Genomic DNA, 72,089 nt, shown 5'->3' with positions numbered 1-72,089 from the left:
GACAATCGGGCCCAATTTGATCATTTTTTGGACTCTGCAAGTCAAATGAGGCCAGAAACTGCCAATGGGAGACCAGCATAAGTGCATGACAAGTAATGAAGCAACTTAAAAGTAATTATCACAAATTTATAGGTCACAAGGTTACAGTGGTCATTATGACTCATTCAAATTGTTCATCAAGGGTGTAAAAGGCCTTCATGAGCCATCATAAAGCTTGAAAACAGCTGGGGGTTTCTCCTTTGCAGCTCCAAAGTTCTGCAAGTTTAACCTTTGCAGCAGTGTGCGAGGTGTTCACTCACAGTGGAACCATAAACTGATAAACCACAGATGAACATTTAGTGTACTAGTTACCACTTTAAACTCCCACTATTTATTTAATGCAAAAATTAACACTTTGTTGGGAAGGGAAACAACCTCAGCAAACACCACTCTATTAAAGACTGAGGTGTCACATCTTAAAATGGGCAGTATCGTCAAATAATTTCTGAGTCAGTTGACCAACATGTAACACACATTAAATATAGCAACTCATGGTGTAAATAACCATGACAGCTGAAGGAAGTGGTGTTGAGGTGGGTGGTAATGGATATAAAACAACTCAGACTTAAAAAAAAAAAAAAAGGCCAAAAGAAGAAACACATATCAACAGGAAGTTTACAGGATCAATCTCAAAAAGCTGCAATCCTGATGGGAGCCCAGTCATCAGAAATGTTCATCATGATCCAAATAATCTGTGAAGAACAAAAGTATTCAACCTGTTAGACAAGAAACAAGTCCACACCATTTCATTTTTCAAAAAGAGGGCTAAGGAAGTCAGATATCAAAAATAAAGCAGAAACGCATCAAGGTTTCTACCATTATGAAAAATATAGCCCTATGTGTCAACTACAACATATAAAAAAATGGAGGAGTTTTCTTTTTCATTTTCATGCAAAACCATGCAGAAGATGACATACCCAATCCTTCATAAATTCAGTGTCCTTTTTGTATACTTCCATACATTTATATACAAAGTCCTTCAGGCTGATATATTCCAAGATATACTGTCAATCACTATTTAACAAAAGTTAATGAAAATTTCACAACTGTCTCAGTCTTATGATCACTGGGTCTGATTTTTACTCCTTCCTTCAACAGGCCAGCTCAAACAGTGGCTAGAGGTTCTGGCCAGGTTATCATAAGAAATACTGCAGTTTCTGGTTAAAGAAGATTTCAAGAATGGAGCACTTATCACACACTGTACATCAGATTCAGGAATGCAACAACGATCATCTCTGGATAGCCAGTGGAAGATTTTAGCCGGTCCCTTAGGATGCATAAACTGAATCTTGTAGTCACCAAACTCTTCTGAGACCTCCTCCACCAAACCAATCCATAGAGCATCAACGTAGCTGCAGCAAAGAAAGTTCTGAGGTCTCATGACTAGAGGCATATCAGCACTGACTTCATGTTCACTTCACAAGGGTTCTTGAACTACCACCAAATGTGGAGGGTTCACTTGCTCACTGAGTTTATAGGCCTGCATCTCTGGGCCAAAACAATAGAACTGCAATGTTCCTTTGGTCTTAGCAAGTTTAAATCTAGGCTTGAGTTCATTTTCACATTTAGTCACCTCATCTACTGGTACATGAAAGAAGTGCATGGCTGTGATATTCTTCACACAGTGGTCGAACATGGCAAGAGATTAAGAATATGACCATCGGACAAACACTGTAAACTTCTCTTAGTGACAATCCTTTTCACTGTTCCACCAATAACGTCACATGCACTCTTTCCATGTGATGTGGCAAAGAAATTCCACTCAGCTTCCAAACTGAAATCCTCCTGATGGTGGCATAGGTTGATGAAGTTGCATTTGTTCTTGTATTGTCCACCACACCCCTCACTGAAACAGTGAATTTTGTTCATGTTGGGGAGTTGTGTCTTTAGGTAGGAGACAACAACATTCAGAAAGGCATATACAGTCACTATTGTGTGGTCCCTGTAGTCACTTATAACATAGATGTTCATGCGCTCCAGGGTGCCATCGTCTCAGTAGTAGGCTACAAATGACAAACAAAAAGCTGTCAGCAAAGTCAGCTTGCAAAATTATTTCTTCCATAGGTTTCAAGTTTATTGTTTCTTAAGAAAACCCCTCCAATTTTTTTTATATGTTGTAGTTGACACACAGAGCTACATCTTTCATAATGGTGTCAAAGAGGTTGGGTGTGTCCCAGTGTCAATTTCAAAGTCAAAATATAGGTCAAAAGGTCACCCAACTCAAAAATACCCAAATGCACAAACAGATGCCAGATTTACATTCCTTGTGGTCTCCCCTTTACAGAAATGCATTGTTTTTCAAAATCAGACCGGTTGTTGCCGAGTTACAGCAGTCTGAAAGTTGGCGCCACACCCTTTTCTCAAAAAAGTGAAAAGTTGAAATTGTGATATCTCTAAAACTGTTGGTCTGAGAAAGATGAACTTTGAAATTCTGGCTTTTCTGGTCAATAATTACCTATACACCAAATCTCATATAAATTGGAGGGGGTGAGGTTTAAAAATGCAATTTTTTGTGGCGATCTGATATGGACTGATCCTGGAGCGCATTAATGTACAGGGGAGGTGATTGTCTAGTGGTTAAGCATTGAGCTTAAGACCAGTGGATCCTCGGTTCAAACCCCAGCCTGATTGGAAAATCACTAAGGGCCCTTGGGCAAGGTCCCTAATCCCCTAGTTACTCCCGGTGTGCAGTGTGCGCCTTGCATGGCAGCACCCTGAGATCGGTGTGTGTGTGTGTTTGTGTAAATGTGCAACCCGGTCTCACAGCAAGTCGTGATTCAGCAGCACAAAATATACATTAATCTATTGGTTCGTGATATTGTGCCAAAAAGTGCTTCATTTTCGTCACAGCAGCACAAATTCATTCTAATTAATTCCGTGATGGCTGTACGAAATTAAAAGTGAAGCGGGGGATCGGGGGTGGTTATGGTTAGGGTTGGGTGAAGGAGTAGAATTAGGTTATGGTTAAGGCTAGGGTTGGGGGTAGGACTAGGGTTAGTAATAGTGAGTTAAAAAAAACCCTGTCACGAAAATTTGACTAATTTCGTCACGGGTGTACGAAAAAAAAAAAAAACATGAAACTCAGCTGGAATGTGAGGCATAACTGTACAGCGCTTTGAGCATTTGATGCAGATGGAAAAGCGCTATATAAATGCAGTCCATTTACCATAACCTTCCTGTCGTGTTCGGGTCTAATCTGACTGATTTACAATTTAAAACACTAATAAGTATTGTGTTTTACATCTGACTGCCTCAAGCCGTCATATCCTCCACACTGTGCACTTGAACATATAAAACTGATGATCACGACTTTTGAGTTTTGAGAGGTTTGTCAACTTTGTTACACCTGTGGTGTTCCCAGTCAAAAGTGACCGCCATAGGAAATGAATGGGTACCCAGATTATATTCATCCATGAGATAAGAAAACATCCCCATACACAACACACCACACACACGTTTCAGACTGAACAATGTCTTTTGTGGGTACACATCTCTTTCCTGCACTTATGTGCTGATCCTCCCACATGAACCACCTTCCTGATGAGACAAAGTATCATATCTTCACACAGACTAAACATGGGTGGGTGCTTTTGTGCCTACTCACTCCCCCATGTGAATCACACCTTCCAGATCAATCAATGTATCATATCTTCACACAGTTCACCAAAATATAGCTTGATGTTTGCCTTTCACTCCTTTTGCTCTGAGCACAATGAGCAGGCAACTGACCAGGCGGTTTTCTGTTAGAGAGGCTCTGGACTAGATTTTAGAACAAGACAAAGAGGGAACTGAAGTTGAACCAGAGACTGAGGAGGATGTCTTGGAAGTGGAAGATGACACCAATTTTGATCCAGACTTTGAGTAGACTGACCAGCCAACAGATGGTCCCATGCAGGACAGAGGAAGTAGAGCGAGAGTGGGAAAACATCATGAAGATCTCAAGCCCAGCTTCCAACACTTTTACCAGAGTCCATGTTTTTGCAAGGCCCACTCTGACCTGAGTGTTAAATGCCACTCATGCGCATGAATTCACGCACGCACGCACGCCTCCATGTGGAGGAGTTTGGTCTCTGGTTTTCCATTTCATGTTCATCCATCCATTTTCTTCCGCTTTATCCGGAGTCGGTTCGCGGGGCCAGCAGCTCAAGCAAAGCCGCCCAGACCTCCCGATCCACACACACCTCCCCCAGCTCCTCCCAAGGCGTTCCCAAGCCAGCCGAGAGATGTAGTCCCTCCAGCGTGTCCTGGGTCTTCCCTGGGGCCTCCTCCCAATGGGACGTGCCCGGAACACCTCTCCAGTGAGGCGTCCAGGGGGCATCTGGAAAAGATGCCCGAGCCACCTCAACTGACTCCTTTCAACGGAGGAGCAGCGGCTCGACTCCGAGCTCCTCACCCTATCTCTAAGGGAGCGCCCAGCCACCCTGCGGAGGAAACTCATCTCGGCCGCTTGTACTCGCGAATACAAGTGGCCGAGATGTTCATTTTGGAATAATTTTTAATACCTATTTTTTGTTTGCTAAACAAAAACTTGGTTGCGATTAATGGTTTTGGTGTTAATTTAAGAGCAGTTAAAACAGACTGGTCAAATTTGACCAGGAACACTAAGGGGGGGGGGGGGGGGGGGGGGGGGAACATGGCAGGAGGGTTAACAGTGTTTTGGTACAGTGCCACACTTCACGTCTGTCAACCGATTAGAAATTAAAACTGCATGGAGCTATAACAAATTAGTTGCGTCTCCCCTGTCATTCCAAGTGTACGTTTTGACCTTGTGCATGTTAAGTGTTACTTTATTTGTGAATGTAGGGATAATCCCTGTTTCACTGGTGTTATTCACATTATTAGCCAAAGTGTTCTGAATCTAATTATTCAATTGCCTTCTGTTAAGATGTGCTTTTTGGGGAAAACAATGGAATCGACCCCATGATGCAACCCCCCCACCTTTCATTATGGTTGCAAAAAAGAAAGTTAACATCAAGTGTACCAAATTATTTTGGACAGAGAGAGAATGGTGTTGACCAATACGGGTACTTTATTAGTGCCTTGCATGGTAAAAAAAAAAACAAAATAAATAAATAAAATAAATTTTCACTTATGTTGTTTTCTATGTAGGTGCATTGTTCTACAAATTCATTCTTTCTAAATACAGATATCCATGTCATCTGGCAAAAAATCTTTGTCGTCCCCAGTATGGTGATGGCCAAGCAGTTATGTGCACTTGTTTCCAGTGTGGAAGGTTCCCAGTTCAAACCCATCCCTGCCCATTCTCCAATACGGAGATGCATCAGGAAGGTCATCAGGTGTAAAACGTGTGCCAAATCAGCATGCAGGTCCACCTCAGATTTGCCATAGTGACCCTGGGTGAAAACAAAGGGATGTATTTTCCATCACACTTTTCCAAAGCTGAAGGTCAACGCTCTGTACAGCAATATCGCATGTGTATTATACACTGTGATGTATTGAGTAAACTGATCAGTAGTGGAATGAAATAATTTGTCAGGTGAAAAAAAAACAAAAAACCCTTCATTCTCTTAAGGATTTGGGGCCGTGAAGGAATCAGTGGACAACCACAGAATGTAGGTGCGCAGTGCTTCCGGATGTGAACAAAAGACAAACCAATAACGCATGGATAAAACTAATGTCTACCGGACGTCCACTGGCAAGCTAATGAACAAATACAGGACAAAATGGTAAACAAGAGTGCAACCATCTAGGAAACTCTATGCCCCATTAGGACTCGCTGGACATCGGCTGGCTAGAAAGACATTTAAGAAATGAAAAAGAGGATTTTTACAGGACAAAAATGGGCATAAACAGATGTCAAAATTTCAAATCCATTACTCATACGGTTCCTCAATCCATCACAGTGTGACTAAAGGCAGCGCTTGACAGAGGAAAAGGATTAGTTACGAATTTAAATATTTTGTCTGTTGGCAAATTCACCAGACTCCCATTTAGTTGGGTACTAATGGACAGATGACATCACATTTCCACAGAGTTCTGCACTGAGCAAAAGGATTGTCCCAGTTTACAAACAAATATGCTGCATTTGAGCAAAGTTTGGTGGTCTGAAAGCAAAACGTCATGTTTCCTCACTCAAACAACTATGATGCATCTCTTCGCTCTGAGAGAGAGAGAGAGAGAGAGAGAGAGTCATCCAACATAGAGAAATATTGGATTCAGAAAAGTTATATTGGACCGGCCTACGCCTTGTCCAATATCTATCATTATCATTCTCTATCACTCTCTCTCTCTCTCTCTCTCTCTCATTGTCTATCAATCAATCAATCAACTTTTTTCTTGTATAGCGCCAAATCACAACAAACAGTTGCCCCAAGGCGCTCCACATTGCAAGGCAAGGCCATACAATAATTATGAAACACAGTCTACGTCTAAAGCAACATAACCAAGGGATGGTCCAGGGTCACCCGATCCAGCCCTAACTATAAGCCTTAGCGAAAAGGAAAGTTTTAAGCCTAATCTTAAAAGTAGAGAGGGTATCTGTCTCCCTGATCTGAATTGGGAGCTGGTTCCACAGGAGAGGAGCCTGAAAGCTGAAGGCTCTGCCTCCCATTCTACTCTTACAAACCCTAGGAACTACAAGTAAGCCCGCAGTCTGAGAGCGAAGCGCTCTAATGGGGTAATATGGTACTATGAGGTCCCTAAGATAAGATGGGACCTGATTATTCAAAACCTTATAAGTAAGAAGAAGAATTTTAAATTCTATTCTAGCATTAACAGGAAGCCAATGAAGGGAGGCCAACACGGGTGAGATATGCTCTCTCCTGCTAGTCCCCGTCAGTACTCTAGCTGCAGCATTCTGAACCAACTGAAGGCTTTTTTAGGGAACTTTTAGGACAACCTGATAATAATGAATTACAATAGTCCAGCCTAGAGGAAACAAATGCATGAATTAGTTTTTCAGCATCACTCTGAGACAAGACCTTTCTGATTTTAGAGATATTGCGTAAATGCAAAAAGGCAGTCCTACATATTTGTTTAATATGCGCTTGAATGACATATCCTGATCAAAAATAACTCCAAGATTTCTCACAGTATTACTAGAGATCAGGGAAATGCCATCCAGAGTAACGATCTGGTTAGACACCATGCTTCTAAGATTTGTGGGGCCAAGTACAATAACTTCAGTTTTATCTGAGTTTAAAAGCAGGAAATTAGAGGTCATCCATGTCTTTATGTCTGTAAGACAATCCTGCAGTTTAGCTAATTGGTGCGTATCCTCTGGCTTCATGGATAGATAAAGCTGGGTATCATCTGCGTAACAATGAAAATTTAAAAGGTAGGTCTAAAAGGTAATCATTTGTAATATTTATATTGTAATGACTTAGTACAACAGTTACATTATCATTCCTTCTTATGAGTATCTGTAAAATTATGCTTATGTTCAGATGAGCTGCGCTGTGGTGCAGTGAGCTGACGCACTGACTCGCACTCACACTCAGTGTTTTTGAATTGTTTGTGCAATGTTCACATGAAGTTCACATAATGTGTGCCAAAGATTTTGAACATTTCAAAGTTTTCTTTGCGCACTTATACAAAGCCACACACAGTTTACAGCAAGTTAACTCTGGCATGGCAGACTGTGTACCAGTGCACGGATCAAATTTGTACAAGTGTCAAGGCACCTATACACTCAACAGTCACCTTAGTGGTGACAATCAGCATGAGACAGGTGCTGGTCGTCCTCCTTCCTCACCTGCATTTTCTTGTTTATTTGACAATCAAAGCTATGACTCTCCAGTTAGCAGGGTAATCTCCAGGTTTTAGCCAATTTTCCCCCGTTCAACAGAGTTAAGACATTTTAATGGAAATTAAAGTCTTATTTTGAGATAAACTAATCCAACATTTTGCAAGACTCAAATCATGCACATTTAACAGGAAGTCTTACTCACAGGATCATGCAGAACATGATAAAAATGTTCCACAGTGCGATAAAAATCCGAAAGTATCGTAGGCTGAGCAGGAACTCTCGAATGTTGTCACCTTAAAATAATAAAAGATGATTATTTCATTAAAAAATAAATAATTAAAATGCTTTTTTTTTTTTTTTTCTGTTGCTGCTTCATAGAGTATGTTGTACCTGTTGTTGGTGCTCTGGATTCATCTCCAAATCCTTGGGACTCCTTCCTTTTGCTGTAAAATATCTACAGTCAACCTCCTACTTTGCCAAAAAAAAATAAAATCAGGAGCAGGAGTGAGGAATGATGGCAGCAAGTGGTGGTTTGAACTTGGACTGTGAAATGTTTGGTGGTAGTTCTAGCGATGATGATGAGTCGATGAAGGGAACTAAAGGGAAATTTGGCGGTGCTGCACATTTGCCTGTCAGTTCTGATGATGTTCTGATTTGTCTTGTGGTGTGGCTGGTGTGGTATGGAAAGTTTTGGTCTTAGACAGAGAGACAATCCCCAGAAAAGAAGCCAGAAATTAATTTTCGTGGTCAACACTTTTACAACTTTTTGTCATTTGGGATAACATAAACTACAAATTTCAAGTTGTTACCATATCTCAGTTTCACCAGTTTTTGAGAAATTTGACAAAAATTCAAGATGGCCACCAGTGTTTTAAGATCAGAGTTCAATGTACAGGTAGATTTGTAAAGGCTGGTTTTTGACCCCATAAATGTATTACTGACATATAGGAATATGATATTAAACTTTTCAAAAAATATAATCGCTCTGAGGATAGGAGGCAGCCATGACGTAGTACTACGTCATGTCATAATGAAACACCAACTGAGATCATAACCAAACATTCTAAACTCAGTCTTAATGTTCTAGTGGAATCAAAATATAGTCTGTTTTTTTCCTGAATTTTTAGGCTTTACAACGTAATTTTCAAGGCTGCTAGCAATCAATGACATAGTAGTATGTCATGTCATATCAAGAAAACACCCATCAATACCACATACTGCATGTTAAACAATGTCAAAACCACAGTTCATTTAAAGGTTATAACTGCTTTTTTGGGGCAAAAATGTCTATACGAACCAGAACCATGGTTTAGTTTCAAGCTAGGCCTGAATAAGAGATCAATTTCAGCAGAGGAATATCAGTCATCATCTTCCTCATGCTCACTCTCACTATCTCCTTCCTTATCAAATCTGGTGGGAGGGAGATAACTTAAAATTAAGGTATTCTCACAGTCTACACAGCCACACAGATCGGTACATTTTAATTTCAGTTTGATGCAAGAACAACTTTCTTGCATAGTGGTTCTTCTTGCAGCTGCAGTGATTTAGTTCTAGCACAGCTTTAGGGGCACATGTAAGCGTCATCCAATGGATTTCTATCTTTCCATCCTTAACAATCCATCCATGACAATCAGGAGAAGGAATGCCTTGAAACTGTTCCAAGCAGCGTCTATGTACTGCTGTTTGATAATCTGCCCTGGCAAGATGTAGCTTCAGACAGTCCTGATTGGGTTGGATGGAATCCTCCAGCTTTTTCCCAGTCTTGTACAAGGTGGCCCTAGTTTCGTGTACCTTGAGTCCTCCTATTTTGTACAGTGATGACACAAACTGTTCGATGACAGGCATGAAGTTATCAGGTACATGAAATGTTTCACCAAGTTTGCCAAAAACTTCCACAAACTTCTCCCCACCTTCTCCAAGCAGCATATTCACTGTTTTTTTCTTATCAATGCCATGAAATGCACTGACGGAGTCGCACCCAGTGAAATTATGTAAGCCAAGGAGTGCTTTTGCTTTCTGTTCTCCAAGATGGTGGTTTACTGCAGATACATATAATGTCCTGCGCTGGTCTCCCCTGCCAGTCTCAAAGAGAATCTCAGCATCAATTTCATGGGCCTTTGAAACAGCGAGAACCAGAACATCCGTGTCTGGAGACTGAATAACTACTACATCAGTAGTTTTTGCAGCATATGCTGTATGCAACAGCAGACGAGTGTCAGCTTCCTCATGGTCACATGATAGTTGTTCAATTGGGCTTGACGACCAGTGAGCCATCAATGAACTGCAATGAATGACACTTGTCCCCGTGCCCTAGCACAAGCTTGTAGTCCCAGCTTTCTGCACTGTTCCTTTCTTCATCCACAAAATGACACTTTTTTAGAAAAGATCTGTATCTAAGATTAACATATCAATAACTGTCTGCTAAGACAGGGATGGGCCTACCAAGACACAGGCATATGCCTCAACCAGATGAAAGCCAGTGATTTATTGGCGTAAAGCGTTAAAAAAAAGGCTGATTATTAAAAAAAAACACTTCTTTACATTCAGAAATTTATTGTTTGATATCAACATTGCAAAACTTTCAAAATTTCAGTGAGAAAAAGCCAAAAACTTGCTTGTCTGTAATTAGATTAAAAAACTACATGAATTTCCTATGGTTTCGACTGTCGGACAAGATTAACTTAAAATAACTGCCCCCATTTTCGGTTAAACAAGGGATCTTGGGTATTCGTTAGCTTTTTTACATATTTCTCTTCCTAACCTAATGCAACAAAGAGGAAGAATGCACATAATTTAAAACAACAATCTTACCTGTTTACAACATCAAAGGCAACTTCTTGCTCTTTTCCATCTAATTTACTCCATTTCTGAGCACATTTGATTATTTTTTTCCAGCTAATTTCTGTTAAACTTGTGATTTTATCAGGGCAATCCACAATGTGGACTACACAACTGGCCATTTTGAATCAACCGTTTCTGCAGCGCGACTCCAATTTGAAGCGTGAATCAAAGCAATGCTTCAATTCAATGGCTCGTGGCTCTTTGATTCGCTGCTCTTCAAAAGCAGTAAGTCTGCTTCTTAACCCCTCTGAAAACCATTAAAATATTATGAGTCACTTTTGTGTGGATTAAAGTCAATAATTGGGACTCTTGTTGCAGTCAAGAAACGAGAATCGGCCTCTGTTCCGTGCTTCAAATGCTGCGCGGCTCTTCTGCTGAGAGTCCGCTCGGAATTAACTTCAAAACGAATCGTTGACTGATTAAAAGCTGTTTTTTTAAATTAACTGGGCCAAGCTGAAGGTGGTAACAAGTGTAAATGTATTTCATATACAATAACAAACATTTCAAAATTGTTTTTTCTCAGTTACCGAGTGTTGACCACGAAACTGCACAAAAATTAATGCTGTCTCTGTCTATCTGGGCTGTGGATGGCTCATCCTTTGGAGAGCGTTGTCTGAAAAATTTAGCTTTTGTCGTGAACAAGTATGGTGAATTTGAACAGGATAAAATCTTGCAGAGTGGCGAGTTGCTGCTTCTAGGCACTGACAGTGACAAGGCAGACAGAATGCTGTTAGCAAGTAAGATCTTGGGAAGGAAAGTGTCTTGGAGGAATTATGCAGGAGGCCTCTGCTCCGGGGAGTGATATCTGGTGTTGCTGTTGGGATGAGCACAGATTAGCTGTGAGGAAAACTGTGTGAACAAGTGGTGTCTGCAAAATGTCTGGGGATGAGAATGAATGAACACTGGGCTGACAACATGTCTGCGACAGCTCTCCTGCGCAGTTTATGCCCCAGCTCCATTGCAATAATTGCCAACGCTTTGGTGGCAGTGTGCAGAAGCAAGCAGAGGTGTGGACAGCATGTGGAGCACCAGAAATATGTGAAATGTGATAAAGGTGCATCTGTGGAGGTGCTCATGTTGTGGTTTACAGACGGTGCAACCAGTAACGGGGCAGAAAAAGTCCAAGCTGCAAAGAATGAATTGAGCATTACGTATGCAGAGGCTGTAAAGAAGGTGGCGAGCAGTGCCCCCACCACCTGTGTCTCTGTAGGGCAATGTTAAGCAGGATTGTTGCAGATGTGACAGAGCCAAGTCTGATTTCATATTGTTTATGGCCAAAGTGCCGAACTGCTCTACAGAGGCAAACAGTAGAACAGAAAGTTTTAAAATCACTGTCAGGGTGGCACAAAAATACTTGAGTGTTGCAGGTTTGAGTTGCGATGTGGTGTCTACTGTGGTGGATGGAGGATCTTCATTGTCATAGGGGAGTTAGAGTGTGTGTCCGCCTCTGTTTGTGTATGTGGCAGTAATGCACCACTTGGCTGCCATGTGCCAATTCCCTCCATAAAATCAAAATGAACAACTCACAGCTTGAAGTTCAGTACAGCTCCTGCATTCATCAGTAAAGTCCTGCAAAACAAGCACACACAAAGATCACATCTTAGACACGTTAAACTATGGTCAAACACTACTTTAGTTAACACAACAAACCGCTTTGTTCAAACAAAACCAACAGTTTTAACAAACAAAACAAACCGCAAACAACTTTAGCTAGCACGGAGCTAGCTTAACATTCAGCACGACACTCCGCAATCCATATACATCACAATAATCAGCAGCACACACAGACAACAACTCGGTAAATCAAAGTAAGAATCTAGATGTGAAATTATGTCACTCATCAATGAAAATTACCCGAATATCAACAGATCTCCGATCATCCTATCGACATCAGAGGAAACATTTACTTCCGTATTCAACACGCAGTTAAGGAATTGGACCAATAGGGTTGCACGTTGAAAAGACCACAATGTAGTGTTTTTAGCCCTGAGATTTGTTTGACAGGTTATTCTCGTTCACTGTGTTGTTTTTCTTTTGTTTCAGCCTTTGCCCTGCCTCCATTCCGAAACACTCCAGGTGTTTTCACCCCTTGTGGTGCTGAAACAGTGAATGAACTACAATCACGTTTTGATTTATAAACTATTTTATTAGGAAAACGTATTCAGCATCCCTCGTGCAAGTCAGAAGCCCCCACGTGATCTGTGACAGTTCAAGATCAAATGTTTGAACTTTCCCTTTCAGAGGGACTATTTTTTTTTTCTAGACAATGCAAATTTTGAACGTTGGCAGTATCATATTATGATTCCCTTATTGAAATTAAGGCTAATAAATAAAATCATAGTGGTCCCAAAGAAAATTATTTTTATGACTTAAATCTTAAAAAAAAAACCAAAGGCTGTATAGCTGTAACACAAATGATTATCTAATGCACAGAAGCACTACATCCATATTTTCTGACTCAGTAGTTCCAGCTGATTTGATGTCTGGAACATTCCACCTGTCTCCACACATCAAATGGCTCTGACAGAAGGGAATCAGTTATTGTCAATTATTGATTAATTGGTCTGACATTTTTAGAGAGAAAAATGCCAGAATTTGTTTTCAGCTTGTCTACTGTGGGGATTTACTTTTTCTGTTGGACAAAACAAAACATGTGAAGACAGTACTTTGTGTCTGTGGTAAACTGACAGATAAGATAAGAGCAGATCATCCTTTATTAGTTTGGGCAGTTTTTTTTTCACATTTTATGGTAAAACTGTCAATTATTTAACGTATAAAAGGAATGATAATGAATGAAAACATTCTGTCACTTTTATAATGTTGAAGGAGGTGGTGTCTAAAAACATTTGTGCAAAAATGTTACGATGGTATTATTTCTGAATAAATGTCTTCTTTTCAACTGTGAATTGGTAAAAGCTCAAAGTAAACATAAAATGAAACAAGAAATAATAACAATTGATACAACTTGATACATTTGTCCTTTTATAGAATTTAACAAACAGCCCTATTCAAATTAAGACAATTATGATTATTTTGTAACTTTTTAGCCCAACGTGTATGTAAACAAAAACACACAGTACAGTAGGGTGGGAAAAAGTGGATGATCCTGCAAGACTAAACGAGGGCAAAATACAATCACAACACCTGCACGCTCACACGTCAATAGGCGCAGTCTTTTGGCCACAGAATGTAAACGCTTTCCGCAGACATGTTGCCTAGAGTATATATATATATATATATATATATATATATATATATATATATATATATATACACTTCTAAGTTATATCCTCCTGACTAACAGGATACACACACACACACACACACACACACACACACACACACACACACACCACACACACACACACACACACACACACACACACACACACACACACACAATATACTTCTAAGTTATATCCTCCTGACTAACAGGATACACACACACACACACACAATATACTTCTAAGTTATATCCTCCTGACTAACAGGATACACACACACACACACACACACACACACATATATATATATATATATATATATATATATATATATATATATATACGAGGTCTGTGAGAAAAGTATCTGACCTTATTTTTTTTTTTAAAAACCATATGGATTTGAATCACGTGTGATTACATCAGCCAAGCTTGAACCCTCGTGGGCATGCAAGAGTTTTTTCACGCCTGTCGGTGACAGGCCACAGGAAAAACACCTCCGTTGGAAGCCTTAAGGACAAGTTGGAACATGCCCAGCTGTTAAACAATTTCTCAGATACTCACTCAACTGAAAGCCACCAAAAGCCGCCTGGATTTTACAAATGGTTATCAACATGGAGGTGTTTTTCCTGTGGCGGGCGCGCCACGCCGGCTGCGAGCCGACGCGCCAATCCGTCTGCACGTCTTTCATTAAAAAAATCTCCTTTAACAGTGGAATGTCTGGATAAACTGCTGATTTCGACCTCTTCTGAAAGTTCTCTGTTCTCTCATGACGTCCTGGGTCAACAGAGGCTTAAATTTGGAGGTTTTCAGCTTGAAACAGGATGACAACGTCGCCTCGGAGCGCTGCGCGACGTCCCGCTCCGTGGGAAGTCTTTACAGCGATAGAAACAATCCAAAATCTCTCATCAGCCATTAAAATTTACACCGAAAACCAGCTGAATTTCTCGAATGGTCTCCACTCGGATGTGCCTCACAGTTCTTGAAAAAAGTTTGATCAAGCACAGCGACAGTCTCTCAGCAATTTCTCAGACAATGAAAATCCGACGAGGGGGCTGGACCACTCCTTCCACAAGGCGTGCTCACAAAACTCACGCATGTGCACGAGGGTTCAAGCTTGGCTGATGTAATCACATGTGATTCAAATCCATATAGTTTAAAAAAAAAATAAAACTGTCGGTTTCTTTTCTAATAGACCTCGTATATATATGCTATAGTGTTTTGAATAGCATATATATATATATGCTATTCAAAACACTGAATATATATATATATATCAAAGCTCTCGATTTACTGATCGATCTACGTTCCGATCCTCACCTATGGTCATGAGATTTGGCTCATGACCGAAAGAATGAGATCGTGAGTACAAGCGGCCGAGATGAGTTTCCTCCGCAGGGTGGCTGGGCGATCCCTTAGAGATAGGGTGAGGAGCTCGTTCACTTGGGAGGAGCTCGGAGTCGAGCCTCTGATCCTCTATGTCGAAAGGAGCCAGCTGAGGTGGCTCAGGCATCTTTTTCGGATGCCCCCTGGATGCCTCACTGGAGAGGTGTTCTGGTGCCAGCTGCTGCCCCCGCGACCCGACTCTGGATAAAGCGAAAGAAAATGGATGGATGGATGGATGGATGGATATATATGTGACTGCAGGACCTTTGTGGCTGGGACGGCGATGGGATAGAACCTGGACAGCTCGCACTATAGACCATTCCTCTACCAGGTCAGCCAAAGGGGAATTCCCCGTTAGCCAAGCTAGCAGGAACGTCTTTTCAATCAGGACCGGGACCTTCATCCCGCTACATACATATACGAGGTCTGTTAGAAAAGTAACAGACCTTTTTATTTTTTGCAAAAACTATATGGATTTGAATCATGTGCGCTTGCATCAGCCAAGCTTGAACCTTTGTGCGCATGCGTGAGTTTTTTCACGCCTGCCAGTTGCGTCATTCGCCTGTGGGCAGGCTTTGAGTGAGCATTGGTCCACCCCCCTCGTCGGATTTTCATTGTCAGGAAAATATCTGAACGATTGGAGCAGCGCTGCATCAAATTTTTGTAATGAAGGTTTTGTAATGAAAGACGTGCGGCGGAATTTGCGCGTCGGGACGAAGCCGCAATGGCGGAGAACAAAAGCAAGTCCATGTTGGAAGTCTCACGGGACATGTTGACATGCCCAGCTCTCCACAATTTCTCGGATACTCACTCGACTAAAAAGCCACCGAAAGCCGTCTGAATCTTCTGAATGGTGGAAGACATGTCCCGTGAGACTTCCAACATGGACTTGCTTTTGTTCTCCGCCATTGCGGCTTCATCCCGATGTGCGAATTCTGCCGCACATCTTTCATTACAAAATCTCCTTTAACTGTGGAATGTGCTTAAAAATGGCTATGGCCACCTCTTCCGCAATTTCTGTGGGTCACACGATGTCCCGGATCAAGACAGCCTTCACTTTGGAAGGCTGTGTTGATGGCCGCTCGGAGCGTGGCGTGCCCTCCGCCGCTGTGGGCCGTCTTTAATCCGGTTGTAATGCTCCTTAATCCTTGTGACGCCCATAGAATTTTCACCGAAAGCCATCTGAATTTTCCGAATGGTTTCCACCTGGCTGTCTCTCACAGTTTCTGAAAAAGTTTGATGCAGCGCTGTTCCAATCGTTCAGACATTTTCCTGACAATGAAAATCCGACGAGGGGGGAGGACCAATGCTCACTCAAAGCCTGCCCACAGGCGAATGACGCAACCGTCAGGCGTGAAAAAACTCACGCATGCGCACAAAGGTTCAAGCTTGGCTGATGCAAGCGCACATGATTCAAATCCATATATCCATCCATCCATTTTCTTCCACTTTATCCAGAGTCGGGTCACGGGGGCAGCAGCTCAAGCAAAGCTGCCCAGACCTCCCCATCCACACACTCCTCCCCCAGCTCCTCTGGGGAAACCCCATAGTTTTTGCAAAAAATAAAAAGGTCCATTACTTTTCTAACAGACCTCGTATATATATATATATATATACATACACTCAACAAAAATATAAACGCAACACTTTTGGTTTTGCTCCCATTTTGTATGAGATGAACTCAAAGATCTAAAACTTTTTCCACATACACAATATCACCATTTCCCTCAAATATTGTTCACAAACCAGTCTAAATCTGTGATAGTGAGCACTTCTCCTTTGCTGAGATAATCCATCCCACCTCACAGGTGTGCCATATCAAGATGCTGGTCCACTCCTCTTCAATGGCTGTGCGAAGTTGCTGGATATTGGCAGGAACTGGTACACGCTGTCATATACGCCGGTCCAGAGCATCCCAAACATGCTCAATGGGTGACATGTCCGGTGAGTATGCCGGCCATGCAAGAACTGGGACATTTTCAGCTTCCAAGAATTGTGTACAGATCCTTGCAACATGGGGCCGTGCATTATCCTGCTGCAACATGAGGATGTTCTTGGATGGCACAACAATTGGCCTCAGGATCTCGTCACGGTATCTCTGTGCATTCAAAATGCCATCAATAAAACGCACCTGTGTTCTTCGTCCATAACAGACGCCTGCCCATACCATAACCCCACCGCCACCATGGGCCACTCGATCCACAACATTGACATCAGAAAACCGCTCACCCACACGACGCCACACACGCTGTCTGCCATCTGCCCTGAACAGTGTGAACCGGGATTCATCCGTGAAGAGAACACCTCTCCAACGTGCCAAACACCAGCAAATGTGAGCATTTGCCCACTCAAGTCGGTTACGACGACGAACTGGAGTCAGGTCGAGACCCAGATGAGGACGACGAGCATGCAGATGAGCTTCCCTGAGACGGTTTCTGACAGTTTGTGCAGAAATTCTTTGGTTATGCAAACCGATTGTTTCAGCAGCTGTCCGAGTGGCTGGTCTCAGACGATCTTGGAGGTGAACATGCTGGATGTGGCGGTCCTGGGCTGGTGTGGTTACACGTGGTCTGCGGTTGTGAGGCTGGTTGGATGTAGTGCCAAATTCTCTGAAATGCCTTTGGAGACGGCTTATGGTAGAGAAATGAACATTCAATACACGAGCAACAGCTCTGGTTGACATCCTGCTGTCAGCATACCAACTGCACGCTCCCTCAAATCTTGCGACATCTGTGGCATTGTACTGTGTGATAAAACTGCACCTTTCAGAGTGGCCTTTTATTGTGGGCAGTCTAAGGCACACCTGTGCACTAATCATGGTGTCTAATCAGCATCTTGGTATGGCACACCTGTGAGGTGGGATGGATTATCTCAGCAAAGGAGAAGTGCTCACTATCACAGATTTAGACTGGTTTGTGAACAATATTTGAGGGAAATGGTGATATTGTGTATGTGGAAAAAGTTTTAGATCTTTGAGTTCATCTCATACAAAATGGGAACAAAACCAAAAGTGTTGCATTTATATTTTTGTTGAGTGTATATATATATATATATATACAGTGAGGAAAATATGTATTTGAACATCCTGCGGTTTTGCAATTTCTCCCACTTAGAAATCATGGAGGGGTCTGAAATTTTCATCTTAGGTGCATGTCCACTGTGAGAGACATAATCTAAAAAAAAAAAACATCCGGAAATCACAATGTATGATAAAATAAGAGCAGATCATCCTTTATTAGTTTGGACAGTTTTTTTTTTCACATTTATGGTGAAACTGTCAATTATTTAACGTATAAAAGGAATGATAATGGTCTTTGGCGCACCCCAGCGGCGACTCGTGTTGCTGTATTATGTTTTTGAAACCTAAAATGGGGGGATAAAAAATAATAATAAAGAGGAAATAGAAAAAAAAAAAGCTTTGTTGTTTTTTTCAGACATTCAGTAATTCTTTATTTATTTGCGGGTTTTTAAATATTATTTTAATTACCATTTTAATTAATTATATATATATTTTTTGGGGGGGCGTGGGACTGGTTTAAAGGTGCAAACAAACAAAGCTCTCGTGCATTCCGACCGGATGACGATGACGACAGAGAGCAATCTGTATTCTGCACGTTAGACATGTAAACGCGTGTGAAAGCGGAGCAGCTGGCGCACGGTGGTGCTGAGGATGATGAAGATGAAGGTGATGCCGTGCAGCGGTATTAATAGGACCGTCTGAGTGTCAGTTCGTCACTGTGCAGACCGGGGGGCCTGCTGGAGAGCCGGTGGACCGGGATTTGGGGGGGATCGGATCCAGACAGCGCACTTAAACTAAAGAACAGGCTCTCACACAGCCAACATGGACGTGCTGGCAGTTCTTAATTTGAGCGAATTTGCCCATTTTTTCTCCAAAATGGCAATGTTTCCAGTGTTTGATTGCGCTTATTACATCGTGTCCATCCTCTACCTCAAGTATGAGCCAGGTGAGTGTGCTTTATTACAGCTTAATGACATTATTTCATTTCAGATTAACATGCAACATGTGCATAAACTCACACATGCTGCCTGTCTGTTTATAAAACTTATTACATAAGTGATGCATGAACACTTGCACTTAAAGGGAGCCTCTGACCTCATTCTCACACAACAAATCACTGAAGTGGATTAAATCTCCAAGCTTTGGGTAATGCCTGATATTTTCCAAGATTGAGCTCATTTGAGCAGCAGACCTTGAGGTGGATGAAACCTGATAGAAGTCCTGTGTGCATACCAGTGTTTTAAATAGAAGATCCTGAAATAGGCTTGAAACCTCACTGCTGTACACTTCTAAGCCGAGCAGTCCGGGCCGGTACAGCACGGCACACTGTTTTGTGCACACATCCAGATTTAGGAACAGGTACCAAAATAATCAATCTGTACTATGTCATTTTTTTCTACACCCTTCGGCAGGGGTCCCAAAATAATGGGCCACTTACAAAAGGGAGTCACTAACCCGCTGCTGTGCATTGATTGGCTCAACAACAAAAAGTGCAAGCTACAGTCCTCATTTGAACGGGTCTGTTTAAAATATTAAAAGCACTGAGTAAATATAAAGTCTTAATCTTACCTGTTATGTATTTTCAGTTGGATTCATCATCACAGCCTGAGGAAAACTTATCCACATATACCGTCCTTATTTTGGAAAATGACATCTGGGAAATACTTTGCTGAATAAATGTAGCATTTTAAAAGAAGTCCCTCTGTGTTTGTCTACTCAGGGTACGTTTCTCAGCCTGAACCAGAGGACACCAGCACTTTGTCCCACAAAAACAAAATAAAATTAACTTATTTTAAAAGTTGAAAGAGTCACATTACCTCATTCATTCACATAAGTGTTTATGAGAGGGATCAGTTGACTCCAGCATTCAACACACAATGAAAATAAATCCCATGATCCACCAAGACAAAAATGAAATGAAATTAAAATAATGTTACATTACACTGTGTGGACTCCATGTGGAGGGGCGAGACCGCGCAACAGCATATGCATACTCAATGATGTGCATGTCGACATGTGCTCCACCTACTAAACAAAAGGGTTCTGGTGGTGGTGGAAACGCAAGCCAAGCCAGATATAACCGTTCCGACTCGTACCATACTGTCCCAGACCACTCGGTGGAAACAGGTTGCTCGGCTCCAGCAGGGCCATCAAACATTCTCTTGTAGGCATATTAAATATTAAATATAATAAAAAACATGTGGTTGAGCAACCGGTCTGACGGTCTGACATGATAGTTTGTTGATGTAATTCATTTATTTAAAGTAGACTAAGTGCCTGTAGGAAGTTTTTTTACTTTTTTTGGGGGGGGGGGGGGGGGGGGGGAGCAAATATCACATGCACTGCAAAATAATAAAGAACAGGATTCAGTTTTGTGTTAGCAAATCAAATTAAAATGCTGTTGAACAAAAAAAGCTATTAGTTAATACTGCTGGGATAGGTTCCAGCCCCCCCAAGACCCTTAATTGGACTAAGCGGTAGAAGATGAATGAATGAATGAATGAATATTTGGTTGCTGTCATTTGATGATTAACTTCACACTGTTCAAAGTTGTTATCATTAACTATCTAACTTGGTTGGAGTTGGCGACAGAGTAAGGTCACGTTCCTTAGTCTGTTTTGTAAAGATAACCACAAACAAATTCCATGCTTCCTTAAATTAAAATGAAACACAATATTCGTTATTGCATTAAGTGTTGAAGCTTGAATAAGAATAAAAACAAGAATAAGAAGAACTTTATTAATCCCGAAGAAAATTGTTTTGCCAGAGTGCCTAAACAGTAAACAGAAAAAGAAGAATTTTTTGTGTGTGTGTGTGTGTTGGGGGTGGTCCCAAAAAAACTTCTTCAAATCAAAGGTTTTGAAAATAAATCCCCCAACCCCCCCAAAAATCCCCCAACAACTAAGTATTCACATGGAGATAAGTATTCACAGCCTTTGCCATAAAGCTCAGAATTGAGCTCAGGTGCATCCTGTTTTCCACTGATCATCCTTGAGATGTTTCTAACACTTAATTGGAGTCCACCTGGGTAAATTCATTTTGACTAGACATGATTTGGAAAGTCACACACCTGTCAGAGCACAAACCATATATGAAGTCAAAGGAATTGTCTGTAGACCTCCGAGACAGGATTGTCTCGAGTCACAAATCTGGGGAAAGGTACAGAAACATTTCTGTTGCTTTGAAGGTCCCAATGAGTAAAGTGGCCTCCATAGGCTGTAAATGGAAAGAGTTTGGATCCTCAAGGACTCTTCCTAGGGCTGGCCATCTGTCTTAACTGAGCTATCAGGGGAGAAGGGCCTTCAGCCGCTTTCACACCGGGCTTGCATACAGTTGCGTTGTGATGTACGAGGGCTGTCCATAAAGTATAGGTCCTTTTTATTTTTTTCAAAAACTATATGGATTTCATTCATATGTTTTTACGTCAGACATGCTTGAACCCTTGTGCGCATGCGTGAGTTTTTCCACGCCTGTCAGTGACGTCATTCGTCTGTGAGCACTCCTTGTGGGAGGAGTCGTCCAGCCCCTCGTCAGAATTCCTTTGTCTGAGAAGTTGCTGAGAGACTGGCGCTTTGTTTGATCAAAATTTTTTCTAAACCTGTGAGACACATCGAAGTGGACATGGTTCGAAAAATTAAGCTGGTTTTCGGTAAAAATTTTAACAGCTGATGAGAGATTTTGAGGTGATACTGTCGCTTTAAGGACTTCCCACGGTGCGAGACGTCGCGCAGCGCTCCCAGGCGCCGTCGTCAGCCTGTTCAAGCTTAAAACCTCCACATTTCAGGCTCTATTGATCCAGGACATCGTGAGAGAACAGAGAAGTTTCAGAAGAAGTCGGTTTCAGCATTTTATCCGGATATTCCACTGTTAAAGGAGATTTTTTTAATGAAAGACGTGCGGGCGGATTGCAGCATCGGCTCGCAGCCGCCGCGACGCTCCGCCACAGGAAAAACACCTCTGTTGGAAGCCTTAAGGACAAGTTGGAACATGTCCAGCTGTTAAACAATTTCTCATATACTCACTCCACTGAAAGCCATCAAAAGCCACCTGGATTTACAAATGGTTATCAACACGGAGGTGTTTTTCCTGTGCCGCCGCACCGCGTCGGCTGCGTCCCGACGCGCGGACCCGTCCGCACGTCTTTCATTAAAAAAAATATCCTTTAACAGTGGAATATCCGGATAAAATGCTGAAACCGACTTCTTCTGAAACTTCTCTGTTCTCTCACGACGTCCTGGATCAATAGAGCCTGAAATGTGGAGGTTTTAAGCTTGAAACAGGCTGACGACGGCGCCTGGGAGCGCTGCACGACGTCTCGCTCCGTGGGAAGTCCTTAAAGCGACAGAATCACCTCAAAATCTCTCATCAGCTGTTAAAATTTTACCGAAAACCAGCTTAATTTTTCGAACCATGTCCACTTCGATGTGTCTCACAGGTTTAGAAAAAAATTTGATCAAACAAAGCGCCAGTCTCTCAGCAACTTCTCAGACAAAGGAATTCCGACGAGGGGCTGGACGACTCCTCCCACAAGGAGTGCTCACAGATGAATGACGTCACCGACAGGCGTGGAAAAACTCACGCATGCGCACGAGGATTCAAGCATGTCTGACGTAAAAACATATGAATGAAATCCATATAGTTTTTGAAAAAAATAAAAAGGACCTATACTTTATGGACAGACCTCGTATAAGGAGTAAGGAGAGAGAGAGAGAGAGAGAGAGAGAGAGAGAGAGAGAGAGAGAGAAAGAGAGAGAGAGAGACAGAGAGACTTTGCGCACAGAGTGAGTTTGGCTCCATGACATGACTGCCTGGACACGCAGATGGATTTGATACATTGGAAAAAGTCAGAATACATTATTTCCAGGAGTTAATGGACTTTATTAACATGCCACAATCATGAGAGAACTTAAGAAGGTGAAAGTGCTGCGGAGCGGCAGCCGGGAATGGTGCATGCATTCCGTTCATGAGGAGTGGACGGTGGACATATGCTTTTGCTGGCCATCCATCCGTGAGGATTTATAGTGGACGTGGACATGTCCTCTCGCTGGCGATCGGTCCATGAGCAGGAGTTAATGGACATTATTTACGCAATACGTAACTCTACGTTGGCCCAGGTGTGAATGGGGCTTTAGTCAGGGAGGTGACCACGAACCCGATGGTCACTCTGTCAGAGCTCCAGCATTCCTCTGTGGAGAGAGGAGAATGTTTCAGAAGGACAACCATCTCTGCAGCAATCCACCAATCAGGCCTGTATGGTAGAGTGGCCAGATGGTTAGTAAAAGGCACATGGTAGTCAAAAGGCACCTGAAGGACTCTCAGACCACGAGAAACAAAATTCTCTGGTCTGATGAGACAAAGACTGAACTCTTTGGTGTGAATGCCAGGCATCATGTGTGGAGGAAACCAGGCACATTCCCTACAGTGAAGCATGGTGGTAGCAGCATCATGCTGTGGGGACATTTTTCAGCAGCAGGAACTGGGGGACTAGTCAGGATTGAGGGGAAAGATTAATGCGGCAATGTACAGAGACATCCTGGATGAAAACCTGCTCCAGAGCGCTCTTGACCTCAGACTGGGCCAACGGTTCATCTTTCAGCAGGACAATGACTCTAAGCACACAGCTAAGATATCAAAGTAGTGGTTTCAGGACGACTCTGTGAATGTCTTTGAGTGGCCCAGTCAGAGCCCACACCTGAATCCGATTGAAAATCTCTGGAGAGAACTGAAAATGGCTGTGCATCGACGCTCCCCATCCAGCCTGATGGAGCTTGAGAGGTGTTGCAAAGAGGAATGGACAAAACTGCCCAAAGATAGGTGCACCAAGCTTGTGGCATCATATTCAAGAAGACTTGAGGTTGTAATTGCTGCCAAAGATGCATCTACAAAGTATTGAGTGAAGGGTGTGAATACTTATGTACAAGTGATTTCTTAGTTTTTTATTTTTAATACATTTGCAAACAAAAAAAAAACAAACAACCCCCCCCCCCCCCTCCAAAAAAAAACAAAATACCTTTTTTTTTATGTTGTCATTATGGGGTGTTATGAGGGAAAAATGAATTTGCTCCATTTTGGAAAAAGGCTGTAACATAACAAAATGTCGAAAAAGTGAAGCACTGTGAATGTCCTGGCTACTGAGCAATTCCAGTGCAACAGTAAAAATATGTCAATTTATTGGACAAACCAGTCCATATATTGATTTTGGGTAATGAGCAACTGGGAACTCATATTTTTGTGTGCAGAAAGTGAGTAGATTTTGCAACCTGTGCAGCTTACGTATTTCTCCTTGGCTAATTGTTTGGAAATTTATGGTCAAACTCATTAATCAACATTAAATACTGATTTATATCATGTATATGGAAATTGTAGCAACTATGTTCAAATGAAAGATGGAGTACTGTTGTTGTGGCCATCATTTGAATGTCACAGCTGTTTACTGCATAAAACCTCCATGTCAATATGTGCAGTGTTTTATGACTGTGGTATAGTTAAGAATAACAAACAACATAAGCAGGACCATGTGCGACTATATCTCAGTAGCTCCACCATGCACCTCTGACACCATCACCTCTTCACTGTTACCGTGACTGTCACTCAAACCAGATGACATAATGATAGCTGGTTTTGCAAATCTGTCTTTGAAACTGGCTTAGAACAATGAAAAACTGAATGTGCAACAATTAAATTTATTTCCAGAAAATCTGGATTTGGATAGGCTACTTATAGTAAATGTACCAGCATGTCTTTTCCATGGGAAAAATAAAAAAAATTCATCAGTGTGCTGCACGCAAAAAGTGTTGCTCAGCATTCTGCAGTTCAATAAAGGGTAATAATAATAATAATAATAACAAGACCAATCTGAGATTTCTGACATCTGCCAATCCGGATCACCTCCAAAATTCGGTGGAGTGTTCCATGCCCTAATACCTATCTGTGGTGTAAATTTGGTGAGAATCTGAATTAGTTTTTGAAGTAATCCTTCAAAGCCTATATAAAGTGAAATCTTGATCCAGAATCCGGATCCGGATCACCTCCAAAATTCAGCGAAGTCTTCCATGCCCTAATATCTATCTGTGGTGCAAATTTGGTGAGAATCTGTGAAGTAGCTTTGACGTAATCCTTCAAAGCCTATATAAAGTGAATTCTTGATCCAGAATCGGATTTGGATCCATATGGCCTCCAAAATTTAAGGGAGTCTTCCATGGTTTAATATCTATCTGTGGTGAAAATATGGTGAGAATCAGTGAAGTAGTTTTGACATAATCCTTCAAAGACTAGTCTATATGAAGTGAATCTTGATCCAGAATCCGGATCCGGATCACCTCCAAAATTCAGTGAAGTCTTCCATGCCCTAAAATCTATCTGTGGTGCAAATTTGGTGAGAATCGGTGAAGTAGCTTTGACGTAATCCTTCAAAGCCTATATAAAGTGAAATCTTGATCCAGAATCAGATTCGGATCCATATGGCCTCCAAAATTTCATGGAATCTTCCATTGCCTAATACATGTATCGGTGGTCAAAATTGGGTGAGAATCCATGAAGGATTACGTCAAAGCCACGTAATCCTTCAAAACCTATATAAAGTGAAACTTGATCCAGAATCCATTTCCAGATCACCTCCAAAATTTTATGGATTCTGCCATGGTCTAATATGGATCTGTGTTGAAAATTTCGTCAAAATCTGTGCCGTGGATTTGATGTAATCCTGCTAAAAGTAATCCTTCAAAGCCTATATAAAGTGAAATTTGACCCAGAATCCGGAATTTCCAGAATCCTAAATTTAATGGGTTCTGACATGGCTTAATATCTGTCTGTGGAGAAAATTTTGAGAAATTCGTATGATAGTTTTGATGTAATCCTGCTAACAGACAGACAGACAAATAAATAAACGCAGATGATTTTATTACATCCTTGGGGGACGTAGTAATATAACATCAATCAATTTTATTTCCACAGAAATACAGCTCAAAAGTGTTACACATTATAAATGTCATTAATAGCAGTTATTGCAACACATTTAAACAACCAACAATCAAACAGTCAAAATGAAAATTTACCATTTTTATAAAAGAATGAAAGCAAATGAAGAAAAGACAGATTGTTGATGAACCCGAGGCCATCATTGGTATGAAATAATTTTAAAAAAGTAAAAAAAAAAAATCACAATTTAACATTTTTTTACATAACAATTACATTAATCCAAGAACATCTTTTACACAAATGGAGAACAGGAAGCATTTTATAATTTCCACCAATCTCCCTTTTTGCAAGTTTATGTCCAAACTGTGGAAAGTGACAAAGTCACAGCATTGAAAACATTATCAACGGCACTTATATAATAAAATATCTTGGCAGTTGTCTAACTGAAATGTCGTGGTTCGCTGTGTTTTTGCTGAACACATGCATACAGTTACACTCAACAAAAATATAAACGCAACACTTTTGGTTTTGCTCTCATTTTGTATGAGATGAACTCAAAGATCTAAAACTTTTTCCACACACAATATCACCATTTCCCTCAAATATTGTTCACAAACCAGTCTAAATCTGTGATAGTGAGCACTTCTCCTTTGCTGAGATAATCCATCCCACCTCACAGGTGTGCCATATCAAGATGCTGATTAGACACCATGATTAGTGCACAGGTGTGCCTTAGACTGCCCACAATAAAAGGCCACTCTGAAAGGTGCAGTTTTCTTTTATTGGTGGGGGGATACCAGTCAGTATCTGGTGTGACCACCATTTGCCTCATGCAGTGCAACACATCTCCTTCGCATAGAGTTGAGTTGGCCTGTGGAATGTTGGTCCACTCCTCTTCAATGGCTGTGCGAAGTTGCTGGATATTGGCAGGAACTGGTACACGCTGTCGTATACGCCGGTCCAGAGCATCCCAAACATGCTCAATGGGTGACATGTCCGGTGAGTATGCCGGCCATGCAAGAACTGGGACATTTTCAGCTTCCAAGAATTGTGTACAGATCCTTGCAACATGGGGCCGTGCATTATCCTGCTGCAACATGAGGTGATGTTCTTGGATGGCACAACAATGGGCCTCAGGATCTCGTCACGGTATCTCTGTGCATTCAAAATGCCATCAATAAAATGCACCTGTGTTCTTCGTCCATAACAGACGCCTGCCCATACCATAACCCCACCGCCACCATGGGCCACTCGATCCACAACATTGACATCAGAAAACCGCTCACCCACACGATGCCACACACGCTGTCTGCCATCTGCCCTGGACAGTGTGAACCGGGATTCATCCGTGAAGAGAACACCTTTCCAACATGCCAAACGCCAGCGAATGTGAGCATTTGCCCACTCAAGTCAGTTACGACGACGAACTGGAGTCAGGTCGAGACCCCGATGAGGACGACGAGCATGCAGATGAGCTTCCCTGAGACGGTTTCTGACAGTTTGTGCAGAAATTCTTTGGTTATGCAAACCGATTGTTTCAGCAGCTGTCCGAGTGGCTGGTCTCAGACGATCTTGGAGGTGAACATGCTGGATGTGGAGGTCCTGGGCTGGTGTGGTTACACGTGGTCTGCGGTTGTGAGGCTGGTTGGATGTACTGCCAAATTCTCTGAAACGCCTTTGGAGACGGCTTATGGTAGAGAAATGAACATTCAATACACGAGCAACAGCTCTGGTTGACATTCCTGCTGTCAGCATGCCAACTGCACTGTCTAAGGCACACCTGTGCACTAATTATGGTGTCTAATCAGCATCTTGATATGGCACACCTGTGAGGTGGGATGGATTATCTCAACAAAGGAGAAGTGCTCACTATCACAGATTTAGACTGGTTTGTGAACAATATTTGAGGGAAATGGTGATATTGTGTATGTGGAAAAAGTTTTAGATCTTTGAGTTCATCTCATACAAAATGGGAGCAAAACCAAAAGTGTTGCGTTTATATTTTTGTTGAGTGTATGAACTGTTATTTGTGTTCCTTCTGTTTTAAGGTTTGCTCTTTGAGAGGCAGAAGCCTTCAATTTCTCATATAGTTACAGTAAAATGAGCATTCATCATAAACCCAAATGTGTTGCTCTTGAAAGTGCACATTGTTTCCATTTGTACTGTACAATATGTGGCGTATTTTTTGCATAAGATTGTAAACAAAAGAATAAACATATATTCAAGGTAATATTTATGAATCAACATGTTCTCATCTCATATTTGCCATTTGTGACACTTTTTTGTAGAGTATATAGTTCACACTATGTGGTGCAAAACAGCACATGAATGAATTTTGGGCTTAAGATGGGCGGGGAAAGAGAGGCAAGTGTGTGGGTCAAAGGCTAAGACTGCCCTGACAGTTGCACGACAGGAGCAGCAATTGAGCAGAATGTATTTATAGTGCAGCATTTCTTAGCATCAGATTGCTTTTAATGTGTGCGCCGCTCGCACCGTCACACACCTGTTGTTGGAGATTTGTGCAGAGCAGCAGTGAGGCACCTCTCATGCTCATTTCCTGATTTACGTATGACTGACGAAACTGACATTTACAAGTCTTTACACATATGACATCATATATTTAAATTATACTTTGCGATATTTTCTCAAGCTGATTTCGGTCCAGTTTAGGTACAAATTACTTCGGGGTGGCAGCAGGAGTTTCATTAGAAGATGGCTCAAATGTTTACCATAGAGTGTCATACTGTTTGTATTTCATAATTCATGTAAATAAAGTCCAAGACATATTCAATGACTTGGAAATGTTCATGTATCCATCCCCTGACTCATCTGAAAAAAACTGGCAATAAAAGTGATTAGTTACAGGTGTTATACCAATGGGGCCCATTACTTACCTTATCTTGGCTTTTATGTTTTTTAATTAATTTATAGGAAGTTGTAGAGATTTTTGTACTTTTTAAAATTTGAAACTGCATAAATAGATTAAAATGTGTGAAATACCAAAACTTGTGCCCTCCAAAACTTTTGGTGTTTTCCTTATTCTGTCATTTCTTGTTATTTCTTCTGTCATTTATAACACAAAATATCTATCTCTGTATTCTCATATTGCTATTTCTTCTCCTGCACTTTATTCACTGCCCATACCTCAGCCCTACACTCCATTATTGGTCGTATAAACATGACCTTTAACCCTGGGCTTGACCTTTTGATCACACAAAACTCCTGATATTTTTTTTACATTTGTTTTATTCACACTGCACTCTCAACCTCAAATCTTCTCTTTTCTTTACATTAATCTTCACTCATCTGTCTTCCAAAAGCATTGTACATTCTTCTGGCTTCATCTCGGCACCCTCCCTTCTTATGCTGCACAACCAAAGACTATATATAGTGTACAACACAATGTCATCTGCAAATAGAATGATTGGACAAAGGTCAACACACCCATAACCATTAAAATGAAAAGCAATGCAAATAAATAAATAAAAATTAAAATAAATGTTTTTAATGTTCATGAGCCACTGACACATTCATGAAGTAATTTTGTACAGTGCTTACAAAATAGCAGTTACAAAATTATTCATGTAAAACATAGTATAATGTGAAATCCGTGTCAGTCAACTTGATAACAGTAAATAAAAGATCTCTGCCTTTAAAAAAATCCTATGAAATGTAATTTGTTAATTTGGTGATTTATTGACTGCAAAACTATAAACAGTAGCTCTGGGTCAGTATTTGGTTTTGATAAAATGTGAACTATCAGGGTGTGCACTGAAATGGTCCTTGGGTGTGCACAAAGATAAAGTTCATAGACACATGAGGCTCCTACTGATATCACATGTGTTGTGCAGGAACTCAAAAACATATAAATCAACACTTCTATGTTTATTAATTGTGAATATTATGGTGTACTAACAGGTACAAAGATTTAAAGGGGATAGAGAATCAAAATCATCTTTTTTCATGTTTTTGGTGTTAGTTCAGAGTCTCCCCGCTGTGGGGAAAACACACGAAGTGCCAGCAAGTTTCAGAACCTCTGTTTCAAGTAATTCTCCTTTTTTGAATTGCCGCCAGAAAATAGGCCAATTCGTGTTTGAGGGAAACATTGCGTCACATTTTCACCAATAGCCCCCCACACACATACCCACACCCACCCCCTTTCACACACGCCCCTTCCAAATTAATTATTCATAAGGTTGTGCACACCTATTCCTACCACTGGAAGAGGAGCAATGGTGAGCTACAGGTGTGTCTTCCCAGGCTGTCATAGCGGACTACGATCTTTACATATTCTTCCCACGGAAAGCAGTGTACGCGATCACTGGCTTTTATTCATTTTTAACCGCATCCTCAGGACATACAACCGCTGATTATTTCTTTGCTCTGCGCATTTCACAGAGGACTGTTTCACAAACCTTGCACAATTTCGAGCTGGCTTCAGTCGGCATTTAATACTCAGTAGAGGGTCAGTTCCGGCTTTGCGACAAAATCAACCCCAGCAATCAGTACAGCCTGTAAGTATCACATTTTCTTTTGTTTTAAATTTGTGTTGCGCTATATTCCTGTTGTAAGAATTGCACGTTAGAATGGCACGTTAGCTCTGGTTTGTTCCTCTAAAGGGAATGAGCTAACCCCTTAGCAGCTAGCTATTTGCATTATTATGCTGGCAGCAAGTAAGCCTGCAAAGGGCAGCTTGCTTATTTCAATGCATAACCTTTGGAAGTCACAGTAACTGAAGTAAAACAAAACAAATGAAGTTTCGCAGATTTTTTTTAGTCCAATTTTGCATGTTTTTTTTTTTTTTTTTCGTCCTCAAGCAGCCGGTCGCGGCGCTGTGAAGGGAGAGTACGCGCATTGTGTTCTGCGTGTGTCTGTTTATAAGAACCTTCTCGCCCAGAAGAAAAAAGAGCACCAACAACTACCAGTGATGCCGGTAACAGCACTGAGCTTTAGAAAGACATTTTTATGCTTTTTTTCTCCGAGCCGCTAAAGTGTGAGTGCTTTCTTTTCAGTGAGAGCAAGGGCAGCCAATCAAACAACGGCAACCGATCAGCGCCAACACCTATGTGCATTTCATAATGAGGTTGCCAAATAAGCTCCAAAACGACATCATTAAGGGCAAAAGACGCATTCTAAACCCAGCATAGTAACATAGCTGTTTCAGAGAGCCTTTTAGGAAGGTTCTGAGCCATTACAGACCCAACCAATTTTTTTTGGGCTACATATCACATCACAGAACAAGGATTAATGCCCCATTCAACCTCTATCACCTTTAAGTGCAGAAGCCTTTCTTTGTAAAGGTTCTGAAGCAGTATGCAGATCAAATGTAGAACACTATAACTCTCATCTCAAGATTGTATTAGTTTTAGGCTCAGTATCAAACAGGCACAAGTTTGTTTGGTTGCAAATGGGTAGTGCAGTTTCGTTTGAACACTGGGATTTGACTTATGGGGACAACCGTTCCTGTTACACAGCATAAAATGGTGTACTGTTTTGTTTTTGGCTGCAGTCACCAAAGCAGTTGCGAAAAGTGCAGTTTTTTCTGTTCCCAGTGGAGAAGGGAAGATGAGGCGAGTGGGAGACGTTGTGTCAGTAAGTGTTAGCCTACACAGCTAACCAGAGTAGCTGCGTTGTCTTGCCTGCAAAACCGCCTCGACACGTTTGAGCTTCAGGTCATAAACAAACCGCAACACATGTCCACTTTCCACCGCATTGTCACTTTTTCTTTGTATTTCCACTTTGTTTGTGTGTAATGCCCAAAATCTCAGAGAAAGTACCGTGTTTCCGTTCCCAGAAGTAGAGAAATTACATCATACGAGGTCTGTCCGTAAAGTATCGTACCTTTTTATTTTTTTCAAAAACTATATGGATTTCATTCATATGTTTTTACGTCAGACATGCTTGAACCCTCGTGCGCATGCGTGAGTTTTTCCACGCCTGTCGGTGACGTCATTCGCCTGTGAGCACGCCTTGTGGAAGGAGTGGTCCCGCCCCCTCGTCGGATTTTAATGGTCTGGAAATGGCGGAATGAAAAGGACTTTTTTCCATCAGAATTTTTTCAGAAGCTGTTAGAGACTGGCACCTGGAAACCATTCGAAAAATGTATCTGGCTTTCAGTGAAAATTTTACGGGCTTCACAGAGAATAAGGACTTTAACTACAGGTTTAAGGACCCCTTTAAAGGACGGTCGGTGCGCCGCGCTGCGAGCTGCGACGATGCGGCACAAACCACTGGATCATTTCTAAGCTGATGGCTCTGTGGATACGAGACCGTCGTGTGCTCTTTCTCTGGTTATCACAAGACCTGGACATCATCCATTTTCCGGCAGATTTCACTTTTAACAAGAGATTTTGTCATGGAAAGCCGCGCGGAGGCTTCGCGCGTCACGACCGATTCGCTGATGAAGCGAGACAAAGGAACACCTCCGTTTCGGAGTGTTAGAGGACAAGTTGGGACATGTCCAGCTCTCCACAAGTTCTTTTATACTCACTGGGCTGGTAAGCACTGAAAGCCGAGATAGACATGTCCCAACTTGTCCTCTAACACTCCGAAACGGAGGTGTTCCTTTGTCTCGCTTCATCAGCGAATCGGTCGTGACGCGCGAAGCCTCCACGCGGCTTTCCATGACAAAATCTCTTGTTAAAAGTGAAATCTGCCGGAAAATGGCTGATGTCCAGGTCTTGTGATAACCAGAGAAAGAGCACACGACGGTCTCGTATCCACAGAGCCATCAGCTTAGAAATGATCCAGTGGTTTGTGCCGCATCCTCGCAGCTCGCAGCGCGGCGCACCGACCGTCCTTTAAAGGGGTCCTTAAACCTGTAGTTAAAGTCCTTATTCTCTGTGAAGCCCGTAAAATTTTCACTGAAAGCCAGATAAATTTTTCGAATGGTTTCCAGGTGCCAGTCTCTAACAGCTTCTGAAAAAATTCTGATGGAAAAAAAGTCCTTTTCATTCCGCCATTTCCAGACAATGAAAATCCGACGAGGGGGCGGGACCACTCCTTCCACAAGGAGTGCTCACAGGCGAATGACGTCACCGACAGGCGTGGAAAAACTCACGCATGCGCACGAGGGTTCAAGCATGTCTGACGTAAAAACATATGAATGAAATCCATATAGTTTTTGAAAAAAATAAAAAGGTACGATACTTTACGGACAGACCTCGTATGTGTCAAACGAGACTGTGCTGCCCAATTGTTGATTACTTCATTGATGTATTTAGAAAACAAATTATGATGACAATGAATGGGTCTACATTTTACCCGATCTGGTGTCGCTGACCGAACGGTCCCCCCTAAAAATTGGTCCGCCCTGCCTTCTCTCATGCGTCATTTCTGTGCATCAGCTGCGGTTCACCGATTATCACCTCGTTTCTGCTTCAAACTGGACTCCAGTCATCATCTATCTCAGCAACAGATTTCTGAAGTTTTTGTGCATCAATCATTTCCACATAAATTCATTATTATTATTTCATCATAAAAGACAGAGGAAGTGATCAGAGCGCCACAGCCAGATGAGCTGCTAGCTGCTGCGTTCACTGCGCATCTGTCCTTTCAAAGCGTCAGTAGCGACTCACCGATTTATCGCCTAATTTCTGCTTAGAACTAACTTTAGAATGATTTAAGAGGTTTTACTTTGTCATCTGATGGTTAATAACCACATTATTCCCTTTGATCTCTTTGGGTGTAAAGACACAGACTCAGATGAGCTGCTGTGGTCCCAAATGACGTATGTGCAGTGAAGACAGGGCGGACCAATTTTTAGGTGGGGGGGGCGTTCAGTCTGCCACACTGGTATAGAACTGATAAGATGGATGGATGGACGACATTGAACGAAAGGAAGCGACTGAAAGAAGAACTGCAACAACAACAAATAAACTTCTACAATAAATGATGGACTGTATGTACTTTTTAAACTACACTATGTAGCTTTAAAATATATCTATGAACAATAGAGCATTAATAAATATGTGTTCATTGGAGTAATAAAGGATTGATGTTTTCATAAGCTTTGAATGAGCCCTTCATATCTCCATGGGAGTGGGCCCCCTCATGGAGGCCACCATGTTGATACAGTAGCCCAAAAGAGACATGCTTACCCTGACTATTATATTTTGCAGCGCAGCTGAAAGTTTGGGGGAAAAAAGAAGGATCAGCGGTCACTCTCTGATACAGTCAACTGGATGCTAGTGCAGGCTAACAAGTTTGAGAATCCTTTATTAAATTTATTTTGGAGGCTCATACATATTGCTTATTGCAAGAGAACACAAGGAAACATGAAATCCCCATTGCCAAAGAAGCGAAGCATGAAGTGAAACAAAATCATGACCAGTGACAGCATAGTGCAGTTTGCAACTTTGCCATAAGATGACGTTAAATTCTACACACTGTAGCTTTAAAATAGTGACGATGAACTTAAACTCAAATTAAGTGTGGAATAGAATATGAAAAGCCATTACATGACTTTAAATTACAACACATCTAATTCTTTCACCTGCTCCTTTCCCTATGAAAAACAGGTGGCGCTGTGGGATAGGAATTGTATATCCAACTGTTTGAAAATCCATACAGATAAATAGTGGAATGTATGCAGTCATGTGTGGCATTTGTTCACTGCTCCATTATTTTGGACAGATGCATGAACAGAATTTGAAATCAAGATTTACGGTGTGCAGTGCAGAGGTGAAGCTCATCATATTTTAACTCTCTGACAGCACCTCCTCTCCTGTTTTGCAGGCTCAGTGGAGGTTTCTCGCCGGAGTCCCGTGGCCTCCTGGCTCTGTGCCATGCTCTACTGTTTCGGCAGTTATATCCTGGCAGACATCATGCTCGGAAGCAGCCCCATCGACTATTTCCAATACAACAGCCACATCCTCCTGGCCTCAGCTGTTTGGTGAGAACATCCTCAGAATGGTTTTACTCTCCACATGGGAGAAGATTTAGTCTGAAGGTCAAACATGGGTCATGGATGGTTTGGCTTAGCTGGCTTAGCTATATATATATATATATACACACACAATGAAGACATTTAAAACATTATATTTAATCAAGCAACTGAGTGCTCTTCTCACCTTTGACAATTGCCTTGCTTTGGAAAAATCCTGTTTTGAAAAATTAATGTGAATGAGCAGTCACTGCAGGAGTTACAAAAACCAAACACACACTCAAAATGGAACCTAAATAACACTAGTTTGTAATCATTGGTACAAGAACATCTGAAGAAATATGGGCAGGTGGGTGTAATTCTTTCTAATATATGTGGTACAGAGTTTAAATCAATGATGCATTAGTCTTGGATGTTACTTCCATTCCATTTGATGTTATCCATGGATCTTGTCTGCATGTTCCTTTAATAGTAGTAGCAGTAGTAGTAGTAGTAATAATATAAATAATAATAATAATATACTGAACATGCATTATAGCAAACAACATAATCACAACAAAATTAGGCAATGTATTTTCTGGAGTATAATTTGCACCAAAGTACAAGTCACACCCGTTAAAAAAATGCCACTTGAAAAGGAAAAACCCATATATAAGTCATACCTTTACTATATATTGTACATAGTATAAGTCACACCTTTTTGTCTGTATTGTCAGCTCTTTAATTTGGGATTTTTTTTTTACATTGTTGTAGTGTAGTCATTATTACTATTTATTCTTTTATTATTAGAATTTATTTTGTCTAGTGCTTGGATTCTTGGCGAAGTCCAATGTAAATAGTCATTATAATTGTTATTATTAATAACAAATGTGTGATGTTCAGTATATAAGACCTCCCAAACTAGTAAAAAATATGTTAAATTTTATGTTTCAATCTTTTATGGTAACCTAGCCAATAGTGCAGCAGATAACAGAATATTTACAGAGGAATCCTGCAAACGGTGATACAAGCACCAAATTTGGCACAAGTACTCCTTTGATATTACTCTTTAGAAAAAAAAGGATTGGCCACTTCAATTTTCAGTAGGCAGCCAGGAAGGGGTCAATAGAAGAATTAGACAGGGGTCAAAATTAGAAGATGCTCCAATCATATTGGAAACTATACCACATTATTTGTCTAAATACAAAGATTCCAACAAGGTATAGTTTGGACTACCTGAGACTGAATGTTTTGAAGTTATGGGGAAAAACAGCAAGAATGTGATTTCAGCTTCTACAGTGGTCAAAAGTTAAAGCTGATGAAATGATGAAATTATTGGCTGAGTTAATAGGGTTTTAAAAAGGAATAATTTGCATTATGTGTCATGCTTAGTTATCGTGTTATGGGGTTACGTATGTCACATGTCATAGAATCCAATGGCTGTTGTCATCGTTTAACCTTTATTTTGGAGACCAAGCATTCAGCACAGTCAAACCTATTCTGTTTATTAACCCTATTAGCTCAACCAATAATTTGCACCAATTTTTTACCAAAATTGAAGCAACTTTAACTTTTGACCCCTGTACAAACTGAAATTGATCTTTGTCACCATTCTTGTTATTTTTACCCCATAATGTCATAGAATTCAGTCATAGCTAGCCCAAACTATACCATTTTGTGATTTATGATCAGACAGATAATGTTGTATAGTTTCCAGTATGATTGGAGCTAATATTGACTCCTGTGTAATTCTTCAATTGACCCCTACCTGGCTGCCTATTGAAAATTCAAGCGGCCAATCGGTTTTTTCTAAAGAGTAATGTCTCAGGAGTATTTGAGCTGAATTTGGTGCTTGTATCACCATTTGAAGGATTGCTTCAGTTATCTTCTGCACTACAAGGCAAAAATGATACTTGTTTACTATTAAGCTAACATGCTTTGCTTCAAACTTTATTGAGCAATAAACAACAAAGTTGGCTGTTAATACTTCAGTGGAAGTTTATAGATTACAATAAAATCACAAGTGTTAAATTAACAATAGAAGGTGTTTATATGTGTCCACTCCCATCAGTGCTACATTAACACTGACAGTGCTGAAGTTAACACTGACAAAAGTGGACATATGTAGACTTCCATCCATCCATCCATCCATTTTCTTCCGCTTTATCCGGAGGCGGGTTGCGGGGGCAGCAGCTCAAGCAAAGCCGCCCAGACCTCCCGATCCACACACACTTCCCCCAGCTCCTCCGGGGGAACCCCAAGGCGTTCCCAAGCCAGCCGAGAGATGTAATCCTTCCAGCGTGTCCTGGGTCTTCCCCGGGCCTCCTCCCAATGGGACGTGCCTGGAACACCTCTCCAGCGAGGCGTCCATGGGACATCCGGAAAAGATGCCCGAGCCACCTCAACTGACTCCTTTCGATGTGGAGGAGCAGCGGCTCGACTCCGAGCTCCTCCGAGTGACCGAGCTCCTCACCCTATCTCTAAGGGAGCGCCCAGCCACGCTGCGGAGGAAACTCATCTCTGCCGTTTGTACCCGCGATCTCGTTCTTTCGGGCCAAATCTCATGACCATAGGTGAGGATCGGAACGTAGATCAATCGGTAAATCGAGAGCTTTGCCCCCCTACTCAGCTTTCTCTTCACCATGACGGTCCGATACAGCGACCGCATCACTGCAGACGCTGCACCGATCCGTCTATCGATCTCACGCTCCATCCGTCCCTCACTCGTGAATAAGACCCCGAGATACTTAAACTCCTCCACTTGAGGCAAGGACACTCCACGGACCTGAAGAGGGCAAAGCACCTTTTTCTGGTCGAGAACCATGGCCTCGGATTTGGAGGTGCTGATTTTCATCCCGGACGCCTCACGCTTGGCTGCAAACCGCCCCAGTGCACGCTGAAGGTCCTGATTTGACGAAGCCAACAGAACCACATCGTCTGCAAACAGCAGAGACGAGATTCTGTGGTTCCCAAAACCAGAACCTCGCTACACCCTTGCTGCGCCTAGAAATTCTGTCCATAAAAATAATGAACAGAACTGGTGACAAAGGGCAGCCCTGGCGGAGGCCAACGTGCACTGGAAACAGGTTTGACTTACAACCGGCAATGCGAATCAAGCTCCTGCTGCGGTCGTACAGGGACCGGATAGCCCTTAGCAAAGGACCCCGGACCCCGTACTCCCGGAGCACTCCCCACAGGGTGCCCCGAGGGACACGGTCGAACGCCTTCTCCAGATCCACAAAACACATGTGGACTGGTTGGGTGAACTCCCATGAACCCTCGAGCACCCGATGGAGCGTGTAGAGCTGGTCCAGTGTGCTGTGACCAGGACGAAAACCACACTGCTCCTCCTGAATCCGAGGTTCGACCATCGGTCAAATTCTCCTCTCCAGTACTCTAGAATAGACCTTACCGGGGAGGCTGAGGAGTGTGATCCCCCTATAGTTGGAACACACCCTCCGGTCCCCCTTCTTAAACAGAGGGACCACCACCCCGGTCTGCCAATCCAGAGGCACTGTCCCCGATCGCCACACGATGTTGCAGAGGCGTCAGCCAAGACAGTCCCACAACATCCAGAGACTTAAGGTACTCAGGACGGATTTCATCCACCCCAGGAGCCTTGCCACCGAGGAGCTTTCCAACCACCTCGGTGACTTCTGCCTGGGTAATGGATGAGTCCGCCTCTGGGTCCCCAGTCTCTGCCTCCTCTTCGGAAGACGTGACGATGGGATTGAGGAGATCCTCAAAGTACTCCTTCCACCGCCCAACAACATCCCCAGTCAGAGTCAACAGCTCCCCACCCGCACCATAAACAGTGCCGGTGGAGAGTTGCTTCCGCCTCCCGAGGCGTCGGACGGTTTGCCAGAATCTCTTCGAGGCCAACCGATAGTCCTCCTACATAGCCTCCCCGAACTCCTCCCAGACCCGAGTTTTTGCCTCTGCGACTGCACGGGCTGCGGCACGCTTGGCCTGCCGGTACCTGTCAGCTGCCTCTGGGGTCCCACCTACCAACAAAGATAAGTAGGACTCCTTCTTCAGCTTGACGGCATCCCTTACTTCCGGTGTCCACCACTGGGTTCAGGGATTGTCGCCGCGACAGGCACCAGAGACCTTGCGACAACAGCTATGAGCGGCCGCATCAGCAGTGGAGGTGGAGAACATGGTCCACTCGGACTCCATGTCTCCAACCTCCTCCGGGATTTGGGAGAAGCTCTCCCGGAGGTGGGAGTTGAAGACCTCCCTGACAGAGGGTTCCGCCAGTCGTTCCCAGCAGACCCTCACGATACATTTGGGCCTGCCGGGTCTGACCGGCTTCCTCCCCTCCCAGCGGATCCAACTCACCACCAGGTGGTGATCGGTCGACAGCTCTGCCCCTTTCTTTACTCGAGTGTCCGAGACACGTGGCCGAAGGTCAGATGATACGACCACAAAGTCGATCATCGACCTCCGGCTCAGGGTGTCCTGGTGCCACGTGCACTTATGGACACCCTTGTGCTTGAACATGGTGTTCGTGATGGACAAACTGCGACTAGCACAGAAGTCCAACAACTGAACGCCACTCCGGTTCAGATCAGGGAGGCCGTGCTTCCCGATCACCCCCCTCCAGGTCTCACTGTCGCCGCCCACGTGGGCATTGAAATCCCCCAGGAGAACAATGGAGTCCTCAGTCGGAGCGCTATCTAGTACCCCTCCCAGGGACTCCAGGAAGGTCGGGTACTCTGCACTGCTGCTCGGCCTGTAGGCGGAGACAACGGTGAGAGACCTGTCCCCGACCCGAAGGCTTAGGGACGCGACCCTCTCGTTCACCGAAGTGAACTCCAACACATGGCGACTGAGCTGGGGAGCAATAAGCAATGCGACCCCAGCTCTCCGCCTCTCCCCGTGGGCAACGCCAGAAAAATGAAGCGTCCAGCCCCTCTCCAGGAGTTGGGTACCAGAGCCCATGCTGTGCGTGGAGGTGAGCCCGACTATCTCTAGTCGGTATCTCTCAACCTCCCGCACAAGCTCAGGCTCCTTGCCCCCCAGCGAGGTGACATTCCACGTCCCAACAGCCAGGGGCTGTGAGCATGGACCGGGCCACCGGGCCACCCGCCCTTGACCGCCACCCAATCCTCTCTGCACCTGACCCCCATGGCCCCCTCTGCAGGGGGTGAACCCACAGGAGGGCGGGCCCACGTTGCTCCTTCGGCCTGAGCCCCGCCGGGCCCCATGGGCTAAGGCCGGACCACCAGGCGCTCGCGCGCGAGCCCCAACCCCAGGCCTGGCTCCAGGGTGGGACCCCGGCTCCGCCATACTGGGTGACGTCTCGGTCCTTGATCTTTCACTGGTCATGGAGGTTCTGCATATGTAGACTTTTTAGTGTTAATTTAACACTGGTGATTTTGCTTTGTACAAGTACCACCATAGTCCTGATAGATGTTTGATAATATCACCTCTTGGATATGTTGTAATTAAAAACATCCAAAAATGTGTTGTCCTTCCTCGTTGTCCTTCTCTGGGAAGGAAGGAGCGATTGCCCAGCATGCAATAGTGACAGGGGTATTACACTGCTGTCTGTGCTGGTTGCAGAAGAATGCACGTGGAGACTCTGGAGTAATGTGAAGCAGTTTATTAAACATGCCTGTAGGGCAGCACAAGAACTGGACACAAGCACTGAAAGAGTCCACAGTTCTTCAGTGTCCACAAAATCAAATGAACTAGAAGGCACAAGAGTATTCAGAAAAATATGATGGCGTTCCATAAACTCAAAAGTTTTTAGCAGGGGATAAGGAGATGTCAATAAGAGTCAAAGGAGAGTGTCCATAAATATCTTATACCAGAAGAATCCCTAAGACAGTGAATTCTGGTGCCTGTCATTGGTGTGCTCTGCTTTCTACTCTTCATTTCTTGCATGGACTGGGCATTGGGTAAGAGTCCAGCAACCTGAGCATTTCTGTTACTGATTAAATGTAGACAATGCTTAAGTATTTGGGAGTGAATATAACTGGTTCACATCAGGCTCTGTGGGCCACGAATTTTTCCTTAACTGTCCAATATAAGGTCAGCTTTTCAAAGATGGGCCAATTTACCAGTATCTCTCTTAGTTAGGATTAATATAGTGAAAATTAACTTTTTTGCTCAAGTTTTTATACGTGGTTTTATTTGTTTTTACTCCAAACATTTAAAAAAAATATCTATCAATCAAATGATTTCCTCATTCATATGGGGATATAAAACTCCAAGAATATGTAAATCATTATTACAAAAATGTCAGCTCAGTGGAGGTCTGTCTTTACCTAATTTGATGTTTTATTACGGGGCAGCTAACATTTAAAAATACATTTGTTGGTTAAAAGATCCTGATACAACTTGCTGTCAGTTAGAAGCTCAGTCGTGTTTGTCTACCTTTCTCCCAGCCTTATTATTTCCATCTCCCTCACGTGTCCCTATCTCACTACACAGATAATCCTGTTGTACTTGCCTCTCTTAAAATATGGTATCCATTTTGACTTCACTTCAAATGTGTCTCAGCTTCTGGTCTTAGCCTATTAGGTAATAATCACCTCTTTCCTCCCTCCTTCTTACACACTGCATTTCATCTATGTGTTGTGTGTGTGTGTGTGTTTGTGTGTGTGTGTGTGTGCGTGCTCTCGAGCCATGTCTGTGTCCTGTTGCTGTGTCTGGTTCTGTGTCTACATTCATGTGTTTATTGTCTTCTGCCTATGCTCCATTCAGATTCAGTGTATGTGTTTCTCCACTGTCAGTCATTTGGTTGTCCATTGTCCATGCCAGTGGTCTGTGTGTTCTTCATTTTTTTGATCAGTCCTGTGTTTGAGTTGTCATTATGTTCCTCATGTCTCATGTTCAACATGTCTTTGTGTTTTCTTGCTAATCAGTTTTTATTATGTGTTTCAGTGGGTTTATCTTGTGTTCTGTTCACTGTTGAGTTCCACGTTGGTTTTTGTACTTGTTTTTCTGGATTTTGTTTTTGGTTGTGGTTCAGTTCTTTCTGTAGTGTGATTATTGAATGCATCTTTTCATGTGTTAGTTTCCTGTCAGTTTATCCTCTGTTGCACTTACATGCTTTTTGAGTTCCACGCTGGTTTTGGTATCTTGAACTTGAATTTATATTTTGATTATGTTAGTTCCTTTGTTGTGTTTTTGTTATGTTTTATTTCCACTTACCTTAGATGTGTGTTTAAGTTCATTTCACCTTTTCGTTGGTTGTTTGTCTCATGACCTTTGACCCCATCACACACCTGTCCTCCATTTTGCTCATCAGTTGAGTTAGTATTTAAGTAGCACCTGCTTCTTTGTTCATTTGCTGGTTTCTTTGCATTGCTTACATCTGGTCCCCATTGTGATTTTCATGTGTGAGTATTCAAAGATTACTTGTTCCCTCCTGTCACTGCCGTAGTTAGCTTTGGAGTTTTTGTTCGTTTCTCATTTCCTTCAGGTTGGATATTGTTGTATGGACTCTGGTATTAGAGAGCTACATTGGGATTGGGTCCTGCCAGGTTCCGCGGGACCCAACGCAAATCTGGTGGGAGCAGGCAGTCAGAACTTCACTGCAGGCGGTAACGGGCGGATAAAAAAACACTGCAGGAACAGAAGCGACAAGATGACTGTCGACAAAGGAGAATAGTGTAAAGTATGCATGTTCACATGCTCCTTTTATCTTAAATAATTTTACAGGAGGAGCGGACATAACAGGAGCGAACAGAGAGAGATGGACACAGTACAGTGAGTTACTGCATGCCCATATTTGGGCATGCAGTAACTGAACTGTCACATGAAACTGTCTTTAAACTAAATGGAAACAACCAAATAGTGTTGCTATTCCTGACCAGTTCATCAAAAGACATACAGGCCAGAAAATCGAAACAACCAACCACATGAATCTCTTTAATAATAGCCTAAATGACATGTTTTCTCCTGCGAGACGGGAGGAGACACAAAATGAATGCATCTCTATTATTGTACACGCATAAATTCGCAGCATCTCACAGGTGTGGGCAGGACTGGACAGGCACATTGCAGGAATGGGCGGGAGTGTAAAACACACATTGCGGGTGTGGGCAGTAATGGTCCGAAATTCAGCAGGAACAGGATGGAGAATTAGTCCCACACATGGCTATCTGGTATCCCCGTGGCTCTCACGTTGTTTGCAGACTTTTTTCAACTGTTTGGAGAATTAATTCACCTTGTGTTTTCACCTCACCTCTGTGTTGTTGCTGCCTGCATTTTGGGTTCTACTTTTCTACCATTTTGGTAAAAAGTGATACAAATTATTGGTTCAAATAAAAGGATTAAAAAATGGAATCGTTTTGACTGTGTTGAATGTTTGGTCTCCAAAGGAAAGGTCAAACAAGTTGATGTCTGTTGGATTCTATGACATGTGACATATGTTACCCTGTAACATGATAACTAAGCATGACAGATGGTGCAAACTATTCCTTTTTAAAATGCTGTTAACTCAACCAATAATTTGCATAATTTTTTTACAAAAACTGGAGCAACTTTGTTTTGAACCCTGTACAAACTGAAACTGACCTTTGTCATTGTTTTGTTGTTTTGACCTCATAACTCCAGAACATTCAGTCATAGATAGTCCAAACTATACCGTTTTGGAATTGTTATGATCAGACAAATAATGTGGCACATATATTTTCAACATGATTGGAACATTTTAAAAACTTTGACCCCTGTGTAATTTTTTATTGACCCTTGTAGCTCATTAGAGGTCAGCTCCTGGATGGCCCTTTAGCTAAAAATAAACATTAGTTAATTTTGTATGCGTGTACCAGATTTGATGCTTTTATTACAAAATGCACAATTGTTATGGAAATTTTAGTTAAGCTGCTCCACTAGTATTGATTATCTTAGATCATTGAAAAATTTTGGCCCTAATTGAGCTGAATGTCATGGGTGTGTGTGTGTGGGGGGGTGTTATTGTTTCGTGGGGCCTGTGTTTAATATGTTGGGAAGTTCGAGTTATAGTGCATTTGTTTTTTTTCTTTAGTTGTCCTTGTTCTTTTGATGATTATGTGCTTGAATGTTCGTGTTGAATTTTGTTTTGTTCTTAATTGAAAAAAGATAAATGTTTTAAAAATGTGGACGATGCTGTGATCTTTTTGAAATCAGTGGATGCCCTGAATGCTGCACTTGAGACACTGGTTGATTGAGGAGTTAGAATGTCTGGATTTAAATTCAGTTATCAGTGGTGTTTTTGTGGAGAAAGTGTCAAACTTTCTTGATCTTTGATGTCATAAAGACTTCGAGGAAGAGTATTTGAGGTCATTAGGTCACTGGACAGAGGTGTTTGTTGATGCTGATATCTTTGCAGAAGAATGAAAGTCCAAGTTTGCAGGGTCCAGGGGCCTCATGTATAATGACGTGGGTGGATTTCCTACTGAAACATGGCGTACCCTAAAAACCAAGAAACTGCTGTAAGCACAAAAAAAACAAAAAAAAAACAGATGTATCAAATTGTGCGTACGCATGGATCCAAGCATGTTCCTTTTGTACATCCCACTGAACGTGAAATTGAGCGCACATGAAGAAGTCCCAAATACCTACAGTGAGGAAAATAAGTATTTGAACACCCTGCGGTTTTGCAAGTTCTCCCACTTAGAAATCATGGAGGGGTCTGAAATTTTCATCTTAGGTGCATGTCCACTGTGAGAGACATAATCTAAAAACAAAACAAAAAAAAAATTCCAGAAATCACGATGTATGCTTTTTTAATAATTTATTTGTATGTTACTGCTTCAAATAAGTATTTAATCCCCTACCAACCAGCAAGAATTCTGGCTCACACAGACCTGTTAATTTTTCTTTAAGAAGCCCTTTTATTCAGCACTCTTTACCTGTATTAATTGCACCTGTTTGAACTTGTTACCTGTATAAAAGACACCTGTTCACACACTCAATCAATCACACTCCAACCTGTCCATCATAGCCAAGACCAAAGAGCTGTCTAAGGACACCAGGGACAAAACTGTAGACCTGCACAAGGCTGGGATGGACTACAGGACAACAGGCAAGCAGCTTGGTAGAAGACAACAACTGTTATGATTATTTATTAGAAAGTGGAAGACACACAAGATGACTGTCAATCTCCCTTGGTCTGGGATTCCATGCAAGATCTCACTTGTGAGGTAAGGATGATTCTGAGAAAGCTCAGAACTACACAGGAGGACCTGGTCAATGACCTGAAGAGCTGGGACCACAGTCACAAAGATTACATTAGTAACACATGATGCTGTCATGGTTTAAAATCCTGCAGGGTAGCAAGGTCCCCCTGCTCAAGCCAGCACATGTCCAGGCCCACTTGAAGTTCACCAGTGACCATCTGGATGATCCAGAGGAGGTATGGGAGAAAGTCATGTGGTCAGATGAGACCAGAATAGAGCTTTTTGGAATCAGCTCCACTTACCATGTTTAGAGGATGAGAACAACCCCAAGAAAACCATCCCAACCGTGAAGCATGGGGGTGGAACCATCATACTCCAGGGGTGCTCTTCTGCAAAGGGGACAGGAAGACTGTACCGTATCAAAGGAAGGATGGATGGGGTCATGTATTGCGAGATTTTGGCAAACAACCTCCTTCCCTCAGTAAGAGCATTGAAGATGGGTCATGGCTGGGTCTTCCAGCATGACAGTGACCCCAAACACACAGCCAGAAAAACTAAGGAGGGGCTCTGTAAGAAGCATTTCAAGGTCCTGGAGTGGCCTGGCCAGTCTCCAGACCTGAACTCAATAAAAAATCTTTGGAGGGAGCTGAAACTCCAAACCTGAAAGATTTAGAGAAGATCTGTATGGAGGAGTGGACCAAAATCCCTGCTGCAGTGTGTGCAAACCAGGTGAAAAACTACAGGAAATATTTGACCTCTGTAATTGCAAACAAAGGCTATTGTACCAAATATTAACATTGATTTTCACAGGTGTTCAAATACTTATTTGCAGCAGTAACATACAAATAAATTAGTAAAAAATCATACATTGTGATTTCCGGATTTTTTTTTTTTTTTAGATTATGTCTCTCACAGTGGACATGCACCTAAGATGAAAATTTGAGACCCCTCCATGATTTCTAAGTGGAAGAACTTGCAAAATCGCAGGGTGTTCAAATACTTATTTTCCTCACTGTACCTATCCACGCCCCTGATTAAAAATGCAAATTTATTTCAATAGCCTATAACTATTCCTGAAATCCAGACTGAACGAGGGGAGATAACTACTAATCCTAACACAATAAACCTAGAGTTCAAGCAATTCTATACAAATTTACAAATCAGAACCACCACATGACCCGTTGGATATTACTACAATTTTGGAAAGACTGAAAATTCCAATGATCACCCCAGAAGTTACTTTACAGGTAGACAAATGTATCACAAAAGAAGTAGTGCAGGCAATTAAATCAATGCAAACGTGGTAAGGCCGGGGGCCTAATGGGTTTCCAGTTGAGATATATAAAAAATTCTCTGATAAATTAGCACCGATCCTTAGCCAGCTGTGCCAGGACATTTGTGAACGGAAATTACCCAAACCATGACCCAGGCTATGATTTCAGTACTGCTTACAAAAGATAAAGACCCTTTATTATGTAGCTCATATCGTCCAATAAGCCTTTTAAACTGTGACTATAAAATTCTTATAAAAATATTAGCCACCCGCATAGACAGTATAATTCCAACAGTCACTGATCCAGATCAAACAGGTTTCATCCCAGGTAGACAATCATTTTATAATATGCGTAGATTGTTTAACATCTTGTATACTCCATGCTTTACATTTGAGGAGACCACAGAGGTGGTGGTCTCCCTAGATGCCGAAAAAGCGTTTGTTCGGGTGGAATGGTGGAATGGCAGTATCTGTTTGCTGTCTTAGAAAAATTTGGCTTTGAACCATCATTTTAATATGGATTAAAATAATATATGATGCACCCACTGCAGCTGTACAGACCAACAACAATATTTCTGATTATTTCCCTCTTTACAGGTCCTGCGGACAAGGTTGCGGCCTCTCCCCATATTTGTTCGATTTCGCAATCGAACCCCTTGCTATAGCCCTTAGAGCAGAAGAGGGTATCACTGGTATCTCCCGTGGTGGTAAAGTACATAAGGTGGCCCTATACACAGATGATTTGCTATTGTACATATTCTAACCTACAGTACTGATTCCAAAGATATTGTTGATACTAGAAAACTTTAGACATCTCTCAGGTTACACACTAAATTATTCAAAGAGCCTGCTTTTTCCAACTGGTCGCACAGATGGGGATTATTCCAAATTTCCGTTGTATTAATATAGTTAAAATGACAGTCTTACCTAGATTTCTTTATGTGTTTCAGATGATCCCTGTATTTATTCCAATGAAAACATTCAAACAGCTAGATGGATTAATTGCTTCATTTATATGGAACAATTCTAACCCTAGGATGAAAAAGCTGTACCTGGAAGTCCCTAAAGATGCGGGCGGATTGGGATTACCCAGTTTTCTTTGGTATTATTGGGCTGCTTACATAGTAAAATTAATGTATTGGATTCATACATATGAGAATAAACTGGGTCCAGACTGGAGTCATATGGAACTGTTATCCAACCCGTTACCAACACTTACATCGGCGATACCACACAATTTTAGTACACCGTTTACAAACCCAGTTTTCAAAGCCACACTTTGAATATGGTTACAGTTTAGAAGACATTATGGTTTAAAGCAATATAATAGGTACTTCCCAATAGCAGATAACCCTCTCTTTCTTCCATCCCGGCTCAATAACATATTCCAACACTGGCATAGAAATAGATTAGTATTCTTTCGTGACTTGTACTCTGATAATTGTTTATCTCATTTGAGACACTTGAAAAGAATTACAATATACCCAGATCGCATTATTTTAGGTTTCTCCAGATACGCAGCTTTACCAGAGAAAATTTCCCTCATTTCCTCGCCCACCTCCCTCAAAGACTATTTGAGACAGATATTTGAAGTATTTTCTAAAATCTGTGGCCAGACTATAAGACTTGACTATCATACAGCCATTTTTGGCATACCGCCCCCAGGACACGACAAGTTTCTAATCTTCAAGCAAACGCCTTGGCATTTGCTTCTTTACTCGCACGCAGACTTATACTTTTTACTTGAGAATCAAACTCAGCCCCGTCGTTTCTGCAGTGGTTGAGGGATGTACTAAGTTTTCTACCTTTGGAAAAACAGATACAAGATATGTAAAGCCCATAGAAACGTCACTCTGACCTGGAGTCCCTTTATAGAGTTTGTAGACGGTTTTTCCTTCCGCTGATATAATTTAACATCAGATGTACTGGATAGTTGAAAAAATTTTAACCTTAATAAAGCTATAACACCAACTCATTTAATATACTACGAGAGGTTCCTGCCTGGCAATTTTTGTATTGGATCTTATTTATTCCATTTCATTTTTGTTCATGAGCCTTACGGGGTGGGGGGTGGGTTTTTATTTTGTATGTACCTTTTATTGTGGGCAGTCTAAGGCACACCTGTGCACTAATCATGGTGTCTAATCAGCATCTTGATATGGCACACCTGTGAGGTGGGATGGATTATCTCAGCAAAGGAGAAGTGCTCACTATCACAGATTTAGACTGGTTTGTGAACAATATTTGAGGGAAATGGTGATATTGTGTATGTGGAAAAAGTTTTAGATCTTTGAGTTCATCTCATACAAAATGGGAGCAAAACCAAAAGTGTTGCCTTTATAGTTTTGTTGAGTATATGTATGTATTTGCATATATATATATATATATATACTGTATATATTCCTTTGTGTGTGTGTTCATGTTCGGTGTTTGTGTTTGTTAATTGAAAACTGCAAAATGAAGTTTATATATATATATTTTTATATATATATAAAAAAAGAAACCACTAATTATGAGTGCATGTGCGCAGGGAGACTTACAGTCATGAGTACTTTGATGTTGTGTTGCTAACTGAGATGCTGAAACACATGCGACGTCCTTTAAAACCTCGCAGACACAATCAATACAGTATCCTTATAAAATCGCAACAATCAACACTGGGCACTACAACTGGCACAATTCAATTTTTCAAAAAGGTTGAGGTAAAAATCTGAAATTTGGTGCACTTATTCTTCACAATGTTTGCCAACATCACATCAAATGCTGATTGGCTGGCTCACCAAAATGGCTGACAAATGTCCAATCAAATTTCTGCAGCCAGTATCTGCCAGTGGGAAGGGCTGACCTTCATGAAACCTTATAGGCTCACTCAGAACTAGTGAATGAAAGTTTGGGCATGAATATGAAACAGATGTGCCACAAGGGGGTGCTATAATAAGCACATTTGTGTTTTGGCTTTTGTCTCAGCAACCAAATGGCCAAAAAAAACCCAAAACATCTATTGCACCCCTTGCTATCAATTTTCACCATCACATTTTCTCAACATTTTAATACATTTAAAAGTAGGAAAAAGAACTTGTCACAGGCAGTTTATATGATTCTCACAATTTGGTATGTCACCTACAGATGTTCTCATTCTGCATCGTAGAAATGAGGCTGCAATTTTTAACTTCTGTCACACTATAATTTTATCTATTTTTCTGTCAAATATAAACACAGGTACCTGATCTTTTACTGCCCGCTGAACCTCTTCTATAAATGTGTGGCTTTTCTACCGGTCAAGCTGGTGTTGGTTGCCATGAAAGAAGTTGTCCGCACTCGTAAGATTGCCGCTGGTGTTCACCATGCCCACCACGCCTACCACCACGGCTTCTTTATTATGGTGATCGTCGGATACGTCAAAGGTCAGTAATGTCAATGTACTTCCTTTCAAATCACAAAGTGTTTATGTATTAATAAATCATCTTGAATGTTTTAAATTGTGTACACCCAAAACCCATATATATTTGTTGAAGAAGTTAAAGGTCAAATTTGCCAAAGGTCAGTCCTTAGGGCAGAGATCATGCCTGCTTGTCTGTTTGTTGGCCTACTCATCCAAAGTCCATTTGCTGATTTGCACTAAAAATTGCCCTTAAACAATTCATTTTAGCAAAAATCATGGAATTTGATGTTCAACCCCATTTGGACCAAATGTGGCACACACTTGGGCAGATTCCAGAACTGCCCTGGCAAAGTCAGCTAGAGGTCAATCATTTGGATGAAGGTCAAGACAATTGGGATGAAATGACAGATTGATGTAGCCCTTACTGGTTATATGCCCATGGCTACTACTGAGTATTCATAAATGAAGACATTGAAAAAGCAAAGTGATATTATCATATGAATGAATGGATTTATTTGGCACACAAATCAACAATAACAAAAAACTCACAACAAAACAATTCTACAATGAACCCATGTGACCGAAAGGGTGAGGGCAGAAGCAAAGCTTATAAATACCCACTCCTTATACTTATAAAATATGCTTATGTGATGTGCATGTACACACACTCACCTTCAACTGTTCAGTCCAATTAAGAGTCGCGGGAAGCTGGAGTGTATCCCAGCAGTCATAGAGCGCAAGGCAGGGTACACCCTGGACAGGACGCCAGTCTGCTGCAGGGCCACATCGAGACAAACAAACACATTCACACCCGCACGCACACCTATGGACAATTTAATGTTTCCAATTCACCTAACCTGCATGTCTTTGGATGTGAGAGGAAGCCGGAGCACTCGGAGAGAACCCACGCAAACACGGGGAGAACACGCAAACTCCACACAGAAAGGTCACAGGTGGGAATCGAAACCCAAAGTAAAGAAAAGGGAATATTAGGCTGTTTAAAAAAAAAAAAAGCAGTGTCTGCATTTTTTCTTTCTGTGAAAAACAGGTGTCAAACAGGTGGCCCTTATTGTACACCCTGTTACGACATACATTGACACAGTGCATATACAGTGGGGGAAATATACTCAACAAAAATATAAACGCAACACTTTTGGTTTTGCTCCCATTTTGTATGAGATGAACTCAAAGATCTAAAACTTTTTCCACATACACAATATCACCATTTCCCTCAAATATTGTTCACAAACCAGTCTAAATCTGTGATAGTGAGCACTTCTCCTTTGCTGAGATAATCCATCCCACCTCACAGGTGTGCCATACCAAGATGCTGATTAGACACCATGATTAGTGCACAGGTGTGCCTTAGACTGTCCACAATAAAAGGCCACTCTGAAAGGTGCAGTTTTATCACACAGCACAATGCCACAGATGTCGCAAGATTTGAGGGAGCGTGCAATTGGCATGATGACAGCAGGAATGTCAACCAGAGCTGTTGCTCGTGTATTGAATGTTCATTTCTCTACCATAAGCCATCTTCAAAGGCGTTTCAGAGAATTTGGCAGTACATCCAACCAGCCTCACAACCGCAGACCACATGTAACCACACCAGCCCAGGACCTCCACATCCAGCATGTTCACCTCCAAGATCGTCTGAGACCAGCCACTCGGACAGCTGCTGAAACAATCAGTTTGCATAACCAAAGAATTTCTGCACAAACTGTCAGAAACCGTCTCAGGGAAGCTCATATGCATGCTCGTCGTCCTCATCTGGGTCTCGACCTGACTCATAACCGACTTGAGTGGGCAAATGCTCACATTCACTGGCGTTTGGCACGTTGGAGGGGTGTTCTCTTCACGGATGAATCCCGGTTCACACTGTCCAGGGCAGATGGCAGACAGCGTGTGTGGCGTTGTGTGGGTGAGCGGTTTTCTGATGTCAGTGTTGTGGATCGAGTGGCCCATGGTGGCGGTGGGGTTATGGTATGGGCAGGCGTCTGTTATGGACGAAGAACACAGGTGCATTTTATTGATGGCATTTTGAATGCACAGAGATACCGTGACGAGATCCTGAGGCCCATTGTTGTGCCATCCAAGAACATCACCTCATGTTGCAGCAGGATAATGCACGGCCCCATGTTGCAAGGATCTGTACACAATTCTTGAAAGCTGAAAATGTCCCAGTTCTTGCATGGCCGGCATACTCACCGGACATGTCACCCATTGAGCATGTTTGGGATGCTCTGGACCGGCATATACGACAGCGTGTACCAGTTCCTGCCAATATCCAGCAACTTCGCACAGCCATTGAAGAGGAGTGGACCAACATTCCACAGGCCACAATTGACAACCTGATCAACTCTATGCGAAGGAGATGTGTTGCACTGCATGAGGCAAATGGTGGTCACACCAGATACTGACTGATATCCCCCCACCAATAAAAGAAAACTGCACCTTTCAGAGTGGCCTTTTATTGTGGACAGTCTAAGGCACACCTGTGCACTAATCATGGTGTCTAATCAGCATCTTGGTATGGCACACCTGTGAGGTGGGATGGATTATCTCAGCAAAGGAGAAGTGCTCACTATCACAGATTTAGACTGGTTTGTGAGCAGTATTTGAGGGAAATGGTGATATTGTGTATGTGGAAAAAGTTTTAGATCTTTGAGTTCATCTCATACAAAATGGGAGCAAAACCAAAAGTGTTGCGTTTATATTTTTGTTGAGTGTAAGTATTTGATCCACTGCAGTGGTGGGCACAGTTCCGCTAATCCGCTAACCACCGATAATGTTTTCATTATCGGATTAGCTTTTCAGATAACTTTGAAAACCATCATCGGACCAATTATCTTCTGATAAGTTTTGATCCGATAATTTTTAGACCGCTAACATATTTTCACAGACATGGTAAACAAAGCTTAACAGTTACAAACGTTTATAAAGTCCATGATCAGTTGAGTAGCTACCTGTTAAATGTTTTATAGTAGATGCGCAGTTCTATCCTCCGCAAACAGAGGAGAGCTGGTTCCAGAAGAAACCGCTCTATCCTCTGCAGACAAAGGAGAACTGGTCACAGAAAAGAAAACAAACTCATTTCTTTTGACCCCATACTGATACGCTGGCAATATCACCCAAGTCATCCAGAGGCATAGAGTTTTAACTTAAAATTTTAACCAAACTAATTTTGGACAAGTTATTTAAATTAATGTCACATCTGAAGTTTTATAAAGTGAAAATATCAGATATATGTTTTAGTTTTAAAGTAATGCACTAATTTTGAAGGTTTTAGTGTGGACATGCTGTGTCCAGAGGTGCATTATGAGTATCTCATCACATTCACGACAAAAGAAATGCATTTGAGACACTCTGATCAGGCTCCACACGGACAACAGCATTAACCTCTTTGTATATTGTGCGTAAAACTCTCGTGAATATATTTTCTAGGTTTATAGACGTTACTGTGTTTGTACGCATCTTAAACGTAGCAGACGCGGCTTATCTGGAATTTGTTTTGGCACGTTTTCACGGTCTCTACTGCCATCTACTGGCAAGTAGTGTTCATGGCAGTATGAGCGTCTGGACGCCAGGAGATGGTAGTGTTCTATTTATTTTGACACCGGTTATATCAGACGGTTATTTAATTAAAACTTGACTTTTGCAAATGTATGGAGCCCGTCTGGGGTATAGTGGTTACATTTTTTTGGCCCACATCATTGCGTTCCCTCGCAATTCCTTTTGTATTCCCTCGCAATATTATTGCGTTCCCACGCAATTTTGCTGCTCCTCTCAGCTGCTTCTCTGCTGCAAGCTATGTAGTAAACAGGAGCTTCCAGCAGAGGGCAGGACTCACAAAGACAGAAGTGCTGACTCATTGTTTGGATCTGTGGTCGTCTTTGATGCTATCACAGGCGATTGTGGTGTTAAAACTAAAATTCCAATAAATTTTTGGGTGTTTTATTGGTTTAGCTTTATAAAAGATAACTTTTCAGTTATCTGTTATAGAAGTTAACTTTTTGGTTAGCTGTGCCCACCACTCATCAACTGTCAATTTTGCAGGTTTTCCCACCTACAAAGAATGGAGAGGTCTGTAATTTGTATCGTAGGTACACTTCAACTGTGAGAGACAGAATCTAAAAAAAAAAAATCCAGAAAATCACATTGTATGATTTTCAAATAATTAATTTGCATTTTATTGCATGAAATAAGTATTTTATCTCCTACCAACTAGCAAGAATTCTGTCTCTCACAGACCTGTTAGTTTTTCTTTAAGAAGCCCTCCTAATCTGCACACTTTTCCCTCTATTGATTGCACCTGTTTGAACTCGTTTCCTGTATAAAAGACACCTGTCCACATAATCAATCACACTCCAACCTGTCCACCATGGCCAAGACCAAAGAGCTGTCTAAAAGGACATCAAGGACAAAACTGTAGACCTGCACAAAGCTGGGATGGGCTACAGGACAATAGGCAAGCAGCTTGGTAGAAGACAACAACTATTATGATTATTTATTAGAAAGTGGAAGAAACACAAGATGACTGTCAATCTCCCTCGGTCTGGGATTCCATGCAAGATCTCACTTTGTGGGGTAACGATGATTCTGAGAAAGCTCAGAACTACACAGGAGGACCTGGTCAGTGACCTGAAGAGAGCTGGGACCACAGTCACAAAGATTACATTAGTAACACACGATGCCGTCATGGTTTAAAATCCTGCAGGGCAGCAAGGTCCCCCTGCTCAAGTCAGCACATGTCCAGGCCCGTTTGAAGTTCACCAGTGACCATCTGGATGGTCCAGAGGAGGCATGGGAGAAGATCATGTGGTCAGATGAGACCAGAATAGAGCTTTTTGGAATCAGCTCCACTTACCATGTTTAGAGGATGAGAACAACCCCAAAAAAACTGTCCCAACCGTGAAGCATGGGGGTGGAAACATCATACTCTGGGGGTGCTCTTCTGCAAAGGGGACAGGACGACTGCACCGTATTGAAGGGAGGATGGATGGGGTCATGTATTGCAAGATTTTGGCAAACAACTTCCTTCCCTCAGTAAGAGCATTGAAGATGGGTCATGGCTGAGTCTTGCAGCATGACAATGATCCCAAACACACAGCCAGGGCAACTAAGAAGTGGCTCCATAAGAAGCATTTCAAGGTCCTGGAGTAGCCTGGCCAGTCTCCAGACCTGAACACAATAGAAAATCTTTGGAGGGAGCTGAAACTCCAAACCTGAAAGATCTGGAGAAGATCTGCATGGAGGAGTGGACCAAAATCCCTGTTGCAGTGTGTGCATACTTGGTCAAGAACTACAGGAAACGTTTGACCTCTGTAATGGCAAACAAATGTTTCTGTACCAATTATTAAGGTCTGTTTCTAGGGGATCAAATACTTATTTCATGCAATAAAATGCAAATTAATTATTTAAAAATCATACATTGTGATTTTCTGGATTTTTTATTTTTTTTTAGATTCTGTCTCTCACAGTTGAAGTGTACCTACGATAAAAAATACAGACCTCTTTGTAGGTGGAAAAACCTGCAAAATTGACAGTGGATCAAATACTTATTGTCGCCACGACGATATATGCACTGTGCAAAGGCACCGGCACATAATGTCACCAGCACATACTGTCCAAAGCGACAATACTGTATATACTTACAGTCAAAGCAGATATTGTCGCTGGTCATCACAGCAAGAAGTAAAACTTGATTAACTATGAATTGTTTTGTTTTTATCTCTGTCTTACACATACACTCACTCACTCACTCTCATTATGTCCACCAAGAACGTAATAAAATCATCAGCATTTATTTAGTATTTGTTTAATATGCTATTCAAATTCAGCGGGTGGTGTCGTCTGATCTGAGGTCGTAGTCCAAAGGTGTTTTTTTTTGTTTTTTTTTTGTGAGCGGCCCTGTCTCAGGAGGGCAAGGCGGCGGGAGGTTGCAGGCAACTCCATCGCTGGAGACCATCGCCGGAGACCGTTGCAAGTTGACCGCTAACCCACGACGAGGGCACCCGGAGCACGAAGGTCTAAAAAATAGGTTTCCCGTGGATGCGCACCGGGTTTGGTTCTGGCATTTTATCACTGTGAGCGCATGAAAAGTGTCACATTTATTTTCTTGCAAGCCTTCTCAAAAATGCCAGGACTTTTAACGACCAGTGTGCACAGGACCGAGGAAGATGGTTTGATCCATCCTGTACTGACTGATGATGCATAACGCGGAGCAGCTTCTGTGCAGCCTGCAGAACGCCACATCATTTCTGCATGACTTTTGGCATGTTGGTGAATTATTCAAAGTGCTCCGGTGATATTGGCTCAGTAGTAATATAAATGCCGGCGCTGCTGCTTCTGCTGCTGATGGCGGTGACACAAAAGGGAGCATGTGGGAGACCCTGAACCCTCGCACTGTGCATAAGCACAGTGACAATTTCAGATGAAATAGTCACCGTGTGGTTGAATGTGGTTGCTGAGTCCTCTCGTGCCCTCCTCACCATGGGTTTGCCAAAGTGTGCAGTTGAGCAGAAAATGACTGTCGTGTGGTGATGTAAGACTAAAAGACATTTAAACAGGTGCTTTTTGCTGTGAAGTTCAATTAAGCGTGCGCGATATTATACTGTCATGTATGTGCAGACGAGGACGATTCGGGCTGCTGCCGGTGGAATAATCACACAGGAATTTACGCTGTGCCAACTCTGCACCACACATTTACGCGCAAATCCAACCAGCTTTTACACACGAGTTGCATGGATTTAATTCCTAACTTCCTACTTTTAAACTTTGATAAGACTGAAATGATGGTTCTTGGTCCAGCAAGACATCGGCATCAGTTTGACCAGCTGGCACTCAGCCTGGGTTCCTGTGTCATACATCATACAGATAAAATGAGGAACCTTGGGGTAATTTTTGATCCCACGTTGTCTTTTGACCTCCACATCAGGGATGTTACTAGGACTGCTTTTTTCCATCTGAGAAATATAGCGAGGATCCGCCTCATCCTGTCCATGGCTGATGCTGAGACCCTGATTCATGCTTTTGTTTCTTCTAGACTAGATTATTGTAATGTTCTATTTTCAGTGTTACCACAGTCCAGCATTAGGGGTCTTCAGCTGGTTCAGAACGCTGCCGCCAGACTTCTGACACGTAGCAGAAGGTCTGAACATATCACACCCATTTTGGCATCTTTGCACTGGCTCCCTGTCTCTGTGAGAGCAGATTTTAAGGTTTTGTTATTGACTTATAAGGTTGTTCATGGACTGGCGCCATCTTATCTGGCTGATCTGGTGGAACTCTACATGCCGGCCTGGGCTTTGCAGTCGCAGGATGCGGGACTTCTCTGTGTTCCCAGGGTGAAGAAGAAGTCAGCAGGTCAAAGAGCCTTTTCGTATCGTGCACCCACCCTGTGGAACAGTCTTCCTGCGACCGTGAGGCAGTCTGAGTCTGTGGACATTTTTAAGTCAAGACTCAAAACCTATTTTATTCTCTTTCTTATGGAGTTTTTATTTGTTTTATTCTTTTACTTCTGTTTTTATTCATGTATTTGAATTTTTTATTCATTTTTAATTATTTATTCAATTTTATGTTGACTTGTTTTATGTAAGGCGCCTTGAGACGGCTTTTGCTGTGATTTGGTGCATTATAAGCTAATTAAATTAAATTAAATTTGAAAATTCGAGCACAGTCACACAGCCAGCCTGAAGGTAGAGAACATGCTCTCTACTCTCGAGGTGCATTCGAGGTGGAAGAATATCGAACACTGGTCAAAGTGCCGTCTGACCACAATGTGACTGCATTGTCAGCATTCAATACGGCATCCCAACAGCATTCGAGACAATCTGAACGGGGTCGGCCAACAAACAGCAATGGTCAGCCAATACAGAACCTGGCCGGATGTCTCGAATGACGCACAAATGAGCCAGAATGCACCTGAGTGTACCCAGAATGTCCCAAGTGGGGGCTGAATGCAACATGGACTCCATATGAATGTCCCGAGTGGCCCCCCCAATGCAACACAAATGTGAATGTGTCCCGAATGCAACACAAATGCGAACAGAATGTCCCGAGTACACCCCAAATGTGAACAGAATGTCCCGAGTTGCCGCCAAATTCAACACGAATGAGGCTGGAACATCCCAACTGGACTACATCGACTGCAACACCACCAGATAGTATAAGAAGGCGGGACGCTGGGCTGGGGGGAGTTGGAGGGGTCCTGCTTGTTGTGCTGGGGGGGGGCTTGGGTGTCGTGGGGCCCTTGTGCTTCCTGGCCCCGGGGGTTGGGCCTTGCCTCTTGTCTGGGGGCCGGGCCTCGCCCTCGTCTGATGCGGTGGTCCCTGCCCGTGTTTTGAATTTGGTTGCGGTGGCTCTTTTGCCCCCCGTCCTTGCCGCCGTTCGCTCCTGCCTTTGGGGGCCGTGGCCATGGTGGTGTGGTTCTGCGGTCCCCTCCTATTGGTGGGCTCTGCTGGCACCCTGTGTGCTTCCCTTGGGTATGGGGCTCCCTGTGCCTCCGTGGGGGGGGGGGGGGGGTGTTGTCGGGGTTCGTCGTCGGCCCAGTGGCTCTGGGGGCTGCCCTTCCTGGCCCCTGTGCCCGTCCACTGCCCTTTTGTCCTGGTTTCTCCTGGAGCCCCACATCCGGGGCCCGTTGCCATCGTCGCTCGCAGCCGGCTGTATGGCTTTGACGTGCCGGAGTGGTCCATGTCATATGGTAAGGTTCTGTACTTTAGTCTTGGCCCAACACACCAGCCACAGTAGTGATCAGATATTTAGCTGTGATCTGGGTCTCTGTGTGTGGATGGTTGCGTGTTTGTGGCCGTCACCACAATTCGGTTTTGGGTGCTCTCAAGGGGATTAACACTCTGGTGTCCTAGATTAGGGTACGGATGCTCACTAATTAGACAACAGACTGTTGCTGTCACTGTTTGTTCATGTGTGGTTGCTTGTCCTGGTAGGTTGTATGATTCAGGCCCCGTCTCCTCAGTGTCTCACTTCAGTTACTGCCTTCATCACTTGTTGTTCGTTCTTGTCTGCCTTTGTGTTGTTTTGGTGGGTAGCCCTTCCTGATAGAAGTTGTTGGTTGGCTTTGAGTAGGATGTTGAAGGCTGATCGGGAAGGGTGGATGGGGTCTCACACACACACACACCCACACACTACATTCAGTCACACACTACATACCTTCTGTCTTGCAAGAATAAATTGCATATATGTTTATGTTATTAATGTTCATAAATGGTTCTGCTAGTGTGGCATTTACCATTACTATATATGCAAACGGGGAGGGGGGGGATAAAGTTACCTGTGAGTACTGTAACAGGCAGAAGATGCCAATGTGAAGTCAAGCTATTTGATCATGTGATAATTTTTTCTTCATGTTGTGATTTGTTATAGAATGTGCATTGTTATAAATGCATTTGTATGTATGGAAATAAAAGCTATTATGTGGATTTTGAGCTTCAGTTACTTTTTTAACCCTCAAACAACCAAGCTATTTTAGCAACTAATATGACCATGTGGGGTTATTTATGGCCCCATTGACTTTATATTGTAATACTTCTATATAAATGATTGTTTTAGGGTTCTGAAGCTATAATGTTGAAAAGCTCATAGATCTTCCTGGGGTCATAAGTGACCGCGCACACGTTTGGATTATACTTGCCACACGGATCGGCTGATCCTTGCAAAATTCTGTGAACAAATGCAGGGCAAATAGATTGACAAATTCGTGGTAGGAAACTTTTTCCAATTAAAATGAGCAAAATGGTTCACAAAACAATATGTCTGGGGTCATAAATGACCCAACTCAGTCAGTTGCTGTTATTTTGAACACAGCTGTATTTCACTAAAATCTTATCCACATATTTCTGATGATTCATCCCTGTGAAACTGTCTAGCAATAGTAAAGTGGGATTAAAAATCTTAAACATTTCTCTGGCTTTGTCAGCCCCTGCAGATATGACAATAAGCCATGACTCTGCAGCAACAGTGAAAGTCAGATAAAAGCATCTGTCTTTTTTGCCCTCATTTTTAAATTGTCTGTCTTCATCATTTCAGGGTCTGGAGTGGCTCTCATGTCCAATTTTGAGCAACTGCTGCGTGGTGTGTGGAGGCCAGAGAGCAACGAGATCCTCAACATGTCATTGTAAGTCTGTGTGTCCTGCTCACCGCCTGCTTGTGGGCAAAGACATCAGAGCCTCTTCCACAGTAGTGTGGAAATCAAATCTTCACTCAGAGACAAACACGAGTTTTTTAGGATAACTCAAAAATGTGTGGCTGGAGTTTCATGAAGCTTGGAGGAGGGACCCACCCATGACATTATAATCCAGGGGATGCTCCAAATTGTTTTTTGAACTTTCATCAAAGTTATCCCCTAATGGGGCTATTCCACAGAGCACTGTTCCTACCCAGTTAATCCCGAAAAAGCAAATCAGAGCATGATCATCAAAGCATCATAGTAACTTATTGGTCCATCTTTACCAATCTTGAACAAACTTGGTATACATAGTAGTTATGGCCATCATCAGCACCGCATTTGAAATTGGGATCCAATTTTTGAACTGTTCAACAAAGAAAAGTTTTAAGGTACAGCAGTGTTTTTGATCATGTCTGGCCTAGGGTGCAGCTTCTTATTTTTGTTTTCAAGTGGGTTGCCACGACTGCACTTTATAAGAGAGCATGTTAGGAGGCAAACTAGATTAAGCCTTTTCATCCCCTTTTTTCCCTTTTTTGGATCATGGGTGAATGTAGTAGAACAGCATCCTGTGGAATCCTGTAAGGCATTATAAGACATTTTGTCAGTTTCTCATAGAATATCGAGGAGTAGAAGTCCTGCACAGGTCTTGATGCCCCATCAGCCCAGTACTTATACCCAGATACTGTAGTGCAAAGTGTGTGACAGTCTTCAGCTCCCTCTGGATAGGACACCAGTGGATCACAGGTTATTTCCCCAGCCAAGCCTGGTACCCATATACATATAACTGGGTAGACTGGGACTCTCTCAGGTGTTTTGATTAGGAAGAAACCTCAACTTCACTAGACTCAGAGGGGTGACCATCTGCTTTGGCCATACTACCAATAACAAAATAACAAATAAATCAAAGTACAGCAAAACAACACACATAAACAATTGTGTGTTTACAATGACCGAATTGCTCAAAAGACAACTGAGAGGCGAAGAGCAGAGTTTCAGTAAATGGACTGCAGGTGGTGAGTCACTAATAGCTGCCACATCAGTCACTGAAAACATACTCCATATTTCGACAACACCATGCTTCCTTAGGTCCTCGTCATGCTCCAGATTCTTACAGTTTCCTTGTAGATCTCGCATGTCCCAGTCAGTGTTGGAATCACAATCAGTCAACAGAGGTGAAACTTAGAACCCCAATTCCAATGAAGTTGGGACGTTGTGTGAAATGTAAAAACAAAACAGAATACAATGATTTGCAAATCCTCTTCAACCTATATTCAATTGAATACACCACAAAGATGAGATATTTAATGTTCAAACTGATTTTTGTGCAAATATTTGCTGATTTTGAAATGGATGCCTGCAACACGTTTCAAAAAAGCTGGGACAGTGGTATGTTTACTACTGTGTTACATCATCTTTCCTTCGAACAACACTCGATAAGCATTTGGGAACTGAGGACACTAACTGTGAGTGTCATGATTTGGTATAAAAGGAGCATCCCCAAAAGTCTCAGGAGTTCAGAAGCAAAGATGGGTGAGGATCACCACTTTGTGAACAAATGTGTGAAAAAATATTCCAACAGTTTAAGAACAATGTTTGTCAATGTTCAACTGCAAGGAATTTAGGGATTCCATCAGTCCATAATATAATCAGACGTTTCAGAGAATCTGGAGAACTTTATACACGTAAGCAACAAGGCCGAAAAACAACATTGAATGCCCGTAACCTTCGATCCCTCAGGCAGCACTACATTAAAAACCAAGATCATTGTGTAAAGGATCTTACTGCGTTGGCTCAGGAACACTTCAGAAACCATTGTCAGTTAACACAATTTGTCACTACATCTATAGGTGCAAGTTAAAACTCTAACATGCAAAGCAAAAGTTTCTGTGTAGGCTCTCAGTTGTCCAGGTGGTTTCCATAGTAGAGAAGCTTGAATCTTCGACTGGACTGGGTTGCTTGACGTGAGGACGTTTCGCTTCAAATCACAGAAGCTTCCTCAGCTAAAATTCTTGCTCTGGTAGTCTGACTTCTGTCTTGACTCCTGTAGAGAAGAATAAACCAGAAGCCAACAAAAGCTGGAGTTTTATCCTAACCAGACCCCTCCTACCGAGAGGCCGATTGCTATAGGCTAGTGACTAAACAGTAGCTCTAATTAGCACCTATTGTGCACTCTCCTAATGATGGGATGGAAGCCTCCCCTGATGGCTCCCTTGACGACTCTCCTGATGATGTGAATGACTCACCATGAACAAAAAACTGAAACTGCTTAGACCTGAGTACCCCATTGTAAACAGGGGACAAAGTGTGTCTGAGACCCGCCCCCGGTTAAGGCTGGGTTTCAACTGTTTTACAAAGAATGCTTCCTTGACACCTCTCTCAAACCATTTCTTCTCTCTGGCTAAGATTTTAACTTCCTTGTCCTCAAACGTGTGGTTAGTGTCTTTCAGGTGGAGATGAACTGCAGACTGAGGTCCACTGGTGACCTCTCTGCGGTGCTGGTATAGCCTCTTGTTTAAAGGTTGCTTAGTCTCACCTATGTAGTGTTCATTACAGTTTTCCTGACATCTGATATAATACACTACATTGCTCTGTTTGTAACTAGGGATCCTGTCCTTAGGGTGAACTAATTTCTGTCTCAAGGTGTTAACTGGTTTAAAGTAAACTGGGATTTTGTGCTGTCTGAAGATCCTCTGTAGTTTTTCCCCTACTCCTGCTAAATAAGGGAGAGACACTCCTCTTCTTCTTGTCTCCGTCTCCTCTCTATCTGGTCTCTTTGTTTTCTGGGACTTCTGCACTTTGTCCAGGGACCATCGTGGGTGCCCACATACTGTGAGGGCTTTCCGTACAAGTTGTTGTTCTTTAGCCCTTCCCTTTGCAGTTGTGGGTACCTGTAGGGCTCTGTGTTGAAGAGTCCTGATCACCCCGAGCTTGTGTTCAAGGGGGTGGTTTGAGCCAAAGAGCAGATATTGGTCAGTGTGAGTGGGTTTTCTGTAAACCTCTGTCTGGAGCTGCCTGTTCTCTCCAATCGTAACATCACAGTCCCCCATTGTGGCCAATCTGTACATGGAGCGAGTGGAGAAGACAGCCTTGACGTCGTTCACGGGCATCTCTCCCAGTCACTGGTTCAGATATGTCGATGACACATGGGTTAAAATCAAGCAACAGGAGGTCGAGGACTTTACAGAACACATCAATTCGGTGGATTCCAATATCAAGTTCACACGTGAGGATGCCAGAAACAACCATTTAGCCTTCTTGGACTGGGATTGTGTCCTCTGGACAAATGAGAAAAAAGACCATCCACATTGTTACCGGCGCAAAGTTCAAAAACCAGCATCTGTGATGGCATGGGGGTGTTAATGTCCATGGCATGAGCAACTTACACATCTGTGATGGTACCATTAATGCTGAAAGGTACATCCAGGTTTTGGAGTAACACATGCTGCCATCCAAGCAACGTCTTTTTCAGGGACGTCCCTGCTTATTTCAGCAAGACAATGCCAAGCCACATTCTGCACGTGTTACAACAGCGTGGCTTCGTAATAAAAGAATGTGGGTACTAGAGTGTCCTGCCTGCAGTCCACACCTGTCGCCCATTGAAAATGTGTGGCGCATTATGAAGCACAAGATATGACAATGGAGACCCCGGGCTGTTGAACAACTGAAGTTGTACGTCAAGCAAGAATGGGAACGAATTACACCTACAAAGCTTCAACAATTAGTGTCCTCAGTTCCCAAACCCTTCGAGTGTTGTTAGAAGGAAAAAGGTGATGTAACACAGTGGTAAACATACCACTGTCCCAGCTTTTTTGAAACGTGTTTGCCGGCATCCATTTCAAAATGAGCAAATATTTGCACAAAAACAATAAAGTTCATCAGTTTGAACATTAAATATCTTGTCTTTGTGGTGTATTCAATTGAATATAGGTTGAAGAGGATTTGCAAATCGTATTCTGGTTTTTATTTACATTTTACACAATGTCCCAACTTCATTGGAACTGGGGTTGTAAAACAAACAAAAAACCCTCTGTGGAGGTACCTTTAGATAGTATGCCACTGTATTTTAGATTTTAGTCCAACACTGCTATATAATCTTGATGTTTGTATTCAGGCACTCACTGACTGGTTGTTTCTTGCCTGCAGCCCGACCAAAGCCAGTCTGTATGGTGCCATCCTTTTCACCATGCAGGAGGCTCACTGGCTGCCAGTGTCGAAGAGCACCCTCATCCTCGCCTTCACCCTCTTCATGGCCACGTGCAAAGTAAATGAGTATATATTTGTCTTTGGAAGAGCAATGGAATAAAAAAAGCTCTCTGTAGGGAGAAGGGGCGTGTTAGTTGCAGAAATCTTTTGTTTCTTGAAGTCCTCAAAGTTGAGTCGTTTTTTGGAGGAGGGGGGAATTATCTGCAAAACTGGACTTTTGAACGACAACCTTTAATGTATCTGGAACACCCTTATTTCCATGTGTGCTGAAATCACATTTTAAAAAGTATGTGTCCTGAACTCTCGTGTTGTCTTCTATCTGTCCTATAGGTGACAATGACCGTCCGACACACTCACGGTTCCCCTTTCACCCTCATTGAGTCCTGGGTTTGCCATTTTGTTTTTGGCTCCCCTCTTGGCAGCAGTGAGGATGATCACCACCATCATGCCGCCGCTGCATCCCCAATGTCACCATTGAAAACCAAAGAGGAGCTGAGCGAAGGTGCTCGCAAGAGGAAGGCCAAGAAAGCAGAGTAGAGCGCTGCACCGCGCTGCACCCGTCCAAATGGCGTTCACACGATTGGGATTCCCCATTCTTTTCTAGAGAAACGGACAGTGAGACCCTTTCTATCAGAGTAAAATGGTGCTTTCTGCATTTGACACCGCTGGAGGACTCTGTAAATACCACAGCTAATCTTTCACAACTTCAACTCAACCCTGACCTATTAATCTGTTTATGTGCATTTATGAAAAGCTGCACCAGTCCTTCAACAGTTTGTGGAGATCTGCGCTGTAGGAGGTGCATGGTCAAGTTTAGATCCTTTATCAGTGGTTCTGTCACCAGGTGTCAGTGGTTTTTAGTTTCTTAAAGTACCATCAAACCTGGATTCAGTTACAAACAGAAATTCGAATGTGAATAAAAACATTATGTGAAAGAAGGTTACTGCTTTTTACACTGACATGAAGTCGACTTCATGTCTTTAAATAAAATGAAGGGAAGCCTTTCCACTTCTTGTAGTTTTATTTATTTTATTTTTTGGCACTAACTTCTGAGTAAAAAGAAACACAAAGATGCTTTAATATTGCTTCATGAGTAAAATTTCTGTCAGATTTTCTATGGGATGCTACATACAATAGTAAATGACGGTGTGTAACAGGTAAAGGTAACATTCTGGATCAGATCACAGTCAACAGTGTGTGTGACTGACTAAATGGAAACCACTAAATGGTGAATTTGCTGTTGAGGAATGGCCTGCCACTCCTCCCTCAAGGCATTCTGGAGTCGAACAATGTTGTTGAGTATCACGATACAAGTGTGAACATGACAGTCCAGAATGTCCCATATGTGTTCTATGGGTCTGTCACGGGTCAAGAGTCAAGAGTTTGGAACTCTTGGTCCAACGGAAGCTGCTATCTGATGAAGGCCTTTTGGCCGAAACGTAATTATTATGAAATAAAACAGCGGCTAGACAATATTTTGAGTGTGCTATGCTTTTTCTTTATATTTGAGTTAGTATTTCTGCATGTGCACCTCAGCGGAGGATCTTGATGTGCATTTTTTTATTTATTTAATTTAGGTATATTGTACCTAACAACAAAATATAGTATATATACAGTTCCAGTTTTTTAATAATTTATTTGTATGTTACTGCTGCAAATAAGTATTTGAACACCTGTGAAAATCAGTGTTAATATTTGGTACAGTAGCCTTTGTTTGCAATTACAATTACCTGTAGTTTTTCACCAGTTTTTCACACACTGCAGCAGGGATTTTGGTCCACTCCTCCATACAGATCTTCTCTAGGTCTTTCAGGTTTGGGGTTTCAGCTCCCTCCAAAGATTTTCTATTGAGTTCAGATCTGGAGACTGGCCAGGCCACTCCAGGACCTTGAAATGCTTCTTACGGAGCCCCTCCTTAATTGCCCTGGCTGTGTGTTTGGGGTCATTGTCATGCTGGAAGACCCAGCCATGACCCATCTTCAATGCTTTTACTGAGGGAAGGAGGTTGTTTGCCAAAATCTTGCAATACATGACCCCATCCATCCTCCCTTCAATACGGTGCAGTCGCCCTGTCCCCTTTGCAGAAGAGCACCCCCTTAGTATGATGTTTCCACCCCCATGCTTCACGGTTGGGATGGTTTTCTTGGGGTTGTTCTCATCCTCTAAACATGGTAAGTGGAGTTGATTCCAAAAAGCTCTATTCTGGTCTCATCTGACCACATGACCTTCTCCCATGCCTCCTCTGGATCATCCAGATGGTCACTGGTGAACTTCAAACGGGCCTGGACATGTGCTGGCTTGAGCAGGGGGACCTTGCTGCCCTGCAGGATTTTAAACCATGACAGCATCATGTGTTACTAATGTAATCTTTGTGACTGTGGTCCCAGCTCTCTTCAGGTCATTGACCAGGTCATCCTGTATAGCTCTGAGCTTTATCAGAATCATCCTACCCACAAAGTGAGATCTTGCATGGAATCCCAGACCGAGGGAGACTGACAGTCATCTTGTGTTTCTTCCACTTTCTAATAAATAATCATAACAGTTGTTGTCTTCTACCAAGCTGCTTGCCTGTTGTCCTGTAGTCCATCCCAACCTTGTGCAGGTCTACAGTTTTGTCCCTGGTGTACTTAGACAGCTCTTTGGTCTTGGCTATGGTGGACAGGTTGGAGTGTGATTGACTGAGTGTGTGAAGAGGTGTCTTTTACACAGGTAACAAGTTCAAACAGGTGCAATTAATACATGTAAAGAGTGCAGAATAAGAGGGCTTCTTAAAGAAAAATTAACAGGTCTGTGTGAACCAGAATTCTTGCTGGTTGGTAGGTGTTCAAATACTTATTTGCAGCAGTAACATAAAAATAAATGATTAAAAAAATCATACATTGTGATTTCCGGATTTTTTTTTTTTTTTAGATTATGTCTCTCACAGTGGACATGGATGAAAATTTCAGACCCCTCCATGATTTCTAAGTGGGAGAACTTGCAAAACCGCAGGGTGTTCAAATACTTATTTTCCTCACTGTAAATAAAGTATATTTGGGGGTCAAAACCAGTGTTTATCTGTTTGTTGATGCATCCTACTCCTCCAAGGTCTTTTGTTTGATTTCCACCAAGCATACATAATATGTGGACAATGGTCAATCCCAAAACTTCCTCCAAATGCCTGATTTTGGCACAGGTCAAGGATCTTGGGGTTAAAATTTTGATTCTTTTTTTTTTCAGTCCAGTGTCCACTAAACATGTCAAACATATTCTGGAATTGCCCAGTAGAGGTCAAATTTGCAAAAGTCAATCACTGGGGCCAAGCTTGGTGGTTCATTGATGCTGAGGATGGAACCACCAGGCAGGAGAAGGGGGGGGGGGGCAAGGAGGAGGTTTATGGATGTGCCGAGGGGGGACCTGCAGGTGGTTGGTGTGACAGAGGAAGATACAGAGGACATGATGAGACAGAGACAGATCTGCTATGGTCATGATCTGCTTCTTCATGATGATCTTCTTTATGATGATCTGCTATGGTGACCCCTGAAGGGAGCAGGCGAAAGAAGAAGAAAAAGAAGAATTCATGTGTTTTTGATTCATGCTTAACAACAAACGGGCATCACAGAGCAGCAAACACTTGAGTGCAAAACCTGCTGAGGCCCAAGAATATCCAAATAAAATACATCACGTCCAGATCTTGTTCTGATAATTGGATTAAACTGAGCAAAATGATTTCTCAAGGTATATGCGATAGAATGATTTATTAATACAACTATTCAAGAACAGCACATTTCTCAATATCAAGAATGTAACAATTAAATCCCGCTCCACATTTCCAAGTTTTACCGAAATGTTTTCCAAAAATTCATCCTTTATTATTTAACAGTTCAGAAGACATCAGTTACTTCAATAGCTACCAGATGAATAGATTTTAAGTTCTACCGTTATGATTAAAAAGTATTGAATAATTAACTAAAGGTAAACAAAACAAAAAAATAAGTACATTATCAATAAAAGCAACAGTTGAAATGTGTGGATTTACTAGTAATAGCACGCCAAATGATGAGTTATCTCGCCAAAATATATTTAGTAAATCCTCGTCAATATTTACTAAGTATCTGAACAAAAACATTCCTGATACAACTTCATATTACATGGAGAAATGCATCAGGGGTGGGGTTTGAACCAGGAACCTTTCACACCAAAACCAAGTACACTAACCACTTGGCCACCACCCCTATGACTTGTAATGAAAATAATTGTTTAATTACAAGTTTTAATTTGTATCACAGGACTTTATTCAATAATACTAATATCCTGACCAAACTTAAGTCAATTGTGCAGTTTATTTTACTAAACCCAACACAGTTCAACTCTTGCTTTTATTAAAATGTATGTTTTTAAAGTTTAGTTAATGTATTCAATACATTTTTCTCAACTTGTAGAACTTAAAATCAGTTCAATTATATTGTGTCACTTTGTTGCCAGGTTTGTCAGCACACCAGTCAGGTGTGCTGACAAACTCCAAACTGCCACCACTGACCTTTGCAGGAGGTCGTCACACAAGACGTTTGAGCTTCACATTCCACCACAGAGTGTGGAATCTAAACCATTTTAGAAGGCTGACATTGTCCACAAGTTCATCATATTACTTTGCTGCTTTTTAAAGATGAGAAATAACAATAAATATAGTCAACAACAAAGGGCAAAATTAATGCAGCATGATGCAGAAAGATTCAAATAAAATGCACTCTAGTTTATATCTAGCTACATTGTTTTACAAAACACGTGATTGAAAAAAAAGAATCTCATTGTCTGAACTGCTTCGATTTGTTTTTTGATTAAAAAAAAAAAAGAAGAAAGAAGCTGATTACAGTCTGAAGACCAAGAGGAAAGGTGAGAGTTGTGCAACTTCTTCCACTTCTTGGTGTGACTTGGATATCTTTAGGACGGTGTGTTTGTTTATCCAGCAGAAGCCCAGAATTACTTTTTCCCTGTTCCTCTGGGCAAGGCAGCAAGCAGGCAGTGATGACAAGTACAGGGGCAGTGAGAGCTCATGAAGGTGATCGCACCAAAACCTCCACTGGAAGGAATGTTTCAACATCTGCTAATGTCTTTACTGAAACTCTCTCACACATGCACGTACGCACGCACACACACACACACACACACACACACGGCAAACTTGACAAATATGAGGTCTAAAAAAACCCCCTGAATGTTAAGTATAAATTTTATTTTCTACATTAAAGAACAGTTCAATTTATTTTACTTATACAGTGCGAAATCACAACAAAAATGCCTCAAGGTGCTTCACATGAATAAAGCCACCTTGACACTTGCACAAATTTGATCTATGCACTGGCACGCAATCTGGCGTGCCAATGAGTAAACAGTGTAAACTGTTGTAAACTGAACTGTGGGCAGCTGTGTGCCAGTGTACAAAGAAAATTTTGAAATGTTCAAAATTTCTGGCATGCATTAAGAAGGCCAGTTCACACAAAGTGCAAATATTTACAACTCAGGGCAACTCCCGTCGGCACAGGTCGTATGAGCACACCACAAAACATCTCGCTGACAGGCAGGCGTGCACGATGCCGGTGTGACGGTTCATGCATGCGGGAACACAGTGCCAGCAAAAATACATGTCACCCACAGGATTCCAACATGTACTTTCCAAAAGTTCTGATTGCCAGTTAGAAATGTTACCACTGAGCAACCATCACTAGCCTGTAAAAAGTGCAGGAAACTGCCTGATATCAGGAAGGACATGGATGTATTAAAAAAAACACACACCATATAAAAACACACACCATATAAAAAAAACACACATCATATAAAAATATGTATGTCCTGCCTGACACGTCTTGTGGACAGCGCGCCGCAGGACTGACACCATGTCATGTGGAACAGAGCTCACGTGGGTGACATGACAGTCAGATCGTCTGCTGCGTGTTATGATCTGATGGTCCATTTCAACCTGGGGTAGCCTGTCACTGGGCTGCAGCATGTGCGCAGTCACCAGAGCGATATGTTTTTATTTATGTCCACGTGATGACAGCAAGCAGACACATGCACGTCACAGTGGACAGTTGTTAGTCCATGCCCGTCCAGACACAATATGTGTTGTCCAGGTGGGACGTGTTGTCCACAGCTGCTTCTGTTGGTGGACACACCTCGTGTCAGTTCAGCACGCAGATCAAAGCCACACTCGTGGGGCACTTAGACAAATTTCACTGCCAGCACGACACTGATTGTCTGCTGACTGTTGTCATGTTAATAGCGTGAATGGCCACACATTTTTCTAACTGTCATGCGAGCAGTGTTAGATGTGTGTGTGTGTGTGTCACCTGGAATTTGGCCGACATCTGCCGGGAGAGGGTTCAATGGTCTCACACAGTGCACACTCAGTCTTTCAGCCTCTGGTGTGTGTAAATAGTTGTAGCAACAGGTGTACGAGGCATTGGAAGCAGCTACGATTCTACATGTTTTGCATACGATTCCTGCTTCATGTGCACTTTACACGTAAATTGACCAAATTCGCACTATGTGTGAAGGGGCCCTTAATTTCATGCCACTTGCGTGAACTATAACTAGTGAACATTGTGCAACCTATTTGAAACATCACGTGTCACTGCTTGTCAATGCATGTCATTGCGCATAGGGCATCTGAACCTGAAAATAGATTATGACGAGATGTTACATCTATAATAAACATAACTTTACAGATACATTATCTAACTCATAACAAGGAATGAAAATGCACCTGTTTTACCAATCTATTACAATATATATTATAAAAATGACCTTTGAGACATGACTTCAAATACATTCTCCACCACACAATGAGCATGAGACAACCTGTAGCTCTAGATAATATCTCTGTGATTCTGGGAGCAATGAGAGATGGTTTCATCAGCCAAGTTCTGGCTATTAAATGATTATTTTATATACACTCTAAAAACTATTTCTACTCAATTTTTTTTGGCAAAACATTTTTACACTTAAAAATATTGAATAAATTACAAAGCTGTGAAATGATTTAAATATACTTGTATTAGCAATACCAGCTGTCTCTTCTTGAGGCAGCTTTAGTTCCACCCTAACAGTTGTCTGGAATCCGGGATAGGTGGGAGGTGATAGCTTTGTTGGTGAAGAAGAAGTTTTCATTTTAGTCTCTGAGTCAAACTTGCTTGGGGGCGGGTAATCGCTAGTAAGTATATCATAAAAATGTTGTTAATTAGCATAATAAATGACATTTTTATGCCTTCTCATTTAAACAGTGTGAGAAGTATAATAAAAAATATTTTGTTTAAGTCACCAAAAACAAACAAACAAAAAAACTTGGGTTTATTAAAAAAATATTTTAACTTGTATGTCAGAGACAAAAATCAAAGCATAACAAACAAAATAAACCCTCCATCCTTTTTGTGTTGTCATTTGTCTCAAATGAAAATTCTTAGACTACCAACCAGTGCATCACTTTATCTCCTTAGTTTTAGGGCAGACTTAACTTTAGGTTTACATTTTCCCTTAAATCAAGAGTTATAATTTCAGTGTCAAACAGATAAACCGCTGCTTGTGTTTAATGTAAGACTTTGTAACCTGTTGTGCACTCAAACCCATTTTTCTCGCTACTTGGAGTTTGTAAACGGTTTACAGAAAACAGAGAAGCTTCATGGTCAGGGATGGAGATGCAATCAATAAAGTGGGTGAGGGGGTGGGGTTGGGGGTATAAAAAGCAAAGCAGGGGAGGAAAGACTCCAAATACCTCACTGCTACATTTCTGCTGTGTGCAGCACAGACTGAAGCATGCTGTGGATTCTGCTGCTGATCTGTGGGCTCTGCACGGAGAGACACACTGCTGCAGGCCAGAGAGGTGAGACAAAACCTTCAGGTTCACGTCAGGTACTCATCGTTTGTGCTTCAGGTTGGGGAAGTTAAAAAAAAAGAAACATGAAAT

The 72,089-nt window shown here is 42.2% G+C and overlaps 2 protein-coding genes across 2 annotated transcripts; one reads left to right on the top strand and one right to left on the bottom strand.

Moving 5' to 3' along the window:
- Nucleotides 1-153: 153 nt before the first annotated feature.
- On the bottom strand, nt 154-12,521 carry smim7 (small integral membrane protein 7). The gene is made up of 5 exons (XM_034180058.1): nt 12,443-12,521; nt 12,116-12,157; nt 8,138-8,190; nt 7,950-8,040; nt 154-731 (listed from the first exon to the last, which is right to left on the bottom strand). The coding sequence occupies exons 1-5, from the start codon at nt 12,466-12,468 to the stop codon at nt 716-718; spliced, it is 228 nt and encodes a 75-aa protein (XP_034035949.1). The 5' UTR covers nt 12,469-12,521; the 3' UTR covers nt 154-715.
- Nucleotides 12,522-18,867: 6,346 nt separating this feature from the next.
- On the top strand, nt 18,868-65,158 carry tmem38a (transmembrane protein 38A). Its single transcript, XM_034180057.1, has 6 exons — nt 18,868-19,160; nt 34,868-35,024; nt 49,602-49,786; nt 59,809-59,896; nt 64,091-64,208; nt 64,481-65,158. Exons 1-6 carry the CDS (start codon nt 19,037-19,039, stop codon nt 64,685-64,687), a joined length of 879 nt encoding a protein of 292 aa, XP_034035948.1. The 5' UTR covers nt 18,868-19,036; the 3' UTR covers nt 64,688-65,158.
- Nucleotides 65,159-72,089: the final 6,931 nt, after the last annotated feature.

The sequence above is a fragment of the Thalassophryne amazonica genome, chromosome 10 (genome assembly GCF_902500255.1).
Source record: "Thalassophryne amazonica chromosome 10, fThaAma1.1, whole genome shotgun sequence".
In the NCBI taxonomy this organism is placed as follows: domain Eukaryota; kingdom Metazoa; phylum Chordata; class Actinopteri; order Batrachoidiformes; family Batrachoididae; genus Thalassophryne; species Thalassophryne amazonica.
The sequence above is the reverse complement of the archived record's forward strand: the minus strand, read 5'-3'. Positions and strand labels throughout refer to the sequence as shown.

Bases quoted from the DNA above. Each gene is read 5' to 3' on its own strand.
- tmem38a (XM_034180057.1), top strand. From the start codon at position 19,037: ATGGACGTGCTGGCAGTTCTTAATTTGAGCGAATTTGCCCATTTTTTC. The intron at 49,787-59,808 runs GTCAGTAATGTC...TCATCATTTCAG, and splicing joins GATCGTCGGATACGTCAAAG to GGTCTGGAGTGGCTCTCATG. The intron at 59,897-64,090 runs GTAAGTCTGTGT...TCTTGCCTGCAG, and splicing joins GAGATCCTCAACATGTCATT to CCCGACCAAAGCCAGTCTGT.
- smim7 (XM_034180058.1), bottom strand. From the start codon at position 12,468: ATGATCGGAGATCTGTTGATATTCGG. The intron at 12,158-12,442 runs GTAATTTTCATT...CTTGTTTTGCAG, and splicing joins GGAGATCTGTTGATATTCGG to GACTTTACTGATGAATGCAG. The intron at 8,041-8,137 runs GTACAACATACT...TATTATTTTAAG, and splicing joins ATCCAGAGCACCAACAACAG to GTGACAACATTCGAGAGTTC.